Below are 72,089 nucleotides of genomic sequence, written 5' to 3' on the forward strand. Positions count from 1 at the left end.
GCTAAGAAATAAATGATTATACACATAAAAATATTGTCTAACAACGAGACACTATCTTTCCTGTATGCAAACACTATATATATTTGCCGACGAGCCCGAGGACAGTATGGGTTGCAGTTTTAACAGCCGGCTAGAGAGAATGAAACGTGTGCGGGAAGCTATCCGGAGCATTTCATGCCGTGTGAATGATAAAGCGAAACGGAGCGTACGTGTAAAATGAGGATAAATTCGAATGGACTCACAGTTTGGGTGAACCGCCGAACGGCCTCCACGTGGATGAAAGAGACTCACGAAAACCGGCGGGCTGCGTACGAGCGTCGCGGCAGATTGACGTCAGAGGTCTGTGAAAACGGAAATGAAAGCGAATTTCCGAAATCGTCGCAGACAGGTGAGTAAGGGGATTGCTGCGTTTAAATAGCCATAAAATCCCTCCCACAATTTCAGGCAAACGCCTTCTATATATATATATATACACATATATACACATATATATACCATACATACTCGAGTATAAGTCGAGTTTTTCAGCACATTTTTTTGTGCTGAAAAACCCCAACTCGACTTATACTCGAGTCAATGTCTGTATTATGGCAACTTACATTGCCATAATACAGACAATGGGCTGTGTAGGAGGGGGGCTGGCAGGGAGCGTTTACTTACCTCTCCTGCAGCTTCTGTCAGCTCCCTTCTCCTCCGCGCCGGTCCGGTCAGCTCCCTCTGCAAGTCCCAGTGTAAGTCTCGCAAGAGCCGTGGGGTCATAGCGCGGCCGCGAGACTTACAGTGGGACTTGCAGAGGGAGCTGACCTGACCGGCGCGGAGGAGAAGGGAGCTGACAGGAGCTGCAGGAGAGGTAAGTAACCGCTCTCTGCCAGCCCCCCTCCACTGAACTGCCAATGCCACTGGACCACCAGGGAGTGAGAGCCCCCTCCCTACCATGTATCAAGCAGGGAGGGGGGACGAAATTGTTTTTAATAATAATAAAATAATAATACTTAAAAAATAATAATAAAAAAAATATTAAAATAATAATAAATAAAAAAATAATAAAAAATGCCTACCCCCCCACCAAGGCTCTGCAACACATACATAAACACTGCATCACACACACTGCACTCATACACACACACTGCACTCATACACACACTTCATTCATTATATACACACACTGTAAATAAATATTCAATTAATATAATTTTTTTAGGATCTAATTTTATTTAGAAATTTACCAGTAGCTGCTGCATTTCCCACCCTAGTCTTATACTCGAATCAATAAGTTTTCCCAGTTTTTTTGGGTAAAATTAGGGGCCTCGGCTTATATTCGGGTCGACTTATACTCGAGTATATACGGTATATATACATCTTCCCAGGTCCCAGCACTCAATGTTCCCGGTCTTTTCTGTGATCCGGTGCAAGTAATCTCTGACCAATGTATAGCGTCCAAGTAGAGAGCACTCTGGAGTCTTAATATTGTATCAAAATAAATACTGCTTTATTGTGCAGAATACAAAAAATGTCGACGTTTCAGTCACAGTAGACTTTTCTCAAGGGTCTTGAGAAAAGTCTACTGTGACTGAAACGTCGACATTTTTTTGTATTCTGCACAATAAAGCAGTATTTATTTTGATACAATATTAAGACTCCAGAGTGCTTTCTACTTGGACGCTATATATATATATATATATATATATATATATATATACACACACATACACTTTTAACTAAAACTGAAATATACAAGTTTAAATATGTATGTCAAAGTAATTAAACTTACACGATTTTATTGATTCGCGAAGGTTACAAATTAGCAAAAATGAGTATGAAACAGACATCGTTAGAAAGTTTCCTTGGGAAGAAAAAAAGGCCCAGTGAACAGACAGAAGAAGAGCCTTCAACATCAAAGAAACATGCAACTTTTAACAGACAATACCATGAGTCCTATTTGAAATATGGATTTATCGGGACAGGTGATTCCCACGCACCAAAACCGCTCTGCATAGTTTGCGGCGAGAAGCTCTCTAATGAGGCAATGAAACCTTCAAAACTGCTTCGCCACTTGACCGCCAAGCACCCTGGCATAAAAGACAAGCCCCTGGAGTATTTTGAAAGAAAAAAACGGGAGCACGAAGCACAGAAGAAATTTATGAGGGCCACCACATCAATAAAGGAGAATGCACTGAGAGCATCATATTTGGTGGCTAACCGCATTGCTAAGGCTAAAAAGCCATTTACTATCGGTGAAGAATTGATCTTGCCCTCCACTAAAGACATTTGCCGTGAACTTCTAGGAGAGGCTGCTGTGGAAAAGGTAGCACATGTGCCTTTGTCAGCTAGCACTGTGACTAGGCGCATTGAGGAAATAGCCGAAGACATTGAGGCACAATTGTTGGAGAGGATTAATACATCACCGTGGTATGCACTCCAGGTTGACGAATCTACAGATATCGACAACAAGGCACTACTACTTGTTTATGTGCGATATCTATATCAGGAGGATGTGCATGAGGATTTGTTATGTGCACTATCTTTGCCAACCAACACCACAGGAGCAGAACTGTTCAAGTCACTGGATGGTTATATATCAGGAAAACTGAAATGGTCCTTTTGTGTCAGCATATGCACAGACGGAGCTGCTGCCATGACCGGACGACTGTCTGGTTTAACTGCTCGGATTAAGGAGGTTGCACCTGAGAGTCAATCTACGCATTGTCTCATTCACAGGGAAATGCTGGCAAGCCGAAAAATGTCACCGGAATTTAACAGCGTATTGATGGATGTCGTTAAAGTTATTAACCACATCAAAGCACATGCACTTAACTCGCGCCTGTTTGAGCAGCTTTGTGAGGAGATGGACGCAGAGTACAGATGCCTTCTCTTATACACAGAAATAAGATGGTTATCCAGAGGAAAATCGCTAACCAGAGTATTTGAATTACGAGAGCCATTGCAAAGATTTCTCTCAGAAAAGAAGTCACCGCTGGCAGCACATTTCAGTGACAAGGTATGGGTTGCAAAACTGGCTTACCTGTGTGACATATTCAGCCTGCTCAATGAACTCAATCTGGGCCTTCAGGGGAAAATGACAACTGTTTTCAAGTTGTCAGACAAAGTAGCTGCATTTAAAGCCAAACTGGAGTTGTGGGGACGGCGCGTGAACAGAGGCATTTTGGACATGTTTCAGACATTAGCGGGGATTGTAGGTGAGACTGAGCTTGAACATTCATTCTGCCAGTTGGTGCACGATCACCTGTCTTTGCTTTTAAAAGAGTTTGAGCGCTACTTCCCAACCACAAAAGACCCACGAACTGGTAAGGAATGGATCCGCGACCCATTTGCCAACAAATCAGGCGAATCTAGCATGTCTATGCAAGAAGAAGAACAACTGCTGGAGATTGCAAATGACGGTGGCCTTAAAACTACGTTCGAGACAACAACTCTGCCGGTGTTCTGGATTAAAGTCATGGCGGAATACCCTGAGATTGCCACCACAGCACTTAAATCCCTATTGCCATTTCCGACAACCTATCTGTGTGAAGCGGGGTTTTCTGCAGTGACGGCAACCAAAACAAAACAGCGGAATAAACTGGACATAAGCAACACACTTCGGGTGTCATTGTCTCCTATTACCCCCAGATGGAACCGTCTCGTTGCAAAGAAACAAGCTCAGGGTTCTCATTGATTTGGCATTCTAGTGAGTTAAATAAAATAAATCACTTTATATTCATTTTTTTGGTGTAGCTGTATTTTATTTTGAAGGCATTTTTAAATACAATTAAATTAAAATTATTAAATCAAAACAAGCGGGCCACGGAAAAATTATCAAACGTTTACCGGTCCGCGGCGATAAAAAGGTTGGGGAGCACTGCTTTAGAGGACTAGATGGTCATTTTAAGATTGCCTCAGTTAATATTGCCATTAATGGATCTGTAATGACCCCCATGGTTTTATGAATACAGTAACTGCATCATTGTAATGGTGTCTACTATTAAAACATGCTGTTGCTGTAAACTTATACAAGCACAGAGTACTCCTTGTCTTATCATTTCTGGCTGTGATTTCCTAATATTATTGTCAGGGCTCCGCGGGCGGCTGTGAGGGGAGGCTGCAATCCCCTCGCAGCACTCACCCTCGGTCCGTCGCCGCCCACAGTCCCCTCTCCCCTTACCTGTCAGCGAGCGGCGTCCTCTCCTCCTCCCAGCGGCAGCACGTATAACACTGCACGCTGGGAGCCGGCACTAATATCTGAACGCCGGGGTCACTCACGTGACCTGGCATTAAAGCTACAGCACACTAATCACGGTGGGAGGTATAGATACCCCCCACGTGTGATTGTTAATTCTGATTGGAAGTTATCTAATCAGAATTAAGCACAGGATTTAAATACTTACCTTTCCTGTCTCTCTGTGCCCTGTTGTGGTCTTTGATACCTGCAGGGCTGCCATCAGAAATTTTAGGGCCCCTGACACAGATCAAGATCTGGGCCCCCGGGGCCAGCCCCGAGTCCGCCCACAAGGATGAAGTGTGTGTGTGTGTGTGTATAGTGGATGCGGTATGTGTGTCATGGATGCAGTGTGTATAGTGGATGTAGAATGTGTATAGTGGATGCGGTATGTGTGTCATGGATACAGTGTGTATAGTGGATGCAGTATGTGTGTCATGGATGCAGTGTATATAGTGGATGCAGATTGTATGTTTTGTGTAATGTATGTATGCATGCATTAGATGCAGAGTGTGTGTGTAGTGAATGTAGGTGTGTGTATAGTGAATGCAGAGTGTGTGTTTTTGTAGTGGATGTAGTGTGTATAGTGAATGTAGTGTGTTTGTAGTGAATGTAGTGTGTTTGTAGTGAGTGAAACGTGTGTATAGTGAATGTAGTGTGTGTGTAGTGAATGTAGTGTGTGTAGTGCAAAGTGTGTTTAGTGAATGTAGTGTGTGTGTAGTGCAAAGTGTGTTTAGTGAATGTAGTGTGTGTGTGTAGTGCAGAGTGTGTTGAGTGAATGTAGTGTGTGTGTGTGTGTGTGTGTGTGTAGTGCAGAGTGTGCTTGTAAGGATTCAGTGTGTGTGTGTAAAATAGGGGGGAAGGGGAGTATTATTTTATTTATTTATTTGTGTATATTTCAATTTTATTCCCCCCTCCCTGGTTCTTACCGTGCCAGGGAGGGGGGAGATCGCATTTCCTGTTGATCCAGTGGCATGGTGGAGGGAGCCAGCCGCGGTACATTAAAGAGGGGGCCCAGCAGCACACACTGTCTTCCTTTACAGCTCCTCTCTGACTAAATCTCACGAGACAGGCCTGCGTGCTGTGCGGAGCGTTGCCATAGTAACCCGTGGCAACGCTCTGGCAGCCGCAGGAAAGTTAGACAGAGAGCAGCTGGAAAGGAGGACAGAGTGTGCTGCTGGGCCCCCTCTTCATCGTACAGGTAGCAGGGGGCCCTCTGTGCACATATATATATATAGATATATATATATATATATATGTGTGCTTCTCTATGACAAGCGTTCAGCGTCGACATGCAGAGCATGGAGATGTTGAATGTCAGTGCTGCACATTTTGCAACACTGACACAGGAAGCGCCTAGGTGTTCCTAGGCAGCAATGTAAACACTGCATTTTCTCTGAAAAGGCAGTCTTTGCAGCAAAAACCCTGCAGTGGTAGACTATACTCACCAGAACAACTACATTAAAGGACCACTCTAGTGCCAGGAAAGCATACTCGTTTTCCTGGCACTAGAGTGCCCTGAGGGTGCCCCCACCCTCAGGGACCCCCTCCCGCCCGGCTCTGGAAAGGGGAAAGGGGTTAAATCTTACCTTTTTCCAGCGCTGGGCGGAGAGATCTCCTCCTGCTCTCCTCCTCCGATCCTCCCCGTCGGCTGAATGCGCACGCGCGGCAAGAGCTGCGCGCGCATTCAGCCGGTCACATAGGAAAGCATTCATAATGCTTTCCTATGGACGCTTGCGTGCTCTCACTGTGATTTTCACAGTGAGAATCACGCAAGCGCCTCTAGCGGCTGTCAGTGAGACAGCCACTAGAGGACATAGGGGGAAGGCTTAACCCATTCATAAACATAGCAGTTTCTCTGAAACTGCTATGTTTATGAAAAAATGGGTTAACCCTAGAAGGACCTGGCACCCAGACCACCTCATTAAGCTGAAGTGGTCGAAGTGGTCTGGGTGCCTAGAGTGGTCCTTTAAGCTGTATAATATAAATTAAACTGTAGTTGTTCTGGTAACTATAGTGTCCCTTTATGTTTGTGCGTGCAAAGGGTGTGAGTGGAAGGGGCTGCAGAGGGTACAGGGGGGAATAGAGGCTGTAGTGGGTGCAGAGGAGGGACAGGATGTAGTGGGTGCAAAGGGTAATAGGAGCTGCAGTGGGAGCAGTTGGGTAGCCCACTAGCCACTACCAAAAGCGAAACCCTACCATTGCGCACTGTGCAGGGGGCAGGAGCTGCAGTGGGAGCAGGGGGGTAGGGGATGCAGTGGGAGCAGGGGGGTAGGGGATGCAGTGGGAGCAGGGGGGTAGGGGATGCAGTGGGAGCAGGGGGTAGGGGATGCAGTGGGAGCAGGGGGTAGGGAATGCAGTGGGAGCAGGGGGGTAGGGGATGCAGTGGGAGCAGGGTGGTAGGGGTGATAGGGGATGCAGTGGGAGCAGGGGGGTAGGGGATGCAGTGGGAGCAGGGGGTAGGGGATGCAGTGGGAGCAAGGGGTAGGGGATGCAGTGGGAGCAGGGGGGTAGGGGATGCAGTGGGAACAAGGGGGGTAGGGGATACAGTGGGAGCAGGGGGGTAGGAGATGCAGTGGGAGCAGGGGGTAGGGGATGCAGTGGGAGCAGGGGGGGTAGGAGATGCAGTGGGAGCAGGGGGGATAGGGGATGCAGTGGGAGCAGGGGGGGTAGAGATGCAGTGGGAGCAAGGGGGGTAGGGAATGCAGTGGGAGCAGGGGGGGTAGGGGATACAGTGGGAGCAAGGGGGGTAGGGAATGCAGTGGGAGCAGGGGGGTAGGGGATGCAGTGGGAGCAGGGGGTAGGGGATGCAGTGGGAGCAAGGGGGGGTAGGGGATGCAGTGGGAGCAAGGGGGGGTAGGGGATGCAGTGGGAGCAAGGGGGGGTAGGGGCTGCAGTGGGAGCAGGGGGGGTAGGGGCTGCAGTGGGAGCAAGGGGGGGTAGGGGATGCAGTGGGAGCAAGGGGGATAGGGGATGCAGTGGGAGCAAGGGGGTAGGGGGTAGGGGATGCAGTGGGAGCAAGGGGGGGTAGGGGATGCAGTGGGAGCAAGGGGGATGGGGATGCAGTGGGAGCAGGGGGTAGGGAGGATAGGGGATGCAGTGGTAGCAGGGGGGGTAGAGATACAGTGGGAGCAAGGGGGGGTAGGGGATGCAGTGGGAGCAGGGGGGTAGGGGATGCAGTGGGAGCAAGGGGGGCAGGGGATGCAGTGGGAGCAAGGGGGGTAGGGGATGCAGTGGGAGCAGGGGGGTAGGGGATGCAGTGGGAGCAGGGGGGGTAGGGGATGCAGTGGGAGCAGGGGGGGGGTAGGGGATGCAGTGGGAGTAGGGGGGGTAGGGAATGCAGTGGGAGTAGGGGATGCAGTGGGGGTAGGGGATGCAGTGGGGGTAGGGGATGCAGTGGGAGCAAGGGGGTAGGGGCTCCCAAAACCCTCCCAAACCTTACCTCTCTGGTGGTCCTCTTCTGTAGGAACCGCACAGCTCACTCTGCACTGAGACTGGTGATGTCACTTCCTGCAGAACCAGCCGCAGGGAACTGCCCTGAGCAGTTACAGGCAGCTCAGTGAGGCTGTGTTTGGAGACAGGCACACTGAGGGGCAGCCTAGTGGGGTCTTTGGAAGGCCCCTATAGCTGTCCCTCAGTGTGCCCTGCACGGAGGAGATGATTAGTAGCAGCAGGGGCCCGCGGACGGCTGTGCGGGCCCCTTGCTGAGTGCAGGCTGGCTGGGGAGATTGTTTAACTCCCCAGCTCAGCAGTTACTTACTGCAGCAGTATGTGGGGCTCGGGCCCCCCAGGACCGCCGGGCCCATGACAACTCTTATGGTTGTCATGCCCTGATGGCGGCCCTGGATACCTGTATTGCTTTTTGCTCGTGTGTCTCTCTGGTTACCGTATTTTTGGCTTGTTATTCCGATTCTCCTGCTTTCTCCATTCCTTTGACCTCGGCTTGTTTCTCGTTCTCCTGTTTTCTGGCTCCCTTTACTTGGCTTGTCTCCTGACTATTCTTAGCGTGCTTAACCCGGCCATTCTAAGGCCCGGTATTGCACCCTTTACTATCTGTGACCTGTTAGCGTGTTAGGTTCCAGAATCGTGACAATTATCCACTAAACACAGAATTTTATCCAATTAGATCCAAATGAAAAGATGAAGGCTAAAATAGCCAAGCTGTGATTACAGCAAAGTGTGATAATTGTCTAAAATCAACTATTTTAGCCACAGTGTTTCCATTTTGATGTGAACTGTTAAATGTGGCACCAGAGGCGGATCCAGAACCTAATCTCAGGAGGGGCACTGGCAGATTATTTAAAGAAACAATCCAGGCACAATAACCACTACAGCTCTCTGTGGTAGTTATGGTGCCAGGAGTGCCCTGGCCCCCTCCCAGAGTAAGTAGTCAAACCATTTAAAAAACAGTTTTATAACTGACCTGGGGTCTGCTAGGATAGGGGCAGTAGTGTGTATGGGGGCAGTGTGTGTGTGAAGGTCACAGTATGTGTATAGAGGGGAAGTGTGTGTGTATGGGGGCAGTGCATGTGTGAGTAGGGTGCAGTGTATGTATGGGGGAGCAATGTGTATATTGGGAGCAGCTTGTTCGTGTGTGACAGGTGCAGTTTGTGTATGGGGGCAGTGTATTTGTGTGTGGGGTGCAGTGTGTGTGTGTGTAAGGGGGCAGTGTGTGTACGGAAGGGCAGTGTGTGTATTGAGGGCAGTGTGTGCATTAGGAGCAGTGTGTTTGTGTGTGAGTGGCGCAGTGTATGTATAAGGGGGGCAGTGTGTTTTTGTGTGAGGGGTGCAGTGTCTGCATGGGGGATCAGTGTGTATGAGGGGTGAATGTGTGTGTGTATTGGGGGCAGTGTGTGTATTGGGGCAGTGTGTGTAAGGGGCATGGGCGTCCGCATGGGGGGGCGTAAGGGGAGGCACTTGCCCCCCCCCCCCCCCCCGGATTTTTTCAGTTTGTTCTATATTTTTTGTGAGATTGAAAATACAGTGCAATAATGGCGATGGCCAGTAGGCGCTGTGTGTGGAGAAAGGCAGGGATAGGAAGCTACATCATCTAGCCTGCAAAGACAGACTACAGATCAGGTAAGTGGGGGGGGGGGGAGAGATAGCCTATAGATCAGGGAAGTGAGACATGGGAGGTAGCCTATAGATCAGGGAAGTGAGATATGGGAGGTAGCCTATAGATCAGGGAAGTGAGACATGGGAGGTAGCCTATAGATCAGGGAAGTGAGACATGGGAGGTAGCCTATAGATCAGGGAAGTGAGACATGGGAGGTAGCCTATAGATCAGGGAAGTGAGACATGGGAGGTAGCCTATAGATCAGGGAAGTGAGACATGGGAGGTAGCCTATAGATCAGGGAAGTGAGACATGGGAGGTAGCCTATAGATCAGGGAAGTGAGACATGGGAGGTAGCCCATAGATCAGGGAAGTGAGACATGGGAGGTAGCCCATAGATCAGGAAAGTGAGACATGGGGGGACAGCCTATAGATCAGGGAAGTGAGACATGGGGGGACAGCCTATAGATCAGGGAAGTGAGACATGGGGGGCAGCCTATAGATCAGGGAAGTGAGGGATGGTGGGAAGGCAACCTACAGGAAGGGTCAGCAAGGAGCAGGAAGGTAAAGTAAGAGAAAGAGCAGAAAGGAGAAGGAACAGAAATATGCAGGAGAGGACATCAAGGAGCAGAAAGGGGCAGCAAGGAGCTGGAAGGGACAGCAAGGAGCACAAAAGGTAAAGTAGTAAAAGGAGCACAAAGGAACAGAAATGAACAGGAAGGGGCAGCAAGGGACAGCAAGGAGCAGGAAGGGTCTAAAAGGATCAGGAAGGGTCTGCAAGGAGCAGAAAGGGAGCAGAAAGAGAAAGGAGCAGAAGGGCGCAAAATAAGCAGAAAGTAGCAGAAAGGTAAAGGAGCAGAAGGAGCCAAGGAGGAGAGAAGACAGTGTCAGAAGAAAAAGAAGACTGTGTCAAATGAAGGAGAAGAAATTTAGATTGGAGCAGGAAGGACAAGTGAAGTGAACCATCCACTTTATTCTGGACACCACATCATAAGGCTTTGGTACCTGGGCCTGGCAGGGAAACTTTGGACCTTCTCATCTCCCCAGGTAAAAAAAAATATCAGTGTTAATGTGTTCACTTTTATTTACTGAGTGTCGCTGATTGGCTAGAGCGGTCAGCTGCCACTCTAAACCAACCAGTCAGTAAAAAATTCATTCATAAAAAAGCAAAAAAAAATTATAAACCGGGAACTAGCAATTGGCTTAGAGCGTCAACTGACCACTTTAGCCCATCTGCAGCACCCATGCCTGACGTCAATCTGCACTTCCTGACACTCCGTTTCAGAAGACGAATACCACTGAGCGACCTGGAGATCTGGAGCTGGAGGAAGCCTTTGGGGTTAAACCATTTGAGAGCGGTTTAACCCCTTAAAGGAAAGAGAGCACCCAGGGGCTTCCTGACATCATAGCATTTTCATTTAGATGAAGTTGTTATGGTGACCAGAATGTTCCTTTAATTTGCTTAAAGGAACACTATAGTGTCAGGAATACAAACATGTATTCCTGACACCATAGTTATGAAAACGCTACTCACCCTGGCTTTATGTGATAATGACTATGCTCCTTCCCTTTCTTGACACTGTTAAAAAAGGGACCAAGCATGGATGTCATTACAATTATGCCCCCCCCCCCTTGAAAACTTCCTGCGAACGCCCATGGTAAGGGGGCAGTGTGTGTATTGTGGTCAGAGTGTGTATTGGGCGGCAGTGTGTGCATTGGGGGAGCAGTGTGTGTATTAGGAGCTGTGTGTGAATGGGGGGCAGTGTGTGTATTGGGAGCTGTGTGTGTAAGGGGGGGCAGTGTGCAGGGCCGGGGGGCAGTGTGCCGTCGGCACCTGGGGCCGGGGAGAAATGTGGGTGTCCTGCGGCTGGATGGCGGCCGCAGGGGAAGCTCTTCTGGCGGCCGCTGGGGGAGCAGGCTGTTCTGTCTCTGCTCCCCCTCCCTCGCGCGCTAGAAAGAGACCGGCGCCGGAATATGACGTCATATGCCGGCCCCGGTCTCATTAAGCTGCGCGCAAGGGAGGGGGAGCAGAGACAGAACAGCCTGCTCCCCCAGCGGCCGCCAGAAGAGCTTCCCCTGCGGCCGCAAGGAGAGCTTCAGGAAGGCTGGCTGGGCTGGAAGGTGAGCAGGGGAGGGGAGGGGGTGGGGGAGTAACAAAGGTCACAGGAAGGGGAGGGTGGGGGGTAACAAAGGGCACAGGAGGGGAGGGGGGTAACAAAGGGCACAGGAGGAGAGGGAGGGTAACAAAGGGCACAGGAGGGGAGGGGGGTAACAAAGGGCACAGGAGGGGAGGGTGGGGGGTAACAAAGGGCACAGGAGGGGAGGGGGGTAACAAAGGGCACAGGAGGGGAGGGGGGTAACAAAGAGCACAGGAGGGGAGGGGGGGTAACAAAGGGCACAGGAGGGGAGGGGGGGTAACAAAGGGCACAGGAGGGGAGGGGATGGGGTGGGGGGGTAACAAAGGTCACAGGAAGGGGAGGGTGGGGGTAACAAAGGGCACAGGAGGGGAGGGGGGTAACAAAGGGCAAAGGAGGGGAGGGGGGGTTACAAAGGGCACAGGAGGGGAGGGGGTAACAAAGGGCACAGGAGGGGAGGGGAGGGGGTGGGGGGGTAACAAAGGTCACAGGAAGGGGAGGGTGGGGGGTAACAAAGGGCACAGGAGGGAGGGGGGGGTAACAAAGGGCACAGGAGGGGAGGGGGGGTTACAAAGGGCACAGGAGGGGAGGGGGTAACAAAGGGCACAGGATGGGAGGGGAGGGGGTGGGGGGATAACAAAGGTCACAGGAAGGGGAGGGTGGGGGGTAACAAAGGGCACAGGAGGGGAGGGGATGGGGTGGGGGGGTAACAAAGGTCACAGGAAGGGGAGGGTGGGGGGTAACAAAGGGCACAGGAGGGGAGGGGGGTAACAAAGGGCACAGGAGGGGAGGGGGGGTAACAAAGGGCACAGGAGGGGAGGGGATGGGGTGGGGGGGTAACAAAGGTCACAGGAAGGGGAGGGTGGGGGGTAACAAAGGGCACAGGAGGGGAGGGGGGTAACAAAGGGCACAGGAGGGGAGGGGGGGTAACAAAGGGCACAGGAGGGGAGGGGGCTAAGAGGTCACAGGAAGGGGAGGGGGGGTAACAAAGGGCACAGGAGGGGAGGGGGCTAAGAGGTCACAGGAAGGGGAGGTGGCTAAAGAGGGCACGGGAGGGGGCTAAAGAGGGCACAGGAAGGGAGGGTGCTACATAAGGGCACAGGAGGGGAAGGGGCTAAAAAGCACACAGGAGGACAGGGGGCAAAATAGGGCACAGAAGGGGAGGGGCACCTATCAGTCTGCCCACCCACCCACACAGGTAACAACAAGTATGTATGTCAGTGGGAGTGTGTCTGTCTGTGTCATGCTGTGTGTGTGTCTGTCTGTGTCACGCTGTGTGTGTTTCTGTGTCATGCTGTGTGTGTGTGTCATGCTGTGTGTGTGTCTGTGTCATGCTGTGTGTGTGTGTGTCTGTCTGTGTCATGGTGTGTGTGTCTGTGTCGTGTGTGTGTGTCTCTGTGTCACTGTGTGTCTGTATCATGGTGTGTGTCTGTCTGTGTCATGGTGTGTGTATGTCTGTCATGGTGTGTGTGTGTCAGTCGTAGTGTCTGTGTGTGTTTGTAAAAATAGTGTTTTACTCACTTTTTTTTTCCAACGTCATGCTGGTCTCTGCCTCTATGACTGAGATCATCAAGCTTGATGATCTCAGCCAATCCGCACTGACACAGGAAGCGCCTCTAGTGACCGTCTGAGTGTCTGTCACTAGAGGTGTCACTAGGAAGCAATGTAAACACTGCCTTTTCTCTGAAAAATCAGTGTTTACATTCAAAAGCCTGCAGGGACAGGCTATAGACACCAGAACCACTACATTAAGCTGTGTGTGTGTGCGCCTGTTAGTGAGTTTGCTTGCTTGCATGTGTGTGTGTGTCTGCTAGTGAGTGAGCTTGTGTTTTTATGTCAATGAGCTTGTGTATATTAGTGAAATTGTTTGTCTATGAGGCTGTGTATCAATGAGCTTGTGTGTGTCAGTGAGATTGTCTGTGTCTGCATGTGAGTATGCTTACTGTATAATTAAATGTTTTACTCTGAAAGGACCAATATATTCTATTAGAAAAAGCAATATATATATATATATATATATATATATATATATATATATATATATATATGTGTGTATATATATAATTACTCAATCATCTGGGGTGGCAAGACATAGCCTTACATATTACATGCGACAATATATGGCGCAATGACTTATGGGGCTGGCATAGATTTTTTTCCCAGGGCTGCTTTGTATCCCCAGTCCGGCCCTGGCAGTGTGTGTATTGGGGCTTGAAACACTGCACATCCAGAGTAAACAGCCGTTTTATGCGGGGGGCAAGATCCGCCGCACACACGTGACATTGGCAACCGAGATCTATATCACTGAACTACTGGGGTCCAGGAGGAGGTAAAAAAAAACATTATTTGTGCTAGCATTACACACAACCCTAACACTCAGCTAACTCCATACTCACACATGTCACACTTGGACATCTCCAGCACAGTCACACTCAGCCAGCTTACACACACACAAAATGCCACTCAGGCAATCCCACACACAATCACACTGAACTAGCTCACATACACAATCACACTCAGCCAGCCCTCACACAATCACATTCAGCTAGCTCACATACACAATCACACTTAGCCAATTCCACACACAATCACACTCAGCCAGCCCTCACACAATCACATTCAGCTAGCTCACATACACAATCACACTTAGCCAATTCCACACACAATCACACACACAATCACACTCAGCCAGCCCTCACACAATCACGCTCAGCTAGCTCACATACACAATCACACTTAGCCAATTCCACACACAATCACATTCAGCTAGCTCACATACACAATCACACTTAGCCAATTCCACACACAATCACACTCAGCCAGCCCTCACACAATCACATTCAGCTAGCTCACATACACAATCACACTTAGCCAATTCCACACACAATCACATTCAGCTAGCCCCACACAAACAATCACAGTCAGCCACCACTCATAACCCATTCAGGTGTATTGCTTAGAGTGAAGCGACAGAGGGACCCTTCTTTTATTCTTGCACTGGAGACCAATGGTTCCCTGGTACTATAAGAAGAGGGACATAAGATAGTTAGAGCAAATGCGTGTCGGATAGTCCACATATTGTACAGCGCTACAGAATATGTTGGCACTTTATAAATAATAATAATAAGGATAGAAAAGAGGAACAGAGAGATCTGTGCTCTAAGTATGTACTTGGGATGTCTGCAGTTATCACACAGTTACTAATACTCCATCAGATACACACTATACACTAATAAGTACAGTACATGGTGTGACTTCTACAAACCACGTGACCCTGCATGCAGTCACAGAGCAATACAAGGAACCATGAACAAAAAAAAGCATGCGGGCGGGGAGGAACAAAGACATGTATACAGGAAGTGGGCGGGCAAAAGTGCCGACGCTACTACGGGCAGTTACGCCAACAGGCAGGTGGGGGCGTGGCCATGGGCACCCAGTGTTGTCACGGTCTCAGTCCTCTGCCTCAGAGAGTCTGCCGTGACGTAGAGAACAGCGTGTACTTTCCAAGGGAATTATACAAATCGGACTGTACCATTGATCTGGAGGGAGGGCAGGCAGCCTCAGCGCAGGTAAAACACACACACACTTCAGCTCCATTCCTTATTTAAACACATTCGTGATTTGCTGTTTTAGCACTTAAGCCTGCAGTTTGTGATGATTATTATTTAAAAACTTTACACCCACCTCCTAACCGAAATGAGATAGTCTGAGATCTGGGTGATTTAGCTACAAATGATGTAAGTTCATAGCTTGGGAAATACCATGTAGATGGTAGGAGGGGGATTGGATATTCTGGGTAATGCCATTTTAGAGCATCTGATGATCCCTATGAGAAGTGATGGTGAGAAACTGCCAGGACATACCCTCCTTGGAACTGTGCTGCTGTTACTGCCTGTTTTAGAGGGTTCTGAAAGGAGCTCTGTCTGATGCACCCCCACCCCCAAGCTGTTGGTATGGTCCTGCTATGAGTGGGTGATCCAGGAGGGGATGTCCACACTGGTTCAGTAAGGGTCAGACAGTAGACAATAGTGGAGCTAAGGGGTAAAACCTACACTCAGACTGGAGTCACCTTGTGCCCTGCTTTCAGGAGGTAAGTTATTGCCCCAGTAGGTGCTGCCAAGGCTCACCTACCTGGGGGTCTAGTATTGATATTTAAGTAAAAACGGTATGTCCTGCCTTTTATGGAGAACTTTAGAGTAACTCTGTGTATTGTACTTAGTAATAAGATAGCTCCTTACATGTGCTACAGTTACAACTCCTATGATGGCTCGAGGCTGGGAAGGAATTATGGGAGTTGTAGTCTACCACATCTGGAGATCAACTGTTTGAACCCCTCCTGTAAGACTATGTAATGTATTCAGGGTTAAAAAGGAACAGCAATGAATAGTGTATGTGTGTTGTGTACAGTGATTCTAATGTATGTAGTTATATTAACTACAGCTATTATGTTGTTACAGAGTCCTCTGTGTGCTTTATAAATATGTATCAGTTTAGACCCCCCTTACATGGTGTAGCTAGAGTACTTCTAAGAGTTGGAAATCCACTTTTATTCATTAATAGGTGCTTTATGAGCCTTGGGATACTGTAATTCCAATAGCTGCATGAGTTAGGAAAGTTAGTGCATAATAATAATAGCAATACATAAAAATGTATTTACTATATATGAACTACAAGGTATCAATGAGTAAAGTGTTTTATTTTTTTTTTACATAATATAAAACCTAGTAAATATAAAGTATGTGGACCATAGAATGTTGAGAATTAGTTGTGTTCAAATATCTGAGTCTAAGTAACCAGTCACTGATTTTAAACTGGTTTTTGTGGTTTTACAGGCAATAGTTAGTTAATATTTCCTCAAATGCCCCTTTAGTATTGTGCTAGAGGTGATTCAAAAAAGCGTGCCTGCAGGGCAGACAACAGTTTGTTAATCCTCCCAGAGTTGTGAAGAGGTGGACATTATACCAACGTGTGTGTTTAACTACTGTTTTTATTCATGGTATTACTATTTTATTGCGGCCGGTATATGAAGTTGTACTGAAACGAAGATATGACATAATAGATTAAAACAAAATTTTAAAAAAGCCCACTTATAAAATGAGGAAACCCAAAACTAACTATAATACAAATGGATACAAAAGTTTCCAAAGTCCAGTTCATAATTACTTTGTCTCTGTAGCAGGGCCCTGTTCACTTTTAGATTTTGTTTACATTCATTTCTTCAGTTTCACTGTGGGGATAAAATGCTGAAGCAGTGCCAAATATGTTGGCTCAATGTAATAAAATTTGTCCAAACTAAGTTTAGTTTCTGCTATGTGAATACTCTCCTATTCACAAAACCCCCTATTTTTAACTTGCATTTTAACAAAAGATTTAAGAGTGGCAACAGGTCTCAACAAGCCTTGCACTAAAGCATATATATTTTCTTTTCTTTTTGAGCACTGTGAGGCTATAGGACATTGAGGTCTGAAACTCTACAACCAATGTGTGCATGTTTTATTGAAATATTATTTATTCATGTAGCTCATAGCATTTCATTTTAGTCTTGTGATCTTCTTATTTTGACATATGCACTAGTTTTGTTGATAAACTAATGCAGTGAATGAAGTGGATTGTATGTGTTGATGAATTGCTGAATCTATGTAAGAACAATGTGACAATATTGTTCTGTGTAGCATTTGTTTTTAATTGGATTCATAAAGTCATCATTTAATTAGATCTTCTACATCACTCCACAAAAGACTTTAGTGATGTTATGAAGGAGACATTGTCTACCGATGTTTAATATGTTAATAAAACATCACACTTTTTTGAGGGTGATTGAGTGGAATGTGGAACTGAGATATTTTTATATATATTTGTTTCATGTTCCATGAACTTGATTTTATTATTGTGTTATAAACAAAAAGGGGATGCCCTGCAGAAGAAGAATAAACCGAAAATGAGAACATATCAGGAAATTATCTTTTTAAGAGAATAATAAGATACAGTTCAAGAATGCTTGCTGTGAGGAAGTCCAGGACATCCAGAATAAAGCTTATGTTTTTTGTTTATGGAATAAGCAGACTTGATGTGATTAACTCTATTGTAAGAATAGTTGTTTTTTTTTTTTTTTTCATGTTACTATGGTAGTTTTTAGCTTGTTTTAATTTGTCTGCATACATTTTAAAGCTGTACTGTAAGTTCTCTGAAGACCGTTCCTCAGTCCCTTGCCCCAAAAAACACTATTGAAGTGGAAAATTCCCTCGTGTCTTTTCCACAATAATCAAGTAGTTTTGACTTGTGTAATGTAATTGTTTCAATAACATAACACGGGTGCATTTGAATAGTCTTATCACCACTAATTTACACAACACCAAAATAAATCAGCAGTCGGACCTCACTGATGTGAGTCAGTGCTCTCCTTTGTGAAAGGCCTAATGCGCATGCGGTGTTCGCCATGCATGGGCATTTGGTTCCCCTTCGGCACCGAAATCGGACTAGACAGAGCTCTCAGCGCTGGAATAAGGCGAGTGTAAAAAATAAAAAAGGTTTTTAACCCTTTTTATTTTCTGCTTTGTAATCCTAACACTAAAGTGTTCATTTAAAGACTAGGCAATTTCAACTTCTTAAACAAAACAAAATTTAGAATTTGTTATGTTTGTTCCACTTTCATGTAAGGTTTTCCCTTTAAGTGCACTTATACGTATTTCTTAAATGACAAAAATTAATTTATTTTAATATACTATATGTATACCTAACACAAAATTACGTACACATAAAATGTTAAACATGGGAGGAAAAAAGTGAATTTTTCACATATTTGTTTAAAATAAGATGTACACTTCAAGTGTAACCAAAGAAAAATAATTCAAAATAGGTTTACTTATCAGTCCTGATGTGTAAATGCCTCATATATCTATAATTTAATTTCATCTTTTGTATGCTAACTGTACACAAACTATAAATGTGCACCAACCCTAACTTTACCTTTGTACTATACCTAACCCCACACTAAGCATAACTCAGAGGGATTCCCTCTGCTGACATCAGCAGTGGAATTTCCCTGTTCACACAGTACAGATCGCTCTCTACTGGAAAATTGCAGCACAAGTGGGAGATTTTCCTTTCATCCTGCAGCTCCAGTATGCTGTCACTACCAAACGCACAGTCATTGGGGGCAGCCTGAAAATCGCCTTACCTGAGCGTAATTGCTGTGAATAAAGTGGATATAAAGGGCAATATGAACTGCATGACAGACTTGAGCCACTAAATATGATCCCAGCTGACAGGGGGAGCTCCAGCTAACAACTGATGCTTGAGCCTCCCTAGTGCAAGCAGGGATTTAACCCTGGTAACACCACAACTAAAGGACGTTTCATGCTGTCCTAACAGCGTTAAAGCCAACTAATATTAAGATGGCATGAAACATCCTAATAGCTTAAATGGATTAACTCTAAGTATGCTCAATGCCAGCTAATCTTGGCACTCTATTTGTTTCAACTATATTTCCTCTAAAGGTCGCAAAATCTTAAAGTTGTTGGAATATTATGGGGAAAGTAGTTAACAAACACCTGGAGTGCTAAGGAGAGCCATAACTGTTGTATACCAACATTTTGAGGGTTGCCAAACATCTAAGGTATCTGACAAAACTGTTGTGCTATTAGTTTTCTTCTTGTAAATATTTCATATATATTTCAATTTAACTAGTGCTTTGTTTATTTGATATTTTATATGCATACATTGATCAGCCACAACACTAAAAAGATTGATAGGTGAAGTGAAGAACATTGATTATATAATTACAACAGCAACCGTAAAGGATTGCAAGTGAACAGTCGGTTCTTGAATTTCATGGCCAAGTGAAAAGATCTGCGTAATATAGACAAGGGCCAATTTGTGAGGGCTAGACAACGGAGTTAGAGCAACTCATGGTTATGGACACCCAAAGCTCACTGGTGCACATGGGAAGTAAAGTCTAGCTCGTCTGGTCCGATCACACAGAAGTGCTACTGTATCTCAAATTGCTGAAAAACTTAATGATAGTCGCGGTTTGCTGGGTATGGAGCTGTGTAACCGCAGACTGGTCAGATTTCCTATGATGACCACTGTCCATAACCGAAAGTGCCTTCAATGGGGACGTGGCCTTCAGAACTGGACCATGCAGCAATGGAAGAAGCTTGCCTGGTCTGATGAATAAGGTTTTTTTTTAGATCAGGTGAGGGTGCGTTGTTTACATGGGGAGGAGAAGGCAGCAGGATGCCCTTTGGCAGGAAGGCAGGCCGGTGGAGGCAGTGTTATGCTCAAGATATCCTTTTGGGAATCCTTGGGTGGATGTTACTTTGATACATACCACCTACCTAGAGATTGTTGCAGACCACATACATCCCTTCATGGCAATTGAGTTGCCTGATGGCTGTGACCTCTTTTTTTAGCAGGATAATGCATCCTGCCAAGCTGCAATCATTCCACATATTTCAATCAGATTGCGCATCTGTGATATGTGCAGGAACAACAAATCCCATCCATGGAGGCCCCACCTCACAACTGGCAGGACATAAAAGATCTGCTGCTAATGTCTTGGTGCCAGATACCACAGGACACGTTGATGTCCGTGCATTGACCCATCACAGCTGTTTTGGCAGTACGAGGGAGATCTTCACAATATTAGGCAGGTGGTTTTAATATTGTTGCTGATCAGCGTATATTTATTGTGCTGAACCATTTTGCAGCTAAATCTGTTGAAATGTTTTGCCTGGATAAATAGAAAGTCTTGTAGCAGACTGCCTTTACAAATCACATGTAGAGGGTCTGTATGATCACTGATCAGGCAAGTCATTGTAAGTCATTGACCCCACCTAACCTCCCATTATGGGGCGCATGGCTCATTGCTGACGATATGTTAGAATCTGTGTCAGCTCCGCTAGCATTTTCCACCAGATTATTTCTCGTACAAGCCTTTTGAACATAACCTTTTTGCAAGTTCCACATCACTGGTTTTGATCATGGGTTTTAAACAATGGTTAATTTGTATTTTCCAGATCTTCCACCACGTATCAGCGTATGACTTGGTTGTACTTCAGTAGTTTTTGCATAGCCCCAGGGTGATTGAGACAGAAATTTCTACTTTCCTTCTCGCTTTCCTTTTGCACTTTCTTAAAAGACATTTTTCTGTTATTTCACATAGGGAATTCTGATTTGAGACCATCTACTCCACCTCTTTCAGATATTTTAGTAGCATAAATTCTATCCATGTAGTTTCATCCTCCCTTAATTTATTAGAATTAATTCCTGTAATTTGTCTGTAAAACATGGATGAACAAAAGGCTGACTGACCCTCAGCTTTTTTTTTTAATTCTTTATTTTTGCAGTGCGTATAGTGGTCACAGGCATACATATGGTACCCCAACGGCATTCCATATGCAGATTTCAAGACATTAGTTACAGTGGGGGGTGGATAGACAGTGCACTTATTTTTTTTAGATATTACGTAAAGATAACAAGCTAAAGTTGTCGCTTTATGGTATAACATTGCGTTTAACTGAACTAGTTGCACATCGGATTGTAGGTATATTGCATTAACAGGTTAGACAAGAAATATTAAAGACATAGTAGTGTTCCATGCTTGAGGAGGGACCGATTATGGTGTCATATACTGCCTGCTATCTATTAGTACAGGAGTCAAACTGACTATTGCCACAATGAATGAATTAATCTAAGACATGGGGGTTGCTTGTACGTGACACAGACTGGTAATCAGACTATCAGTTTAAGAAAAGACCTGCATAAGTGAGGAGCCACTGATCTGGTTTGCTTTTTATATTTCTACATTACGAAGGAGGTTAACTGAATGCAAAACACTTAAATGAAAGTTAAATAAAATCATTGCTTATATTGTGGAGAAGATGCTTAACGTGAACAGAGTCACCTCTCCGCTCAGTCCCAGCTTCCCGTTCAGCCTATTCCCTCCAAGGGTAGTGCACAGTCCTGTAGCCCAGAGGCAAGCTGTATGCCATGTAGCCAGGGTGTTTGGTGCCTGGCCCATGCTCCTGTCCAGCTTGGGGTTCCCCTCTGGATCATCGACTTGCGCGGTCTGCCTCTGTTCCGCTTGGGTGTGTGAGTCTGTGCTGTCTTGTGCTTGAGGGGCGCGTGTTGTTTGATTCTCCGCCAGGGTGAGGTTATAGCCGCTAGTACAGCCGAGGACCGTGGTGTGTATTTGCTCTTTGTCGTTGGAGCAGCCGTGCGTCCCAGCGAGGTACGTTTCCCGCCCCGTCGCCATATTAGGGCTCGATGCTTTGTCGCGGCTGTGGACTTCAGCTGGATGTTTGGGGACGGCTTGTGCGGTGAGTGGTCGCCTGGGTAGTGCAGAGCTGGTTGGCACATTCTGATTTCCAGTTTGCACCAGAAGTCATTGAAAATGCGGTCAAGTCTGGACAGGATGTCATATTTTGGGCTTGTCGCCGTAGTTTGCATCTTCCACCATCTCAGGGCTTCCTCCAAGGGGTGGACTGGGATCACCCCCACCAGTCCAAGGGGGGGGGTAACGGGGCTTCGGTTCAGAGCTAGTCGCCATCGAGCGGTCCCGGCTCAGGAGATCGGCCGCCTCCCCCGGCCGGTGCACGACAGGCCGCATTGATAGAGCTGTGCCGCTGGTTCGCCTCCTACACCCTTTATCGCCCTGCAGTGGGTCTCCGGTGAGTCAGGGATTGTGTAAGTCACTTATTCTGCTCCCACTGAGGTTGGATGAGGGTTAAAAACCGCAGTTTTGGCTCGTGGAGGAGAGGAGCTCGAGCAAAGCACGTCTCTCCTCCATGACAGTCAGGCCCCGCCCCCCGACCCTCAGCTTTTGTAGACTTATAACGTCTATGATGCTTTGCCAGTTCTAAAACCTTCTCTAGTTCATTCTCAACATTAAGGGCTTCTGAAATGTTAACTAGGCCATATTGGTGCATCTCCTAATGACACTTGGTAGCCATTTATATAAATCATAAGAACAGATAGGAAGACCTAAAAATTGATCTCAAAATGTTTTAAGTGGTATGAAACTATTTTTCTCTCCTCCTTTCAAATTCACACTGTATGAAAACTCTCAGTGTGTGTATATGATATATCATATTTTTATATTTATTTAAATAGCAGTATATGTTCACTTGGTCTGGGCAGCTTTACACCCTGCAGTCTGTTTTGCAGTTTAACTGTGGTCACTCTTGGTCAACAGTGAATGCATTTCTGACTGTCATGTTTGCTAGATGTAGATTCATGTACAATGTGTAAATCTCGGTCAGTTCCTTTACCCCTTAAGGACCAAACTTCTGGAATAAAAGGGAATCATGACATGTCACACATGTCATGTGTCCTTAAGGGGTTAAAGTGGTACTGTCACTTGTGGCTTCTTGGTATTATTTTGTAAAAGTCCTCACAAGGTGTGCAGCCATAGGATCTTCCATAATATTTCAAATACACAATCCGGTATCTATTGCGCATCATGAGAGATGATAACTGTTTGCTACTGACGGATGATGGGAAAAAAGTGGAAAATCCACTTTTTTTTTTTTTTTTTAATTTATTTCTTTACCAAAGATTGGCAGTTGCATTAGCCAATATAGTCCTTTCTTTGTATCATGTATATCTTTTGATTGTATTGGAATATCAAAACAATTCCACCCTAGTCAAAAAAAGTTTTTCATAAACCTTCTATATCTTTTTTAGTAGTTCCATTCACTTCATTTCTTGAATCAAGCCACCCACAAGTAATGAACAGATTATCTCAAATACCTGGGCCATTACTCATTTTGTGGTCCTACAGATAAATACACATGGAAAACTTAAACGTAAATTGGAGAGCGTGGTGGTGGGGGGGAAGGGAGGTGGAATACATGTAACTTGTCCATAACTGCCAACTGTGTGTTGCTATCTACAAAATTGTGCTTTATGTCCATAATTATGATTGAGTTGATCAACCATTGCTTATATAAAACGTATTTAGGTTGTTTTTTTTTCTCTCTCTGCCAGGGGCACCATGGTTGAAGAAGAGCAGTTTGTGAACATTGATCTCAATGATGACACTGTCTGCAGCATCTGTAAGCTGGGCACAGATAGTGAAACCTTGTCATTCTGCCATGTCTGCTTCGAGCTAAGCATTGAGGGTAAGATGTCTCCTTTCCTTATGGTTTTCATTCTGTGACATGACTGAGCCGCTTTCCTGTGTGAGATGCAGTTTCTTTCTCCTTACCCGAAGCTGACAGGACACTCTTGCCTTTCGGATAAAACCTTGTTTTCCTTACTTTAAAACCCCCTCCTGCTTGTCCCTCCTGCTTGTTTGGGAATTGTATGTCTATTTTGAGAAAACACATGTTAAAATTGTTTCTACCATAACCGCTTCATTGCTTGCAAACCTTTTTCTTTTTTAACGTGGCTTGTATTGTATTTACTGTGTGCCAAAACATAAGGAGGCAAATTCTAAAGGAACACTATAGCATTGGGAATGTTTTCCTAAGGAGGCAAGTTCTAAAGGAACACGATAGCATTGGGAATACAAATCTGTATTCCTAACGCTATAGTTTCCAGTTTACAGAATTCATGTCCACCCAGCTGTCTGGGGGGTTGGAAGGGTGTTTTACGTCCCTTTCAACCCTTGCCTTGAAGGTCTCTGTGGAAAAGCTCTGCCTCCTTGGATGAGATCAATGATCTCTGCCAATACAATGCTTTTCCATAGAAATGTGGTGGGGAAATGCCTTGCAATGCCAATCATATGGTCTCTGTGATTTTGCTCGACTATGTCTGCAGAATTGCAGTGACAGCCACTAGAGGCATTAAAGCTTGCAGTCAAAACATTGGCATTACGCATGTCAATGTTTTCACCTTCAGGGATAAAACTACTAGGACATGTCACCCAGGACACTTCATTGAGGTAAAGAAGTGGTCTGGGTGCCTATCGACCATTAAGGTAACATACACGTTGGCTTAAAGGACTTGACATGCAGATAATGGCACCAATGATTATTTCCTTTTTATAACGTTGGTGAATTCACGATAATCAAAGACCACCAATCTCCACTTCTAAACCCATATTTTACATTATCTAACACCATGGAAACTAGTGAAGACGGCAAACACATTACATTGGTGATTCTGCTCTTTAGCAGCACTTTTCAGAACATGACACTTTTTATATATAGCCCCTATAGGCCTTAAACATCTGGGGAGCTGTGGTCACTAGTAATGATGATTAATTACAACACTGAAGATGTTGGTGACACTTCTTATTCCCAACACCCTAAACGAGCCTAAAGATGCAGAACTTACAGATGTCTTTTTATGTGACATTATATATGAATCTGGGTATAATGTGTGAATGCAAACTGTATGGAGGATATAATGGGTGGGTAGGTGAATTTGACTAAATATATGTCATCAGGTGCAGAGGGCTAATAAACAGGATGAGCTGGTAAGTGACACAGAGATTGGATGGCTGATTGTGACCGTGCCTCTGGCATGTTTAAAGGACCACTATAGGCACCCAGACCACTTCATCTCAATGAAGTGGTCTGGGTGCCAGGTCCATCTAGGGTTAACCCTGCAGCTGTAAACATAGCAGTTTCAGAGAAACTGCTATGTTTACATATGGGTTAATCCAGTCTCTAGTGGCTTTCTCATTGACAGCCGCTAGAGGTGCTTCCGCGCTTCTCACTGTGATTTTCACAGTGAGAAGACGCCAGCGTCCCTAGGAAAGCATTGAGAATGCTTTCCTATGGACTGACTGAATGCGCGCGCATGCGCATTCAGCCAAAGAGGGAGGAGAGTCCCCAGCGCTGGAGAAAGGTAAGTGTTTAACCCCTTCCTCCAACTTCAGCCCGGCGGGAGGGGGGGCATGAGGGTGGGGGCACCCACAGGACACTATAGTGCCAGGAAAACGAGTTTGTTTTCCTGGCACTATAGTGGTCCTTTAAAAGAGGTTTTTGGCTCTCGCTGTGCGTACTGTTACATAACAGGTAAATGTAACTAAATTGGTGCTGGTGAGAGAGATGTACCATTATAACAAGGTAGGTGGGTGGCTGACTAGAAATATTATTCAGAATGGGTTGCAGAGAGTAAATCTAGCTATAAAGGTGAGGTACCTTGTTACACTGTGTCATGTGCGTATCACTTGGATCACTCCTGTGTTTAATGAGCATACATGTTTAGTTCTGTAGCCCACTGCTCTGTTTTGTAAGGTACTTGATCCTTGTGTGGAGGACGTGTGTGTGCTAGTTCTTGAAGTAGATAATGTGTATCTGTGTTTTGAATCTCAAATATGCCATCAGCGGTATGCAAACATATTAGAAGTCCCTTATCATTCGGTTTGCTTCATCCCTCAGGGCAGCTAACCATATGGGGGGAAAAAAAAACTATTTTCTTTTACAGTATTAAACCCATCCCCTCCCCCAAAAGTCAATTAACCGTAATTACACTAAGCTGTTGGATCCCAGAGATCTTACACTACAAAAGCTATATGCATCTTACTTCAAGGTTAAGTGGACTTATTAATTTTAATCACTTTTCTACATAGTTCACTTATAAATAGTAAATTGCTAGAGAGAGCACTTGTGTGGTTTTTTTTTGTTTTTTTTAAGAATGTTATAGTTCCCTAAACTGGAAACTGTGGAGAACTGACTAGGGGAAATTGAAAATATTTGGTCACAAATATCTGATCTGAAATCGTTTGAGTTTTTTGTTTTTATTTTTCAATTTTATGACTTTTCTCTCGTTTGGCAATTTTCTTGGTTTAGTGAATAAGCCAAAAACTATAACTTGAAGTTGTTTTGGGTAACACTTTTTTTTTTTAATATAATCTTACTGTATTTAAAGGGACACGGCTTAATGTAGTGGTTCTGGTGTTTATAGCATGTCCTTGCAAACACTGCCTAGAACACCTAGTAACACCTCAGACGGCCACTAGAGGTGTTTCCTATCTCCGTGTTACACAGTGTCTCCACACTCTATATGGAGTCGCTGAATGTTCCTCATAGAAATGCATTGATTCAATAAATCTCTATGAAGAGTTGCTGATTGGCGCAGCATGGCACTTTGCCCCGAATGCGCAATAGCCTTCCAATGCTTTCCTATGGGAATGCATTAGATTGACTGACTGAGATTATCAAGATTGATGATCTCGGCCGTGGAGGCAGTGTCAGCCATAGTGCGACTGGCGCGGCGTGGGAAAAAAGTTTAGTAAAATCATCTTTTCAAAGGGATCTAAAGGGACTTTTGACCTAAATAGTTAAACACTATAGTGTCAGGAATGATTCCTAAAACTACATAATATTTCTTTAATATAGTTTCAAACTGTAACTCACACTAGTTAAATTACCGGAAAGTACTGCTTTTTTCAATTCCTTTGCTGGAGTTACATATCTAATTAGTAGTCGCTTGTAGTTTGCTTTTCCTCTTCTTAAACCCCCGGCTTTGGTGCTTCATAAAGTAAACTCATTGTTAATCAAAAATGTTTTCTTTCTGGAATGTATAATTGTTTTTATTTTTTTTTTTTTCATCCTTCCATGGGCTTGTTCGCACATCCTGTTTTCCCAAGTTATTTCCTTTTTAAAGGAACAATCTGGGCACCAACACAACTTAAAGAGACACTATAGTCACCAGAACAACTACAGCTTATTGAATTTGTTGTGGTGAGTAGAATCATTACCTTCAGGCTTTTTTCTGTAAACACCGTCTTTTCAGAGAAAATGCAGTGTTTACACTACAGCCTAGTGATAACTTCACTGGCCACTCCTCAGATGGCTGTTAGAGATCCTTCCTAGGTCATGGCTGCCTAAAATGCATCCAAACATTCAGTGTCTCCTCCCTCTGCATGCAGACACTGAACTTTCCTCATAGAGATTCATTGATTCAATTCATCTCTATGAGGAGATGCTGATTGGCCAGGGCTGTGTTTGAATCATGCTGGCTCTGTCCCTGATCTGCCTCTCTGTCAGTCTCAGCCAATCCTATGTGAAGCATTGTGATTGGATCAGGCCACCACTTCTGATGATGTCAGCAGACAGCTTGTTTTTCTGAGACAAACAGCATGCAGAGCTACAGCTTCAGGCTTGAAAACAAGTGAGATATATATTTAGGGAGGCGGGGGCTAGATGGTAGTTTTAACACTATACATGTTTGTGTTCCTTTAAGTGTGTGTTGATAGGTTTTAGCCTCCTATTTATGGTGGAAACGTCTCTTTGTGCAAATCTCTTTAGTTTTCCTTAAAAAGAAGAAAAATAAAAAAGTTTTGCAGCATTACTATAGCCCCTTAATTACACCTCCTTTTTTTTTCCACAAATTTTTTTCCTGCATACTTTTCCATAAGCGAGCTCTGTGTGCTGAGTTGCTGACTTAACTCAATCTTTGTACTCTATTATTTGTAAAGTGTTTAAAAATGAGCCAGATAAGGACAGTGGTTGGTGGTGGGGCTGAGTCAGGTAAGCAACTTAACTTCCCTATCTGCATATATTTGTGATGATTACCATGACCGTATTACTTAGTTAAATGGGATACTTTTCAGAGTCTGTCTTCTGACCACAGGTCACAATTAATCCTTGAGAGCTTGGGCTTTGACATTTATTTTGTTCAAATAAGAATTGTCTGGAATTTCCCAGCTAGTCTGCACTGCCTTCAGTGGGATAAGTAACAGCCCTTTTATTAAAGCTTAGTCTCCCATTGTGACCTTTCCTCTATTTAGGTGATTCTCTTACCCAAGGACGTCCCTACGAGTCATAGAGCTGTGATGTGCTGATGCTGTGAATGTCCTGTAATATATGGTTGTAATGGTCTTTCTATCAGTTTGTTGGCATACATATAGAACATGAGATCGCTGGTCCCTGAAGACAGTGCTACTAATGTTATTGGGTTTATTATCAGTTTATTAACTAATATGAAGGACATTATATGCTTGACTTCTTGACAGCAGTTGACTGGAGGTGCAATATGGGTAGTGCAGTTAAACAAAACAAAAAACAAAAAACCCTGTGTGGCCAAGATTTTTTTACACAGACCATGATAAAGCAAGTTTAAACAGTTTTTTTTTTTTATATAAAGGGAAGATGCCGTGTCATTTTTAAATGTAGCTGAAGAAGTTTGAAGTTTGTTTTCATCACATTATATTTTACATAACTTTCCAATTGAACAATGGTTTTATATGGTTTAAGGGTTGTTTAGAGCAATGATGTACTGTAAGATTTTATTTTATATTTTTCATTGACTGTTTTTTTTTTTTTCATAGTTATGTCATAAGATTCTCGGGGGGAGGGTGGGGGGGGGTTAAGTTGTGAGGATAGTTGGCATAGACAGAGGCGGGGTGCTGAAGTACACAGTGGGTTTTACAAAGTTAATGAGTGGTTTGCCTACTTTGCATTGTTGTTGTAGTACTTATTTATTGCCTGCTTGTATTGTAATATTCTAAATAGAAAATTAAGCTCTGTGCCATTGAATCAAGGGATCAAGAACCATTAACACAAGATCTTTCCATTCAACAATAGCCATTGTTATGCAGCAGAAAATCCCAAAATGTGGCCTGTGGCTTCCTTCATTTAATTTACATAACACAAATTCTGCTCTGCTTTTCATTACTAAAGGGCAGTGTCTGTCTTTATTGGTAGATTTTCATGCCCTTCAGCCATGCCATATACATTGAAAGGATGTATTCTTAGTCATTAAAGAACATTAATGTGACTGTTCCGGATGCATTCACATAAAAAGGTATGGCTGGCACAAAACAATTTGGTTGTTTTAGTAAATGTGTCGTATATGTCAGGGTCATTTGAACAGTTTAAATGAACACAATTCCCTGATCCTGCCAAACTCTGATACCATGGGAGCATGTGTGTATGAAGGGATCAATAACCGTACTGGCAGTGCTGCTAATCTTAAAGGGACACTCCCTCCATTGCTCACATAAAATGTAAAATAATCTGGTTAGTAGATACACCCCTAATGAAAACATGCCTGCATTTAATTATTTATTTTTTTCTTCATTAGGGATATTTCTAAAACGGCTTGCAAATGCTGCAGTTCACTTATTTTCAAATATTTCGAAAAACATTTTTTATATTGATATATTGTTTTATATATGATAAGTTTTTGGCATTTTTATATTTTTTTTTTGGGGGGGGGACAAATCATGTTAGAGGCTTGTCCATAAATATTAACTCAAGGCCCAAATTGGATTATTTTTGGCGTGTATTAGCACGCATCAATATGTATGTCAACACTACTGGATTGACTTTGGAAGATTTTCCTATATTTACATACTCTGAAATCATTTAGGGTGGGAAGCTGGTTTGTTGCAATCCATTGTGTGACTCTCTCTCTCTTTTTTTTTTTTTGTGAATGTGTCAATTTTTATTCTGTTTAGGTGGTAGCCTTGTTAGCAAACAATGTGTATGGTTTTTGGATTTGTATTGTGAATTAAAGGGTTGGTGTAAGGACCACAACCACTACAGCCTGCTTCAGTAGTTATTGTGACATAGACAAACTGCTTTTGAATGGTTTGACACTTACCTGGTTCCCCTTGGCACCTCTGGTCTGGCTTCCTGTTTTGATATTACTAATTCAGAATTTATTTCGCACTTCTACATTTGTGATTTTTTTTTTTTTTTTTTTTTTTATTTTTGTATTTTTTTTTTTTATAAATTTGCCTGTGTTTTAGACAGAATCTCTTGTTGAAAGTCTCAGCTGACGGCCAATTGATTCATCCAATTAGGGAAAATAAAAAATAGAGTGAATACAGTGTGGACAAATAATAAATGGAAATAAAAATAGAAAAAACAAAGCTACTTTTCTCTAAAATAGGAGCCAACAACATGCCAAAAGGCTAACTTAATATAAATAGAGGGGTCTAAAAACATATCTATATATCTGTAAAATGTTTTACTAGAGTATGTGTGTCATAATCGTTCCCTTTAACAAATGCAAATCCATTAATTTAAAATAAACATGGAAATCAAATAGATCTCTCTATAAGTGACCACCAAAACAGCGAAACTAAATAAGCTGGAATACATTGCCGAGAATAATATACAGAATAATATAACATAAAGGTCCATTTCCTATGTGATAGAATGAAACAGACAAGTAAGAAACAATGTGACCAGTGTGGACTGATCGGCAGCATGTAGGTGAAACAAATGTAGCAATACTAAATAGCGATTGGTAAGTCACAGTGCCGTTTTGGTCATCCAAATAGGGAGCTCATTAATTGAAAATGTAATCTATTGTTGAATGAGGACATCTGCTATTAAATATGTCAGAAGAGAAGTCTGGACCAGAGGCTTCCATGTAGTCAAAAACAGTTTGCGAACTTACTGCGTGAGAAAACTCTAAAGTGATTATGGTGCTTAAAATGCCCTTGTGATCGTTTCTAAGATACCAGGTCTTTTACTTGGGACCATTTTCTAGTACTGCTTAGTGGAGAACATTGCTATTTGTGTAAACAAAATTCCAAGTTTGTTTTTGAATATATATTTATTTTGAAGAGTGTTTCACAGTCAGCAGAAGTTTATATTCTTTCAATGTAATATTAACCACATTAAGATACTGATTATGCTAAGTATTTATACTGCACCTTTTACCATATCTGTGACGATATATGATTTGTAGTCTTCTAGAAGCCTTATATTTTTTTTTATTGTAGACCCTTCGCTTCAGGTACTCTAATATCTAATTGTGACAAAACTACATATTTGGGGTGGTAATTTTTGGATTGCATTGGATTACCTTAGTACCGAATCCCTGTTCCCTCCGAGCTTATTTATCTCGACGGGGAACAGAGTTTCACAAGGGCCCTGCTATATGGCTGCCATTCGGATACTGGCTCACCATGTGCTAGAGACAGCTGCGGCCATCTTGTCCCCAGAACAAGGACCCTGGGACTTGGTCGTCAAGTGTCTGGTACTCTAGGCGGGACACTCGACCGCGAGATTCCCCTTGGCCTCTTTTGCGAGCACCTTCTCCCTTTTCCCAATTCGCCTGGAGACCGCTATTTGGTGTGGCTGCTCCTAGTACCCCTGTGAGCCAACGCTACTACAGAGACTCAAATACAGTTTACCCTTTTGGGGTCAATTTGGTGACTTTCGGACTGACCGACCTCGACCACCGAACTTAATGATCTATTGTGGGCATCCACCTCGTGCGTGAGGTCGAATCTTTACCACGGTGGCGTTTCCGCTGAGAACCTGGGATCAGAGTGCTATTTTGCCAGTTTGGGTGCTCTGGCATCAGCTTTCTGGACATATAATATGTGGGGGTGGTTTGGATATGTTTACACTGTAATATTTCATATGACTCGGCATCTCATGTGGGCGCGTTGTGGGAATTTCTGTGGGTGTGTATAATGTACCCTTGACTTGCATAAAAGCCAGCCACTTGACCTGAATAAAAACATTTCTGTTGTACCCTTCATCTAGTTCTGACTGATGTTTGGGTATGCGACTGCTGTGTTGCAAGTTGCGAGCTATTCTCCTCTCTGCTCACTAGGATTACGGTAACAGTCTACTCAGCGCTCCAGGTGAACAGGGCTATAATCACAAAGTCCCTAGCTGATTCGGGAGTGTCTGGAAGGACGGTTATTCGGGATACCAGCATTCTTAACGCTAATGTTGTGTGTCTCGTTGATACATTTGGAGACCATTGGATTGGATTTATGCTACACTTTTTGTCATCAAGCAAAGAATAGAAATGCAGTGGGTGGTAGGTGTACTACTCCTGAATGGGGGGTAACCCCTAGAAAATACAAAATGCAACAAGAAAAAAATAGAAATGAAAGATCAGGAGAAGGAAGGGGTAATTCTTAGTATATTAACCCCTAAGGGTTTTTTCATGCCCTTAGGGGTTAACATACTAATAATTAGCCCTTTCTTACTCCTGATCGAAATTTTTATTTTATTTTTTTTTGCTTTTACACTTTTTGTCCTTGTTCAAAAGTCCAATTTTTTTTTATTCACCAATATTTTTGTATGAAATATTTATGTATTTCCCTTATCTGCAGAGTCTGGCCATAACTGCTATCTCCTAAAGTCTGCCTCTATAGTGTGAGCGATACGCCTTCCCAAATGTGCGCCTGTGCTTGCTCATAAAACTCGCATTGCTACATTTATTTGAAATATTTAAAATCGTGTTTCAACCCAATTGTACTCCTGCTCCATGTAAAAAAAAAAAAAAATGTTGGCACTGATACAATGCGTCCTGTAGCTTTTTAACGTGCTAATAGGGAATGGATAATGGAGACATACTCTGCCCGCTGCGGTGCACTTGCTGAAATCTGCATAATCAAAGTTGTATAATGAGGAATTAACAGAACTGGGAATATTACACCGAGCAGATCTAATGGGCTGAGAAAAGTTCACCCTGTGGAAATAAAAGCAGCTTTATCTGTTAAATATACTGCAGCCTTGTTTTTGTGCAGTGATAACATTTAACATAGCACGTTAGCGGTGCTGATGTTTTCACAGACTCTGCTTATTGTTCTTAGGCAGCAAATGTTGGACGTTACTCTAGGCCTTTTGCTTGCCCTACTCCCCCTTCCCCCTGCAAATAGGGTCCGTCTTAGGTTTTATGACCTTTGTGCAAGTGTAGTTTACTCATTTTGAAGCATTGGTAATCCTAGCTTCCTCTTATTCCCTGGTGTAATAAACAGTGTGTTAACAGATTACCCACGTTGAAAAAGTTAGAGGGTAACAATCATGTCTCCGTATATTTCATATTCTGTTTACTTGCCTTTTAATCGTTCACAAAAGTATTGGTGAGGTGTGAAAAATAAATGTAGACCCCAATCAAACCAGTCTCTTTATACTGCAACGGGGTGCCATGTTATCTCCCGGTCAGTCATTAACTCCAATAACGGTCTTTTGCACCTGGCAGTCCGCATGGGAAAAAGGGAGAGAAAAAGACATTAAACAATGTTTTTCTTTCTCCCCCTCATTTGCAACGTGTGCCCTGGATGTGACTGTACTGAACTGGTTTGTGGTGTAATTTGCTAAATGTTTAAAGCAAAATGGAGCATCACCTGGATGCTGGGCAGAAAAGTTTGTTTGTAGTTTTTTTGTTTCTCTCTCGATGTTGTAATTTGTGAGTCTTGAGCAGAGCAGATGGTATTCCTAGCCTGCATTCTGACACGTTGAGCAAATGGGCTGCAAATGAGTGATTTCTGGGGTCTATACATGTTGAAGGTGCAGACCACACACTCCCCCTCTGGACCACTAGGTAGTTTTTAGAACCATCATGTATATTTTTGAATTAGAAAATCTTCTGCTTTGTTCATGTTTATTATTATTAGAATTAAAGTAGCGGAAACTTATTCAGCAGCACTTTCCAATCTTATAGAGAGAGGGCATTTAACAACACATGAGATGAACTATTACAAATTTTGACAGGAACAATACGTTTGAACAAGCTTCTAATCTAGAGGATGTTTAGGTTAATGTGCTCTCTGTTTTGTAGAATGAGCACTGTGATTTTGGTAATTTTATTATACATATGTGCACTTAGGATGCCGTGTGTACACTTCATGCAAGCTTGGCGTGTTTTATATAAGTGGGAATGTCAAACTGGGTGTCATTGCATTCCCCATGTTTGAGCTTATTCTTGTCTTTTTCCATGGCAACGGAGCACAGACATCCCTGGTCTAGGTTTCAGTGATCGATGCTTGACTTAACCTTGACATTGTTTATCCTTTATTTCTGCAAACGCAGTGGTCATTTGATAATGTGCATGTCATTCAGAATACAGGTCCCATGGTTTTGTATAGCACATCAATAAGGTATGTGTTTTTTTTTTTTTTCTAAAGCAAGATTTGTCAGGAATACAAAGAGAGTTTAAAAATTTAGGCCAAAGTAGCCAAATTATAACATTTTTGAAAAGTCAAATCTGTTTTCAGTTTGAATATTTTGGCCTTAAATTTGAAATTCATTGAAAATTCCTGTCAATTGTCACTTTGGTAAATAACTCTGTAAGTATGTGACTGGTTAACACTTTGCATTCTGAATGATGAGAAAGTCTACCAAATGTTTCTTCCTTTTCCCTCCCCTCCATTTCTTTTTTTTTTTTTTTTTTTTGTTAATTGATGATTTGGGATTTGTAATTTGTATTTTGAAGTTTCTTTCTTTTTTTTTTTTTTTTTTTTTTTAATAATAGAAACTGCTCTCAAGGCATAACAGTAATCAGTTACTTTATTCTATTACATTGAACTACTTTCAGCAGATGGCATCTCCACACCTGAGCACTCATGCGTTGCAGAACATTCCACCAAGTAACAGAGGCCCCATGTTAGGCCAGGCGTGTGAGATGTAATGATGGCTCTCTTCTGTTTATTTCTTAACTATTTATTTCCATTAAAACATTGCATGCTTTTGTTGTGTTTTGTTCTGTTTGCTACCAATACTAAAGAGGCACATTAAAACGGAGGGCAGCTCGACAGAGTGAAGGGAGGAAGGCTATTAGTCGAAACACGGTGTGCTGTTATTGGACTCTGCGAATATATTTATGGTTTATGCCATGATTTACTGTTTTTTGTTTTTTTTAATTATTATTATTCTTCGTGAAATGTCTACCTTTTATAAAAGACGTTCCAGCGTTGTTTTGATATGGTGGAGAGCTGTGTAGCCACTATGAACTTTTTTTTTTCTTTGTTTCATTTTATTCTCACATGTAATATAACCTTTGATGCCTATTCTCTCCAACTGAAGGAGGATATAAACATAATCACCGTGTTTTGGGTGGTATTGAATGCGGTCCCCATTTTTAGGTGGTTGTATTGTAAAGTGTATTGTGTCCATTGAGTGATTTGAGACACTGAGATTAGCAGCACATATCCCCAATAGTGCCAAAACCCACTATTTGTGTTGTTTTAAGATAACCTTGCATGTAATTTGGCAAGCTCACCCAAAATGACTTATTCCAAAAAAGAACCACTTATACGAGTATATTTATGCTTGGTGATAATAGGATAGTAAAATATTAAAATGGTAGTTGGTGTGCCTTAAAAAATTAAATTACAGATGCTTGGTGTTTGTTCCACATGTCAATTCCTTTCAACACTATCTAAAAGCATATTGCTAGTCTATGATAATTCTGCTACAAAAAAATATCTGCTACTCTGCGGAGTACATTGTGCTAGCAAAAATGATGAGTAAATATTTAAACAACATAATATTACTTAAAAAAACTCCCTTCCTGCCAGTAACTCCATGGAGTGTGGCTGAGCAGGTGGACTCTGTTAGAGGAACTTCTGTTTCCCCTACCCGGTCTGACTGGAAGTGCTCTCTGAGAGCACAGAACTGCGGTCCACCTACTTGGTCATGCTGAATATAGATAGGTGAGGCTGAGTAGGCACAGGGTAGGGGACGAAGAAGGGAAGAGGAGGAGGGGGGAGGACAGAGGAAGGGCACAGGTACACAGAGGGGTTGCAGGGGATAAAGAGACACACAGGGGTTAAATGGGGAAAAATAGACGCACAAAGGGGCATTGGGAAGAAAGAGGCAAGCTTGTCTGGCAGCCAGAATGAATGAATGCCTAACCCTAACTTTAACCTTAATCCTCATCTCAATAATAACCCTGCTGATTTCAGGAGAGGAATTCCTGCAGGGTTAGCTGAGAGCTTCCACCTCTCCATTATCGGTAGTGGGGGTGGAAAACGACCCGCCGGTGGACTTACCTTCTATTCCTAGCATTCATCCTAACTGAATGCCAGTTTTGCATTTTTCTAGCTTGTCATATGTCTTGTGTAGTAGGTACACTGCTTTGAAAATCAAAAACTGTTAATGCATTTTTAAGTCTCTTCTGCTGCCTCTATTTGAATTAGGTAAGGTTTAAAAATCCCTATTCGTTACTTTCTCACATATGTTACAAAAATTCAACTTGTTTTTTTGTTTTTGTTTTTATTAGTAGTTATGTTTACTTGTGTTAAATTGGCACACTGGTTATATTGTGTTAGAACCTGTTTTAAGACTTTGCTGAAACACAGGGATTAATTGGTGGAGACAGAGTGGAATTTTGTTTGTTTAAAAACACAAGCAGTTCAGTGTTCTGATAAACCTCTCTCCCCTGCTGCTGCTAAAGCAAATTACAAGTTCTCCAAATCTATGAGCAGAACTGTGAAGCGATTGGAAACATTGTGTGAAAACGAGGCAATGGCAGAAGCTTGTTCTCTGTTGGATTAATTTCGATTGATGGGGCGGAAAGACTGAAATCGTGCTTAACCGCTTAAGACATAAAACTTGCAAACCTAATAGATATTAAGCAAACAGACTACTGTACACCAATTTGTTCTTGTCAATAGAAATCACATCACCACTAGAGTACAAAAATACTCCCTGTTGGGTGTTTTTACTTCTGTTTGTTGTTGTCGGTGTACTTGGCATGCGATAGTGAATGTCACACTGGTTGCTGACAACGAAGGTCTCTCAAATCTAAAGCCGACTTGCTGAGTGTTGTTTCTTATGAATCCATACCCTGCTGCAGTGGCTGGCTTACCTCAGGCCTAGAAGTGGAATTACCACTGGAGGTTGTTGGTCAGGTTTCATAACCGTGGACATCTGCGGTGAGTCAAAAATTGTATTCATGTAGTTTTGTTGCAACAAGTGATCAACGATTAATAGCGGAAAGTAATGGGTTGCTAGAGGTCACTATGAACTATTATTACTTTACTAAGTCTGGTGTCATTCTCTACCCTAATATAAATGTTCTCCATCCTTGGATTACTTCACCAGGATCCTATCCAACGTCCGTCCTGTTTGGTAATAGGAAGGGAAATGGCAGGTCTAGATCATAATGCTGTGCAGTTGCAGGAAGGGATCTGTTTCTGCACAACATTTTGGAACAGAGTAGGCCGATTGAACAAGTCAGAATCCTGAATGCAATTTGTGCTGGGAAGTAACACTGTCACATTTAATACTCCTACTTCTACTCGATACTTGCCAGCCATTGTTGCATTGGAAAACACACAGGTAGCACAGCTAGTACTTAAAGGGATTATCCACTGCCCAAATAAAAAAGCACTGTTTAGTATATATATAACCCCAATTAAAACATGCATGCATTTTTATTAGGGATATATCTAAAAACAGATTTCAAAAGTTGCAGATCTCTTGTCTATAGTCTTTGAAGCCCTCCCCTTCTTAAGTAGCCCAGACTTTCTGTGGTTGCCCAATCACAGACTTCCCAATGCAGTTCAATGGGAAATCTTTGCACAGAGCTGAACAATCAGGAAGTAACAGGACCTGTTGTCCATCTGACAGCCAGGGGGTGTAACATGGTTGATTTATAAAGGTGCCAATCTCTATTGAAACCTGCACTTTTTATAAAATGAAAAAAGAGGATACTCTTCATTCATAAAGCTCTATCGCAAGCTAAAGTGCTTTAGGAGTCCGTAGTGTCTAACGTACACCTATCACTACTAATGTTGGGGTTTTTTTCTCTTTAAAGGGACACTATAGTCAACAAAACCACTTGGCTTAATGAAGCAGTCTTAATGTATAGATCATGCCTCTGAACTCACTGCTAAATTCATTGCCATTTAGGTGGTAAATCACACCTCTCCTGGCTATGACTCACACAGCCTGCATAAAAATGAAATGGTTTTACTTTCAGTTAAATAGTAACTTGCTTTAAAAGTTTTTTTTTCCTGCTTTGTAAATTGAAGTTTAATCACACACAGGAGGCACCTGCAGGGTCTAACAAACTATTAACAGAGTAGAAGATATGAAATTATAAATTAAACTGAATTTCCAATAAAGGAAGTGTAAATATTAGATGACTCTTTACAGGTAGTGTTTAGGAGGTCTGTGTAAGTCACATACAGGGAGGTGTGCCTAGGGCTTCATAAACATAGAGATTTGACTCCTAAATGGTAGAGAATTGAACAGTAAAATTGCAGGGACATGATCTATACACAAAATCTGCTTTATTACGCTAAAGTTGTTTTGGTGACTATAGTGTCCCTTTAAAGAGGATGAAATTATATCTACATGCTGCTGTTAGTGATTGTGAAAGCACCCCCTTCCTCCCCCACCTCTGTACATCCAGATGTCGCAGTAAGATAAAATCTTATAATAAAGTGTTGTTTTGTTCTTTTACTTTTATTTTTATTTTTTTATTAAAATGATCCACTCTCTTCATTTTTTGGAAGTCCAGTGGTGAAATACTGACCTAATTTTCATAGTAGACGTCCATTCCCTTTGCTCCTCTGATGGGCTTCAGCTACTTTACTAAGTAAGTTAATAAGCATGAAATTAGAATATTTCCCGTCCTATCTTCATGCTGCAGTCCTACCTGCTCTTACTGAGTCAGTGTATCAGACAAGAAGCTTTCAATACCCGAAAACGTTCTCGTTTTAACTTTAACGTCATTCTTTTCATTTACGTGCGGATAGCTCACAGCAGGGACTTTCAATACCATTTTGTGTTAAGCACATTTCCCTCTTATCTTCTAAAGCATGACAATCTTTTACTTGCTTCCTGTCCTCCACATTTATTTGTGTTAATGAAACTTAAATGTAAGTTTCCTAAAGGATTTGGAAAAAATTCACTTGCACAATTATTTGTGTTGCAGCAATAAAAATGGGCATTCTCCCCCCTCCCCCCCCCCCCCTTATTCATTTTGTATTTTACCTAGTTTTAACACAATACTATTTTCCCGCAATGAAACCTGCACATATGTATAACATCCTTATCAGTGTGATTTATTTATACATTTTATTTTGCTACTTTTGTTTTTTTATATATATATATAGCAAATAAATATATATATATATATTTATTTGCTACTCCACATCAAAGTGATGTGTTTTATCTGAAGTCGTAGTTACTTTCATCATTGCAGTTCCAGTTGAGTAGATGCAAATAAATATAGTTACGATCTGGCTTTCATTATGGTTCTGAAATGTTTAGTAATTTATTCTTTTTTTTTTTTTTTTTTCATCCAGGCATTCCACGATCAGACCTTTTACACACCAGATCCTTACGAGGACACAAGGACTGTTTTGAGAAATATCATCAAATTGCCAATCAGGATTGCTCCAGGTCCAAACTTTCTAAAAGTCCTTACGAGGAAGTGAAAACTAAATTGAGTAAAAAAATTAGCTGGATTGTACAGTATGCACAGAATAAAGATTTGTATGCAGATTCTGAATGTTCAAAAACTTCTCAACACACCTTTTATAAATCCAGACATCAGGGTGACCGGATGCTCCTTCCACAGTACGACTCGCAGGTCCCCCGGTATTCAGCCAAGTGGCTTGAATCAGGAGCTTGCGGCATGTCAAATTGTTCACAAGGAATTTTGAGTAGGAACAATTCCAGGGATTTCAGTATGAGTGTATTACAAAATGCCAGCTCACTGTGGCCGAGTGCAAACAAGACACAGAATAGCGAAAAATCCATCCTCGATTCTACTTCTGGTGTTCAAAGAAGATATCCTCATTACAGCAAAGAAGAATGTAAGTTCATTTCTATACAGTATTTATTTATTATTTTGCTTTTTTTGGATGGCAGAACCTTAAATAAAACATTGAAACTCATCTATAACTTGTGTTACCTTTTTTTTTTTTTTTTTTAAAGGTGTTTTTAGAAAGAAAGAAAAAAAACACTTGGGACACAACAGGGTGATCACTAAATCCTGGACTGTTAGGGGGTTATTCAGGACTGGGTTGGGAACCCCTGGTATAGGATGAAGCGAAATGCAATGGTGGGGATTTTGACATTTAATCTATCAAAAATATAGGGAATAAGTAAATATAATACTAAACTTTGTGAGTGACGGTTCCCCTTTAACCCCTTAAGGACACATAACATGTGTGACCTGTAATGATTCCCTTTTATTCCAGAAGTTTGGTCCTTAAGGGGTTAAAGGAGATTGCCAATGTTATCTGCTTGATAATGTCAGGTATGCTTTCTACTATTTCAGCAACCTTCTATATTAACGGTTCCATGTACATTTAAAGTTGTTGATTATCACAGTTAAAATGAACACATTCACTAAAACGGGGGATATATCCCGAATCACCGCACGCACACCGCTGGGAAGGTGAGTACAGAGTGGGGGAGACCCAGGAAAACGTTTTGATACCACACAAGTACCCGCAACTCACCGGGTCCCCACGATTCCAGCTTGAGGCCTAACTGCGATCGAGCCAGGGAGAGGCGGCCACTCTCCTGGTTGGTAACCTTGCAGATGACAACCTCACCGTACTCAACTCTAAACCCCTCCCCCCCCCCCCCCCTTCTGGACCGGCGGGGGTCATCCTGGTCCTCGCTGGGGACGATCACCCCCACACCACGACCAGCACAGGAGACAAGACCTCAAGCGAGCCGAAGCAGCCCAGGCCCAAACAAGATGGCGACACAGTCTATAAAGAACCGCACACTCAACATGCCTCCCAAGTGCACAGGGGAGTTCTATGACAGGCTATGTGCCAGTCTGTGGACTAAGCTTCACACCCGGAGACAGGTCTTCGAGAGGGCGATAAAAGTGGTAACAGCATGGATCCGCCTGGCAACACAGCGCCAAATAGGTGGGAATCCCCCCCCCCCCCCCCCCGTACCTCCACAGCAGTCCCTCAACAGAGCAGAAACCAAAGACCTGCACGGAGGGCAACAGCGCCAGGTCCCAGAGGCGCAGGCACCCACACCCTCATGCCTCAGAAGGTGACTCACCAACAAGCAAGACCTGCTCGCTCCTCAGCGGCTCCAACAACTCTGATCAAGCAGAGCGCTGCCCCACACGCGAGAACCCACAGAGCCGGCCACGACACTGACCGGGAGACAGCACGGCACCACGCCAGATGGAAACACAGGCGGAGGTCCCCCCCACAGCCCAAAGGAGAGAAAGCATGGACTATTGGGAGAGAGGTGCTACCAATGAGACCTTCACAGCGGGACTTTGTGCTGACCTTTTGCAAACCCCCCCATGATGACCGCTTACCACGAACCGGCATGGGGTGAGAGAGACTGGTTCCCAGACACATGACCCTCCTTAAGCATACCCTCTCCTTCAGCGTAAAAACTCTCTTAACTGTTGGAATGTCTTGCCCCTTATTATAGCCTCAGCATGGTTATCATTTGCCACAACTCGTTCTATAATACCAGATCAACCTGCTTGTTTATAGGTGTTTCTCCCTATCATTGCCATAACTACACAGTTCAAATGAAGTTACTCATGTACACAGCAAGCCCAGGTGGTCTTTCACTCTAAGTTTACATAGCTCTTGTCACAGCATTTTAATTTTATGTATAGAGGTGAAGCGAGGTCACGCTATGTTATGTGCATGCCCAAACATCGAAAATCGTTAATGTTCATTATATACTCCAATCTTAAAAAAAAAATTGTGGTAGCCTAAAAATGTACCTCTATGTTTTAACGTTGATAATGCGCCGGTGGATTGCCTTCGGAGTACCCCAAGCGCGACTGTACTAAACGTATGCACTATAAAAATAAAGAATTAAAAAAAAAATTAACACATTGACTATTCTGCTGTCACTGGATTTCCCTAAATGTAAAATGACTGTCAGGACTCAACAAATCACAGAAACCAGGGAACTATAGCTATCATTTCTGTGCGCAAGCTGTGGGCTTATCAAAGTCCAGCTTGAGATACGCAGTTAATTTTTCTATTTGCTCTATGTGGAGTCCTGGGTGATTATTATTATGATATTTATTTATATATTATTATATTTATTTATATTATTATGATTAGTTTCATCTTAATTTTTATATGAGCTATATGCTGTAGGAGAGTTCAACTTCCAAACCTTAACTGGCGCAATGCTAACAAGACCCAAAAATTTGGCTGGATGCTGGTCACTGCCCATTTTGTTTAAAAAAAAAAAAAAGGTACCTGCAAATAAGCGGGATGAACATTGGTAAACATGCCAGTCCTGATTGTCAGTAAGACAAATATATGCTGATTGCCAAGATCTTCTTTTAAGGATGACCCTTTAAAAATAATAGTACGTTCAAATGGATTACTAAAAATGTTTCTTTGGTTATGGTTTTTTTTCTTCCATTTTTTTATTCTTTTTAAAGGATCACTATAGGGTCAGGAACACAAATATGTATTCCTGACCCTATTGTAACTTACAGTAGTGATGGTGCGCAACAACAAGAATCATATTCACTATGGAACTCTTATAGAAAGTGAAAGACCCCTGTGTACTTGAAATGAGGTATATACAGAGTGAAGATATTATAAGTAATTAAAACACAAACAGTGGTTGTGGTAAAACAAAGCACAATCTGTAGGTATACTTGCAAACATGGAACCTGACACCTATTAAGGAGATTAAAACAGAGAGAGAGAGCTCCTAGTGCAGCATAGTAATTCACACATATATATAATGAAGCAAACCGAGGTGCCCTTAAGGTATTACACTCACAAGATTGGAGTGGTAAAAGCACCACTCGTTGCTATAGCACTCAGGGAGGATCAGCCCCTAGAGTGCGTGGGATCCGTGGAAAAGAAGCTTGCAGTCCGGATCTCATTTCATGTACACAGGGGTACTTTCACTCTCTATAAAAGGTCCATAGTGAATATGATTCTTGTTGTTGCGCACCATCACTACTGTAAGTTATTTTATGTTCAAATTGTTTTACCAGGATTTGTTTTTGTTGGTTGCTGCATGTACTAAGATCCTCCTCCCATTTGCGCTATCCTATTTAAAATTGTTTTTTCCTGACCCTATATTGTTAACAACACCATCTAGCCCCCCTGGGCTCCTCATGCCTCCATAGATATAGCAAAATCGTACTGTATTCAAGCCTGAAGCTGTATCTCTGCATGCTGTTAGACTCCGAAAAACAAGCAGTCTGCTGACATCATCACTAGTGGTTGCCTGATCCAATCACAGAGCTTCCCCATAGGATTGGCTGAGACTGACAAGGAGGTAGACCAGGGGCAGAGCCAGCATGATTCTAACACAGCCCTGGCCAATCAGCATCTCCTCATAGAGATGAATTGAATCAATTAATCTCTATGAGGAAAGTTCAGTGTCTGCATGCAGAGGGAGGAGACACTGAATGTTTGGATGCATTTTTTGGTAGCCATGACCCATCTGAGGAGTGGCCAGTGAAGTTATCACTAGGCTGTAATGTAAACACTACATTTTCTCTGAAAAGACAGTGTTTACAGCAAAAAGTCTGAAGGTAATGATTCTACTCACCAGAACAAATTCAATAAGCTGTAGTTGTTCTGGTAACTATAGTGTCCCTTTAATGCACACTTAAGTGTGGCATCTCCTACGTTAACATTCGCCCCATTATATCCTGTGCTTGACAAGATATGTCAGCATGTTTTTTTTACTGAACTGTCCCAAGAGAATGTAAGCAGGGTTTGCTCTGTTTATTAAATCCATAGATAGAATGATGTGTAAGGATCTCCAGTACACAACTCGCCCCACAGCATTAGTTAGGGTCAGGGAAGGATTCTTTAATTGCACAAAGCTTTAACTTAAAGCAACACTAACAGTTTTTATAAAGATCAATTTATTGGGAATTTTATCATTTAAAAATACAGGGTTGTTTTTTTTCCCCTCATAAAAGTACAGTTTTTTTGCAAAATTATAGCAAAGGATAGAACCAGTTTCTGCCACTGCAACATCAGTTATTCGCTGTGGTAGAGGTACAGGAATGCTATAAATATAATACACCTCACAGTGTCCTTTTAATTATTTGCAATAACTTTCATATTTACTAGCACTCTGTGTGGGACATGATCATGGTTGTTAAAGGGGAAGTGTCACTTCTCTGTAAATGTTATTGCATCATCTGATAAAAAAAAATTGAAATTCACATTTCTTAAGCTTTTCTTTATTTTTATTTTTTTCTCTCCCTCCTCATTCCAGTGAGTTCGATGAATCATGAAGAATTGGAACGCTTAAATGAAAATCTCCTCCAGCAAGTCAATGGTAAATTTTTCTAGAGATTATATTTTTTTTTCTGGAAAATAATTGTATTTCAATTGAGACTTCGGTATGAAATGACAGTTTGAAAGAGCTTTGGGGGTTGACTCATAGTAGGATATATCTAAATTCATTCCTAGCATTATGGCAATCAGACCAAAATTATGTGACCAGCTATATTAAAAAGTGCATGCAGGAAAAGAATGGTGGAATGCTAGTTTTCATTTAGCAAAGAGGAATCCGGCAGATTCTATGGATTATCCTGCAGCTTGATTTACTTTTTGGGGTGTGAGTCACCGCCTTTTTGTTAACCTATTGGCTGAATAAAGGGCGAAAAAAAGCCTGACACTAAAGCAATACGTTCTCAGCTCTGTCTACAATGTGGTTTGTGGCAGCTGCATATGTGCTGTCATTTAAGCCGCTTGCTAAGTATATGTTACAGTAAAGCTTATCAGTGCTTGATGGCATTAGTGATCTATTTTTAGTCTGTTAGAAAAAAAAGAAATACGGGTAGAATCCATTGGGATGCATTTTACAAAAGTAATTTTAATATTGTTGCTGTGTTGGTTACTACATTTTCAAAGCTGCTTGATCATCTAGACCTTATTTTACTGTGAAATTTGTTGATTTTATTTTGCGCGTCTGCTTATGTGTTTTGTTTTGTTTTTTGGCGGGAGCTAAATAAATAAATGTGCTAGCATAAATATTTAGAGCAGAAGTGTAAATGTTTGTTCACATTATATAATTTGTGAAATGGTATAAATGTCTAAAAGTGAGAGTGAAAATAATTTGGTGCCAGTCGTGTTTTTGTCAACAAATATCACCCTGTGTGAAAACTGATATTGCGGAACAGTCATCATTCTTGGTGTTTCATATAAATGTGTTATGTGTTCTCACCCACATGTTATTTATTTTTCTCAACAGAAGTGTTCGAAGTCCTGACTAGCGTCGTACAAGAGAAAGACTCTTTGTCTTCAGAGCTTCACGTTCGTCATGTTGCCATCGAACAGCTGTTGAAAAACTGCTCGAAATTGCCTTGCTTGCAAGTGGGACGGGCATGACTGAAGGCAAATATTGCTATTAACAACTGAAGCCTCTGTGTCCCTTTAACACCAGTCACAGTGAGACTCTGCATAAGCCTGTGATCAAAGATGTCACACCTTCATTCGCTCAATCATTTTTGTAAAAAAAATATTTTTTTTATATGAACATGTTCTTACACTGATAAATGCAATACTCTTTGTTTGGATTCTTCTACATTTCTACCTGCAGTGAATGGGATTTTTTCACACACTGCATGAACTGAGCAAAAACAGTTAAAGAGATTGCTTGATTTTCAGAGTGGTTCAAAAACACAATTTTTTGGTTTGTTTGTACCACAAAATTAGACATTGCACATGACGACAGAATTGTTTTTCCATTTTTCTGTTATGGAGTATATTTTTGCCAAATGTGTTGGTGTCCGGCATTATCAAGTAAAATCAGAATCTAGGTTTACCAAATATATAAGGCAATCAAGCCATCTGCGCTTTTTTTCTTTTCTTATAATGTTAAATTGAAAATATTGGTTAGTATTTAAACAAACCTTTACCCATGTTCCCTGTGCCTAATTAACAGATATTGATATTAATTTGTCATGCAAACATTTGAAATGTTGCATATTTCAATTTGGTTTATTGGTTTTAATCTCTGCTCTTTGAGAAAACGGCAATGGTTTGTATAAAAAAAAAAAAATACATAGACAAACTACTTTGATTTAACTACAATGTAGTTTGTTGTTTTCCCCTCTAGATACAAAAAAAATATATGGGGCGTGATTATTTAAAAAGAGAAAAAATTGAGTGAATTTTTCATTGTATTGTTGGTAACTTTTTCTATGTTTACAGTGTTACTTTTTTACTACTTTTTTTTTTACAAAGAAAACTATTTTGGGTACTGATTTAATAATGCTCTATAAAAATCTTCAGTCTTATTTGCATATATAAAATAATGTCTTTTTGACGTGGGGTGTTCACATATTTAGGTTTTTCTTCCTTTTTGTTAAGATAAGTAAGCTGTACCTTGGGACTGATTTTTGCTTGTTTTGAATGAAATGTAGCATTTAAAGGTCAAATGTTTTTTAGTTTTTATAACTATATATTTGTTACATTATTTTAAGTTTAAATGCATGGCACTGTCAGAAGGGTGTTCGAATATTTACCTATCATGGGTGCTCATCTTAACAGAATCCAATTACCTTAGTATACGAGTGAGGTTTCTTTTTTGGGGGGGGGGGGAAGAGAGGCTTGTTAATTTGATTACATTGTTTCCAATGTCCATAACTTTGACATACAGGCTGCTAGAAAGGCGCACAATAATATTATATTGTCTACTGGTGCTTGTTTGAAGTCATTAAGTTATGATATGATCATCATGATACTTTACACCAAAGGGGAAATAAGCTATGAGCAGAGGACTAAAATCCCTTTAATCTTTAAACCAGCAATTGGCTCATGGAGATGACTAATAGTGTAATGACAGCTGGGGAGCTGTGCAGCTTAGTCAGTCTGCTCTTAAACTACGTGTTGCTATGCAAAATCTACAACATTGTGAAAAACTGTCAGATGTAGTATTATGATTTGTTTTGTATTATTTTGATTTACAGCTGGGTCATTTGTATTCATATTTCAGGTATTCATTACGACATGAGTTTTTTTTTTCTTTTTTTTTTCTTTCTTCTTTGCTTCAGAATCTTTATTTATTGGGCTAAAAAATGGGCCCACTCAGAACAGTGCACTGTTTGATGGATTCTGATACACTGAGCCACAGTAAGCGTTTTATTGGAGTGGGGAAAAAAACATATGACATTCATCACTTGCTACGTCGAACAATCTATTTGCGGTGGGATTTATTATGGAGGAAAATTAATTATTGTTGGGCAAAGAGAAAAGTGTAACGGCAAGTCTGCTCCTAATGTAAATTTGCCATTATCTCTTCCCCTAATGGATTAATTTCATACGAGTATTAAACATTTTAAATACAGACTTCTAAAACAGTTTAAAGCAATCACATCCATTTTTCAGTTACTTAATCAATGAGATTTCCCTGTATACCATTTCAAGGTAGGGCAATTTTTAAAGAGCTTTCTCTGTACTTTAGAGTATTTAGAGGAACTGCAATTGCATTTGGTACAATCTGGATGTGAATGCTACAGAGATTTATTCCGCTACAATGTTTGGTACATTGCAGCAATTTCATTCATGAACTGCTTTTAGCGTTTGTTTGTTTTTCACCAATGAAGCTAGTTGGTGTATTTAAGTGGAGATTTGGCCTGTTGGTGCGAAAATATTTGCAAATTGCAGTTCTAATTCACAGACAGAAGAACTTGTATACGATAGCTACTTGAACCTGTAACATGTCCAAGTAGTAAAGGATACTGTGTTGCTGTGAATTGCCCTTTTTAATGATACTACTGTATGAGAATATTTTGTGTGTATTGCTGTAATATTCACCCAGAGCCGTAAGTGTAATAATAATGCTTTACTCACAGCCCATAATTGGAATTCTTGATCACGCAATAATTACCACCATAGAAAGTTCTCCATTAACTAAATCATTGATAAAATAATTAGTATAAGAAATGCAAAAATTCTCTTTCCCACAGGAAGGGTTAATAGTTAAACCTAAGAAAAAATATATAATAATGTTGGCAGGAAAAAATGACACTCCAGGCTGCAAACACTATGCAAAAAATATATGTTCTTGCAGCTTTTGCACTAGCACAGTATTGTTATAGAACCATTCCCAGTTGAGGAACCGCCTCCACAAACCCATTCATTCCGGGTAACCGTGTTTGGTCTTGTCTTGTAAACACTGCCACTGGAAATGGAATGGAATTTCATGTAAAACAGATTTACTCTGATCAAAATTCTTGTTTCGATCAGTCGCTGGAGTTCCTCCATATTTGTTCAGTTCTTTTGAGCTCCCAGCAGCTATTCTCAAACCATTTCTTTACGGGCACTAATATCTGGAGATTATCATTGCATTAGTAGTTGAGTTTCAGGCTTAGGAAACATCTGATCATCCAGTTGTTGAGAACTAAGGGTGCATATTAATTTAACAGTGACATGGATGGCGTTAACAAGATTTCAATGCAGTGTTAAAGAAAGAGAAAAAGAAAATTTGTTGACAAACCAAAACTAATCAACGTTTGCTCTATTCACTATGCTCAGCCACTATGCTCAGGCCTTGCTTCCAGACGTTACTGCAAAGATAGTAAAAATATGGATACCCCAGGTTTTAGATATGTTTCAGTTTCACACTTTAATTTTCTGTTTGTACTAGGTTTAAAAAACAAAAAAACATTTAGACTGTGCAGACCTACTTAAAGGGAAGATAATTCCTCTATAGACATTGCAACCATTGTGTTACCTTACCACTTTTCAGAAGGGAACACAGTAGATGAACAAAGTAAAGTTTTGGACCATATAGCAAAGTTTGCCACCAAATTGAGTCTTCGCCAAGTCCTATTTTCTAGGTCTCGCTAAATATGCAGGGGGATAAAATCATGCAGCCTCCCTATGTGATAGTAATTTCTGTAGCCCATTATTTGATGCCTTTGGGTCTTGTGACCGTATTGTCCTATCTATTGGGCACTTGCTCTCCCTCCATGTTACCATTTTACCCAGCAAGACTGTTTCACCGTAGCCGTCCAAGAGAAGTCTTCCAGAACTTAACTTTAGAAAACCATGCCTGAAAAAGCATGTATTCCACCAGCAATATCAGTCTTGTTATGATTACATATTAATGTAACTTGTTGAGAGAAGAACAGCTTGACTTCGAAGCTCATATCGGCAATTTAAAACCGACTCAAGCGTCAATTTAAAAACAAATATGCTTTAAGGGTATAGACGTTTATTTTAGGCTCTCTAGCTCCTATTGGTTGACTTGCTGGCCGAGTGATGAAACAGCTGCAATTTAAAGCTGCTGCAAGATAAATGTTTTCTATATAAATTCATAAGAGGGGTCTTTTATGTGTACTATGTGTCGGATCTTTACACTGGTAAAAGCTGTGCTTTTTCAGGTGCAACTCTGAAAGATACTATTGTAAAAGCAAAAATGTATTAACTTTTGAAAAATGACACTGTTCATTTAATATTTACTTTAAAACTGCAATGTATTTGGTTTTCTTTCATTTTGACTTTGCAGATATATGAAAATGGATTTTAGTGGTTTTGATAGTTCTTTTTGGAATAAACCTTTTTTTTATTGACCTTTTTGTGTTGTGTTTTTTTTTTTCACTAAGCGTAACAAATATAATGAATCTTTTATGTGACAATTGCATGATTTTGCTATTACATGAAGAAAAGTCATGATTTTATTAAAGACACGGAGGCTCATATTGCATATCCCTTTCTTTACTGCCCACCAATAGCAGCAAAGGATATAAACAGAATGAAAAAACTATGAACATACAGTGACATAGGCCCCTCCCTGCACAGGTCCCAGTGTTATGGTACTTTTTGAAAGTAAACCAAAATGTTCAAAGTCTATCTGTTCCTGTCCAAATCAATAAAATTAAATTGCGTATATACGCTGAAGTAATTAAGTCTGACACACGAGGTTCAGGTTAAAATAACTTCGAGAAAGTTTATTGGCAAGTGAAGAAAAAGCGGGCGCGCAGGCCCTTTTAAGAGGCATTTTGCGTCATCATTGATTATTAGAATATCAGCAAATAAACATCATCAATTGGATTAATTGTTAAGTGACGGGGTTAGTGTCTTACCTATTGGTTCGTAAAATTAAGAGGTTAGTCCCGTGCCCACCCATCAGAGGTGGGATTATTCTGGACACGGGTGGGGGACAAGGGGGTCCTAAGCGTCATTTTACACGGTCAATGATATCAGGCTTTATGTCCAGGTGCAAGGTCTCTTATGAATAGAACATTTCATTACTACTGTGTTCTGTGGCCTTCAAACTGTACTATCTTACAAGCTCTAAGGAGTAGCCAGCAAGTCTTAAGGAGTAGCCAGCACCTCCTGGTACTTGTCCTTGAAGGAAACACAGTCTTTGTCTACTGTACTAATTGGGTTGAGAAGTTCAGTCACGTAATGTAGTTTTAAAATGAACAAGTTAAGTCATGAGGACAAAATGGAGGATTGAAGAAGTCAGGTTAGGGGGACAAAATGGAGGATGAAGTCACAGTATAAAGTTAAAAATGGAGTTAGTACAATAATTCAATACAAGTACAATAAAGATTTTTAATAATTCCACATCAGTCCCCCCTATGAAATGTTAGATTCTAAGAGATAAAACTTTATTATGTTAGTATCAGAAGACGTGTTAACCCAAAGGCACAGAAACCCCGTGGCCGCTAACTAGATGTTAATGCAAAGTGCAAGGCTGTCCCTAGATCTGACCCTAATAGGCTAACCATCCGTCAGTATGGCTCTCGAACGCTTCACACCCAAGGGTATCCCATGGCAGCTAACCCACCACTTCTCCACATGGGGCCTTTACCATTCACTGACAGATGCTGTCCCTAATCTAGTCCCTTCCTAGAATTCCTGCACTTTATCAACAAAGGGGATAATTTGCAGCGGTAGACAGGGTGAGTTGATGTCTTGAAATTCTTGGTCATCAACTTCGAGATGGGTAAAAGTGGGTGCCGCTTGGTCAACAGTCTTCATGAGGGATTTTCTCAGACATGGGAGGATACAACAAAAGAGAAGAGCAAAGATAAAAAGAAAAATTAGTATAGCCATACCAATCTGCATTAAAGCCTTTTGCCATCCTGTCATCCAACCAAACCATCTTTCCCAGGGATCTTTTATCCCAGAATTCCTTTTTAACTCTTCAGACAGGTCATTTAATTTTTCTATGGCTAATGTAACTTTACCATTAGGGCCTGTGTTTTCTGGGATATATGTACAACATGTCATGGTGTCGGGCAAAATTTTACAAACCCCTCCTTTCTCTGCTAAGATCATATCTAGGGCCATTCTATTCTGAAAAGTCATTTGTGATGTGGCCTGCAGCTGTTCGGCCAACCCCTGGAGGGCGTCTCTGGTGTAATTAACGAAACGCTGTTGATTATAATAAATATAATTTATCCAATTTAAATTCTTGTTTGCGGTAACTATGGTAAAAATTGATTCAAATCCTGCGGCAACTTCATCCCTTGCTTTAAACTCATTGGGCACCCCCCTAGGCACTCCAATGGCATCAATGTAAATGTGAGGGTCAAAACTTCCTTTTACTGGGGCTTCACGTTTAATCTTGGTGTGGCTGGGCCCATGGGTGTTGAGGTGTGTGTCAGAGATAATGTGTATAGGCATAATGGCCTTAGTCAACGTACACTCCCCCCACCACGCTGTGTCCATTCTGGATCTTAACTGTAAATCCCCACACAACCAGTAAATATCTCCTAATGACCTAGTGTGATGCTGCAGTAAACGTATAGGGACAGTTCTGTATGTAGCACAATAACCTTTGGAAAAGTTACCTACAAATTTACCAATACCATCGTACATGGCATAGCAAGTGTAATTACCTTTATATACGGTAATACCATCAGGGGGTTTGACATCCTGGGTTAGGAGAGGATACTCCTTTGTCCATGCAATACATATGGACCTGTTAAAATTATAGTGATAAGCAAAAAGGCTTAAAACACATTCTTCTATATCTACTGGTAGGATTAAAGGCACGGTGCCTAGGTGAGGCCGGGCACCGCCACACACATAACATGCGGTTCTATTATGCTTATTAGCATTATATTTCATCCATTCTAACCATAAATTTACATCATTAAAACCTGTTTCAGCGGCCATGGTATCTTCAAAAGTGGGGTTAGCAATGGCCATCATGTCTTGAAAGGTCTGGATATGAGGTTTTAATGGGTTAGGGACCATATGGGTGGCCCCTTGCCACTCAGAAGAGTTGCACATATCTTTAAGGTAGAAATGCCCTAACTTTTTATAGGAACCCTTTTTCCAATACATCCCCATCACATACTGGTCTGCATCCATTGGGCTTGGATGCTCAATATTAAGAATTAATTTCATTGGTGTACTCCCCCCAGGCTTTCTCAAAGTCATCCTCTGGAGGAGGGATCTACCATGATCATCTACTTTAGATACGGCACTTTTTGGTTTGTAACCCCAGGCAGGCCCGGCATTCCATCCCGCCGCCCCCCAGTGATCACAATTGTGCCCCCATTGTTTGTCAACTACACAAACATATGGGTCTTTCGAATGAGGGATATCTCTATAGATGCTCTGGATTTGTGGTGTGGGAAATGGGCATTCTACAATATCACAGTAGTCAAAGGTATAAGTAGCCACCTGGGTACATGATGAATTATACCAGAAGGTGTACCCACTAATGTCCTTGGTAATGGCTACTTGTTGGGCCTTCATAAGGCTAATTAAGGAGAAGATGTACCAGAGATACATGTTTGTGCGATATTCGCTTCCTCTGGGGCAGGAGATTTCTTGCAGTGGGAAGCGTGGATCCAATTTGGCCTACCGGCCAATTTGACGGAGGTTGCGGTAATCAGGAGAACTTGGAATGGACCGTCAAATCTTGGTTCCAGGGTATTTTTCCGCACAAACTTCTTGACCAGGACCCAATCTCCGGGAAGTAGGTTATGGGAACCTGTATCCAATTCGGGATCTGGAATTGAAGAGAAAACTTGGGCATGTATTTTGTTTAGGACATTTGCAAGTTCAGTTACATAGTCTACTAAAACATCTGATTGGAGTTGCAACTGCTGCGGATAATAACAACCTAGTCTGGGTGCTGTCCCAAATAGAACCTCATATGGGGACAGCGAATGCTTCCCTCTAGGTGTGTGCCTAACGCTAAATAGAGCTATTGGTAGGCTTTCTGGCCAGGGCATCTTTGTTTCTTGTGACATTTTTAACATTCTAGTTTTTAGGGTGCCATTCATGCGCTCCACTTTACCACTACTTTGTGGGTGGTAAGGGGTATGGAAGGCTAGAGTCACCCCTAGAGCAGTCCAAATTTCTTTAGTCACAGTTGCTGTAAAGGCTGGGCCTTGATCACTCTCAATAACTTCTGGGAGTCCGAATCTACATACAATATCTGTAAGTAGGCGCTTTGCGGTTGTTTTTGCAGTGATATTGGCCACTGGGTAGGCTTCTGGCCAGCCTGAGAACATGTCCACTATTACTAGTGCATATTCATGGGGCCCACTCTTGGGCATTTGGATGTGGTCAATTTGAATCCGCTGGAAGGGGTACATGGGCTTTGCCAGGTGTTTCGCAGGTACTTTAACTGGTCTTCCTGGATTGCATTTTGCACAAATGACACAGGCCTTGCAGAAGCTATTAATCAATGTTGTGATTCCAGGTGCTTCATAATACTTCTGTATGAGGGCGGCCATCAATTCTTTTGACAGGTGTGCAGGCCCATGTGCCCATTGGACAACTGCTGGATACAAATTTCTGGGAAGACAAAATTTGAAGTTGTTGTAATATATTCCGTCCTTTTGGACAGCTCCTTTCTTTTTCCATTTCTGGATTTCTTCAGGAGTGACTGCAGCTTGCTGTTCTTGTAAAATTCGCAAATCAGTAGGAAGAGTTTGCAGAGCAAAAATAGGGACTTCTTCTTCTTCTTGTCCGGACACTTCTTCGTCCACTTCCTGCAGATCCCTGGCCGCTAACTTAGCAGCCTGATCAGCCAAATGGTTGCCCTTTGCTTCATCTGTATCCAATTTCCCATGGGCCTTGACTTTCAGAACGGCCACCTCTTCGGGAAGTAGGAGGGCATCCATTAGCTCCTTGATTGCAGTGCTGTGTTTGACTGGTGTACCGGCGGTGGTAAGAAATCCTCTTGTCTTCCAAATTAGGCCGAAGTCATGTGCCACACCCAGAGCATATCTTGAATCTGTATAGATGTTGGCACGTTTTCCTTCGGAAATTTTGCATGCTGAAGTCAGGGCCTGTAATTCAGCTTCTTGTGCAGACATTGCTGGCGGTAAGGATGATGATTTGATGACTTCGTCTGTTGTGGTTACGGCATATCCTGTGTGATATGTTCCTCCTTCATCGGCATATCTTGATCCATCCACAAACAGAGTAAAATCCGGATCTGGTAATGGATTCTCATGCACAGTTGGTAAGTGCACTGTTTCCATTTTCATCTGTTCAAAACAGTCATGAGGTGTTTCTGGGTCATAATCATTCTTTATGACCAGGTCTTGAAATTCCTTTTCCAGGAAATGGCGTGGCCATGCTTCCAGAAGGTCAGTTGTTGGGTATTTGGCAATACCATTTTCCTGTAGCTGTTCTTCATTCATGGTGGCCCATAGTTTTGCCATGGGCCCAAGATCATTCCATGACCTTGTCTTCAACTTGGTAACAGGAATATGTGGGATAGCGGTATCCCAATGGCGGTAGAGGTAGTTAAGTTGTTGAGGTAGCTGGACCAAGACCATGCTATTACCTTCAGAGTCACAATAAAAGTCTTGTGCAGTGAGCTTTACGTCGGTCCAGTGGTAAAGCTCATCTTCATAGCAAGGTTCGGGAGTAATATTTGGCTTGTACCACATGGTACAGAAGGCGTGATCTGGGCCTTCACAGAGAGGTTTTTCGCCTTCATAAAATGTCAAATGTGGATGCATGACTTTTTTGATACATCCACAGAGCAGGTGAATGTAGGTTTCATCCGTGATAAATCCATAATAGATACCCCCCTCAGGGAGTGGAAGAAGAGTGGACGGATTAAGCACTTGACATCTTTGGATGGAAATGTTGTCAGGCAGAAGAAGATGACACTGTAAGCGCAGATGTCTGGCTGGAGACATGTGCTTGAGCTGGACTTGGTTGATGATGGCAGAAATGTCATGAGGGGCCAAAACAACCAGAGGGTGGCCAAGGACCAGGTCCGAGGTTCTTTCAATGAGCTCTCTTGCGGCAAAAACAGCCCTGAGACAGGAAGGAGTCCCTCTGGCCACAATGTCTAGTTGACATGAGAAATATCCAATAGGCCTCTGGCGGCCTCTTAAGTCATTTGTTTGGGTGAGAACTCCTGTTGCGTGGCCTTGTCTTTCAGAGACAAATAATTTGAAGGGTTTGGAGTAGTCAGGTAGGCCCAAGGCAGGAGCAGAAGCAATGGCCCGTTTTAAAGCATCAAAATTGGCCAGGGCTTCATTGGTCGGACAGAACGGGTCAGACTTAAGAGCATCATAGAGAGGTTGCATAAGCAGAGAGGCTTCTGGGATCCATGCTCTGCAGTAGGAAATGAGGCCTAGGAAGGCATGAAGAGACTTTGAAGTCCTTGGAGGTGGAATGTCCAAAACAGCTCTTACCCGGTCCCGAGTAAGATGTCTGGTACCTTGAGATAGGCAATGTCCAAGGAAGATCACTGAAGATTGACAGAATTGTAGCTTGATGAGTGAAGCTTTGCATCCTTGCTCTGCCAAATAGCAAAGGAGACTAATCGAGCAATTTTCAGTAGTGGGTATATCATCTCCACAGAGCAGTAAATCATCCACATACTGGAGCAAGACAACTTCTGGGTGCTCAGCTTGCCATGGGTCAAGGATGGTGCCCATGGCCTTTGCAAATTGACTTGGAGAATTTTGTGCCCCTTGGGGCATGACAGTCCAAGTATACTGTTGCATCTCATGAGTGAAAGCAAACAGGTATTGACAGGATGGGTCCAGTGGGACACTGAAAAAGGCATTGGCCAGGTCAATAACTGTGAAGAATTTTGCAGATGGTGGGACTCCAGAGAGCAGAGTATGGGGATTTGGTACAAGAGGGGTGTCCAGGACGGTAGCTTCATTAACAGCACGGAGGTCCTGGACCATCCTGTACTTCTCTGGTTCACCCTTTGGAGTTTTCTTTTTCACAGGAAATAACGGGGTATTGCATTCAGATTTACATTTTACCAGGGCACCCTTCTCCAAGAGTGCCTTGATGTGGACAGAAATTGCAGCGGACTGTGCTGGTTTTAATGGATATTGTGGTTTTCTTGGTAACTTAGCCCCTGAAATAAGCTTTACCACCACAGGAGGAACATTTAGGTGACCTATGTCCTCTGGGCCTGAGGACCATAACTTAGCGGGCACCTGTGTTTTTAATTCCTCTGGGAAATTGGACCTTAATTCTGCTGCCTCCTCACGGGGCTTATCTAAATGCAGCATCAGAGGCAAAGAGCATAGGGCTGAAGTGTCTGATACAGACAGAGGTGTAAACATTTCTACCTGCCCATCCGGGGTAAAAGTGATGGATGCTTGCAGGCGTGAGAGGACATCAGCACCTAACAGGTTAATGGGGCATGTGGAGGATACTACAAAGCGAGCGAGCAGGCTAGAACCAACTCGCAGCGGAGTTGTTAGGGGGCTATGTCTCGGCTGGCCATCCACTCCAACACAAGAGACATCGATATTTGACAGAAAAGATGGGTCTGGCAGGTCTTGTTCTCGCAGAACACTACGGGCTGCACCTGTGTCAACAAGGAATGTGGTAGGGTGGCCTTCAATAGGCAAAGTCACTGTGGCGAGTGGCCCCCCTTTATCCCCTGTGGACACTGCCATTACAGGGGTTACAGACACAGGCTTGCCAGTCTCCTAATCGTCCGGTTCTTCAACAATTGGGACCTTTGTCTCGGTCCTGGGGCCTGGGGCAGGCTTAGAGAACTTCTTGGGTGCCCCTGGTTCCTTTTTAGGTTCCGGACAGTCGCCTCTGTAGTGTCCCTGAGCCCCACAATTGAAACAAGTTACATCTTCTAACCTGACTCTCTTGGTGCCAGAGGTGACGGGGGTAGCGCGAGCTACCATGAGGGGAGCTGGATTGGATCTTCTTGGGGTCTGAACAGATTCCAGCCCTCTAGCAACTAAAAGCAGGGTATCCAGGGGAACAACCTTGTATTCAGGACGTGCAGCAATAATTCCCTTGCGTATAGAGTCTTTAACACCTTGGACAAACGCACCTGACAGCATTTGTGAATGAATCTTGTCAGTAAGATCAAACCCCAAATCTGTGAACATTTGATACAGTCTTGCATGAAACCTTTCCACTGATTCTCCTTTATCTTGAATAACATCAGTAAGGCCAGCAGCCTGATCCGCAAGTTTGTCCTTAGCCCATTCTCTTAATTGGGTGCAAAAAGTTACTCCGGAGGGGTAATCAACGTCACTGCCGAGCAGATCCGTACTGAGGTGTCGGGCCATGCTTGGCCAATATGCATCCCCTGCTTTTATAGCACAAATGCTCAGTAGATCACGCCATGCTGCGGAATAAGTCTTTTGAATTTGAACTATCCCTCGGTAGAAGGGCATAGGCTGTTTTTCTGGGTCAGGGAGTGATTTCATTAGAGCACTAGCTTGAGTGGGATTGAAAGCGACATATTTAGGAGGGGCCTGTTCTCCCCGACCCTTGTGGCCAAAGGGGTCATCGATAGAACGATGAGTTGGGGCTCCCGCGGCAAGCTCCGATGAGACATGGGACACCCTGTCCATCTCGTCATCATCGAATTCTATGATGTTGGCTCTTTTGCGTGGTGCAGGGCCCGAATGAGGTGAAAGGATCGGTGGTTGGGAACGGGCCCCAGATGCAGGGGTGGCCAGCGAGTCATAACCTGGGGATAGGTAGTCACCGGGAATTACCGGCATCAGGGCCGAACTGGGGGCCGCCATATCGGTGGCCGGAAAAGGTGTTACATTAGGGTTAGGGGAAGGAGTGGCGGCCATGTTAGATGTGGGCACACCCGGAGCAACCTGTGCCGGACTGGGCATAACTGGAACCTGGGGAGTGGCTTGGGGAAGGGGTAGTGGATATCCGGGATAGGGCAGGGCCATGGGATATGGGAAGGGGTAGGGCCAGGCTGGGGAGGGAAAGGAGGTGGGGTATTGGACTGGGGCGGAGATGGGAGGGGACGGAGAGGGATTGGTAGGGGTGGGTGTAGAGGGAGGAGCCGGGGTGAGTGTGGAAGAGGTGGTTAGCTGGGCGGATGAAGAGGGGAGGGGATCATTAATGGAGAGGGAGTGTAGGGAAGGAATGGCAGATGAAATGTTAGGGGGAGGTATAGCAGGTAGCGTAGGGATGGATGAGGATGATGGGAATGTTAAAGATGGGGCAGGGGAAAAGAAAGATCCATCAGAATTCAGGACCGGGCAGACAGGGGAGGTAGTGGGATGGGTATTGGGAGTGGGGAACATAGTCAGCTGGCTATCACTTATTGCTGACTGAACCTTGGGGATAGACATTCCCTGGGCGCCGGTTTTGGGCGCTGGCTGAGGGTAGACCCCAGTAACACAATTATTATGATACACAAACAATTTCACACCTTTGTGATTTATCTCTTCCTCAACCCAACCTTCTAGCTGAATAGCCTTCGCTACTCTATACCATGCTTCAGCAGTCTTTAATAAACCATTATCTGTAAGCTTGCCTTTCTTTTCTGTCAGTAACCTACGCCAACTTTCTGGTTGCAATCTTCCACATGTCGGTACAGCAATTCTACATACTTTCGCAATCTTTTCAACACCTTTAACCATTTCCTCACCCTCTCTGTCTTCGACTAAATCACATGCTAACCAGCCCTTACTGGGCTTGCTTAAATCCTGTCCCATAATCCCTTTACCCCTATACCAGCGTCCTAGATATAGGGAGAGAGAGGGAAAACTGAACAAGAACGTCTACAATGCTCGACTGCCACCCGAGAATCGTGGGACTTTCTCAGGTGCGTCTTCCCAAAACGTAGACTAGTCACTGAATCCGCCTACCCGGGGTGGTAGACACGGATTGGAGCGAGGTGAGAAGTGTGTGACCAATCACTTCTCTTTCAAGAGAAAATGGGAGTGGATAGTATAACAATATAGGAAGTGTAGAAAAGATGAGACAGACACAGGAGTTCATGAGACTCCTAATAAAACGGACAAGACAACAATACAATTGAAATACAGTGCATGCATTACAGTTCAAATAAAATCAACAATAATCCCTTTCCTTCTACATGTGCTTACTCCAAAGTCACCTTTCTCAACCTCGTAGTGTCCCCGCTCGGAGAACGACTTTCATAAGTCTCACTACCAGCGGCCAAGGATAACAGCTAACACCGGTCCGAAATCCTTTCCAGCCTCCCTCTACTCTGCAGTCCACAAGAATGTGGCCACGTCTATCCTCACTCCCGTAGTGCCCCTATAAAACCCACTTATAAGTCTCACTACCACGTGATGCGAAAAACAAGCAATACCTGCCTGAATCCCCCCCGGAAACTGAGTCCCCTGCCACAAGGCTCAGACTCCTACCACAATTAAATAACCAGTGGATCTCCGGCTCAACTAGAGCCGAAAGGTCCGGGCCAGGACGTCCCCAACTCAACTAGAGCTGGATGGTCCGAACGTGCACAGTGAAGCTAGCTAGGCTATCAAAGTGACACACCATTGGATCACAGAAACCTATGATTCTACACAGATCCCACAGTTCCACCAACTTCTTTTTCCTTACAGCCACAGCCACGAGGCTCCTAAAAGAAGTAAACAGGCAACAGAAGACCCCCAGGAGCACATCCACAGGTCAACCCCCCTTTTTCCTTACAACCACAGCACAGTGGTTCCTAAAAGAGGTAAAACAGGCAACAGAAGACCCCCAGGAACGAATCCACAGGTCCACCCCCCTTTATCCCAAAAGGGGTAAAATACAAACAGACAAACACGCTGAAGACCCAGGCAAATCCCCTCAGGTCCACCCCCCTTTATCCCAAAAAGGGGAAAACAAGCAAGACAGAACCCCAGGCAAATCCCCTGCAGGTCCACCCCCCCTTTATCTCAAAATGGGGAAACAGGCAAACAATTCAAACACAATTCAAACACACCCAGGCAACAGATAGACTAAAATGCAGGTAAACAAATGAGTAACGAGACACCGGGCAAGATATTACCTGTCTTTGATGTCCTCCCGGGAAGCAGTCACAGACACGTGGACGGGTCAATCAAAGGGGCCGGAACATACCGGTGGCTCTGCAGAAGTCTCTACCGTGTATCTGGAGGTGATCAGTCTCCCTTCCTTCCCCCCGGATTCCTCCGTCCACCTTTGTCTTCCTTAGGACGGCTCACCGGCCGGACATAGCCCGATGCCCCACGTTGGGCGCCAAGTTGTTATGGTACTTTTTGAAAGTAAACCAAAATGTTCAAAGTCTATCTGTTCCTGTCCAAATCAATAAAATTAAATTGCGTATATACGCTGAAGTAATTAAGTCTGACACACGAGGTTCAGGTTAAAATAACTTCGAGAAAGTTTATTGGCAAGTGAAGAAAAAGCGGGCGCGCAGGCCCTTTTAAGAGGCATTTTGCGTCATCATTGATTATTAGAATATCAGCAAATAAACATCATCAATTGGATTAATTGTTAAGTGACGGGGTTAGTGTCTTACCTATTGGTTCGTAAAATTAAGAGGTTAGTCCCGTGCCCACCCATCAGAGGTGGGATTATTCTGGACACGGGTGGGGGACAAGGGGGTCCTAAGCGTCATTTTACACGGTCAATGATATCAGGCTTTATGTCCAGGTGCAAGGTCTCTTATGAATAGAACATTTCATTACTACTGTGTTCTGTGGCCTTCAAACTGTACTATCTTACAAGCTCTAAGGAGTAGCCAGCAAGTCTTAAGGAGTAGCCAGCACCTCCTGGTACTTGTCCTTGAAGGAAACACAGTCTTTGTCTACTGTACTAATTGGGTTGAGAAGTTCAGTCACGTAATGTAGTTTTAAAATGAACAAGTTAAGTCATGAGGACAAAATGGAGGATTGAAGAAGTCAGGTTAGGGGGACAAAATGGAGGATGAAGTCACAGTATAAAGTTAAAAATGGAGTTAGTACAATAATTCAATACAAGTACAATAAAGATTTTTAATAATTCCACATCACCAGTATAATAGGCAGCATTTCCCTTCCATTTCCCTCTTTCTGAAGATGTGACACTATACACAGAGTCCAAAACATGAACAGCAATACAGTCCAGAGATAAACGAAAACGTAAAACTTCAATCCAAGAGGATGATATAACATCAATTTAACATGGAAACACAACTTGATGACTGCCGACCAAACAGTATTTGCAGGGAGAGATCGTCACATGCCGAAGCTAGAAATTCCACCGGAGTAGATTAGGCTGTGAAAACATAAAGAATAGGAACCCAAGGGTTAAATCGGTACTTGAGACTGGCATCCAGGCCAGACGAAGCAAGGCCCCAACAATATCTGCAGAGAAGCAACCAGAGATACCAAAATTGACATAGTTACAAAGTCAAATCCCCTCCAACACAGATCCCACTTACCGTACCAATCAAGCGATACGTGTCACCTATATATAGAAGTAAACTGGGGGGGAAAAACAAACAAGTCATAACCTGATTAGTATAAATGGGTGGGACAATACTCGCCTCCGTGTCTTTAATAAAATCATGACTTTTCGTCATGTAATAGCAAAATCATGCAATTTTATGACAAGACACGGAGGCTCATATTGCAAGTTTAAAGCTGATCGACTACCGCCGCGAACGTATGAGGAACCGGTCTGAAGTAGAATTCCCGAAAAAACGATTCCCTCGACCAGTCGGCCATCTTCGTGATGTCCTCCAGGCGCACGCCCGAAGCCATCATTGAAGATGCCAAGGCCCCCCTGATTGAATGGGTGCCGAAAATCGCAGTATCAATACCGGCTTGAGAGAGTAGCTATTTAACCCAGCGAGACAAAGTGGTGCTAGTTACGGGTTGAAACGGCGGACGGGTAGATAGAAATAGATGGGGGAAGGATGCGGAACGGTGTAGTTTGATGCGCTCCTCATAAGCGCGTAGGCAAGCCACTGGGCACAGCGCCGGTGTAGTGGGGAAACTCGGATAAGATACTGACCTAATAGACGTTTTGGTGCGTCTGCAGATATTGAAGGTTACTCCTTCTGAGGTGTATGATCTGGCGTTAAAGTCCAGTGCTCGGACATCCGAGACCCTCTTACAGGAGACGAGACAAAACAAACAAACCAGTTTGGCTGATAGTTGTCTGAGGGAGAGCGCGGAATTAGTGGGCCAAGAAGCGAGTAAGGATAACACCACCGATACATCCCAGGTCGCGCTGTAGCGTGGTCTGGGCGGCCGAGATAGGGGAGAACCTTTAAGGAGTCGGCACACCAAGGGGTTCTGGCCCGCCGGGCAGCCATCAAAGCCTTGGTGTGTAGAGGAGATGGCTGAGCGATAGAGGTTGATAGTCCTGTATGCCTTACCTGATTCAAAGAGGGAAGTCAGGAACTGAAGGACCGCAGTTACAGGAGCTGAAATGGGATCCATGTACCGAGCCAGGCACCAACCAGCCCAAGCTCGCAAAGCTGACCCATATGCCCGTGTAGTGCCGGGAGACCATGCCGCTGCCAGTAGGCATCTAGTAGTGTCCGAAACTCCCTGGACCTCCCAGGGTCCCCGGAAATCCGCCACGCCAGCAGCGGGAGGGAGCCCTCCAACTGGAGAGGGTGGCAACACCCTATCGGGTCCTGTAGAAGTTCTTGGGAGGGTGGAAACAGCCTGGGGCAATCTACCGTCATCCCGAGAAGTTGAGGGAAGCATGACTGTGTTTCCCAGAAAGGGGTTACCAGGACCAGTTCGGCCCGATATCTGCAAGAGTGTAGGAGGGTGCGAGGGATCATGGAGAACGGGGGAAAGGCATAGAGGAGGTCCCCGCTCCAAGCCTGCAGGAAGGAGTCCACTGCCTCCGCCGCCGGATCCGGCCTCCAGCTGAAGAATCGTGGAAGCTGGGTGTTGCGCCGGGAGGCGAATAGGTCTATCGTAAAAGGTCCGGGTCCAATCTCCAGTCGCTGGCATCCGATAGATATCATGAGCCCCAATCCGCCTGGACATTGTGTAGTCCTGGCAGGTATTCCACCTGAACCACCAGGTCCCTGGCTAAGCAAAAATCCCAAAAGTCTTTCGCCAATCTGGCCAGGACCGCAGATTGAGTACCGCCCAAGTGGTTGACATACCTGACCGCTGATACATTGTCCATGCGGAGGCGGATGCATGTATGGGCTTGGTCCCTCGCGAAGCTGCGGATTGCGAAGGAGCCTGCCAAGAGCTCCAATGCGTTGATGTGGAGTCGGGATTTGGATTCCAACCAGCGACCCCCTGTCACCACACCCTCGCAATGAGCCCCCAAGCCATGGAGGCTCGCATCTGAGTCGATGGTGAACTCCGGCATGGAGCCGAAGATTGCCCTGCCGTTCCAAGCAGATAGGTTGAGGATCCACCATCGCAATTCGTCTTTTGTCTCCTTGTCCAGCGATACCATAGGATGCGCCGGACCTCAGGTGAGCTATTTTCAAGCGTTGCATCGCCCGGTAATGTAGCGGGCCCGGGAACACTGCCTGAATAGAGGCAGCTAGGAGACCAATGAGGCGCGCCAGTTGCCTCAGGGTTAGTTTAGGTCGCGTGAGAGCCCTGCGGAGCTCCTTGCGTATTGAACGAGTCTTGGACCCCGGACCGCTCAAAGTGGCCGCCTCCGTATCCACTAGGAATCCCAAAAATTCCATACGAGTGGCGGGGGTCAGGCCCGACTTTTCCTGGTTGATAATGAAACCCAGGCGGGAGAGCAGGTTCATTGCCAGCCGCAAGTGTGTCAGGAGTATGTCGCGATCCTGGGCCATGAGCAGGATGTCATCTAGGTATATGATTAGACAAATGCCTCGACTGCGTAGCCAGGCCATAGCTGGGCGAAGCAGTTTTGTGAAGCACCAAGGTGCTGATGATAGGCCAAAGGGCAGGCATGTGAAACGCCAAGTCCCTGTCCGCCATGGAAATGCAAGAGATCTCTGGATGCTTCGGCTATAGGCACGGTGAGGTATGCATCCTTGAGATCCAGCTTTACCAACCAGTTTCCCTGAAGGAGTAGATCTCTCAACAGATGGATACCCTCCATCTTGAAATGGCGGTATTTGGCCATAGCATTGAGTGGGCGTAGGTTTATGACCGGGCGCATTTGCCCGCCCTTCTTTTCCACCAGGAAGATATTGCTTACGACTCCCGTGGAGTCCGAGGGTGCCCTTTCTATCGCCCTCTTGGTGAGGAGCGAGGATAGCTCTTTGTCGATCGACCTGCGATCCTGGAGGGAGAGGAGACGGGATAGTTACAGGGTTCCCTACGAGGTCTATGTAGAACCCTCGAATAGTGTTTAGAACCCAGGGGTCGGAGGTGATCTGTGCCCAGGCTGGGAAAAATGTTGGAGTCTGCCGCCTACATAAACATGCGAAGAAACATGAGGTATGAGTAAACTCACGATAGGGTCTTCTGGAGCCGGTGTTACCATGGAAACCTCTGGATTGCCACGGGCGTCCGCATGATGGGAAGAATGAGGAGCGGGTATTTGTCTCCTGGAAGTTGGAGCGGTGTTGATAAGAGCCTCGTCCCGAGCAACGGGACTGAAAGTAGGACCGGCCGGACAGATGGCTCCTGGATCTGCCGGCCCTGGTGGAGACCCGTCTCATGGAGGTTTGGGCCTTGTCAAGGGCCGTAAATGCCCCCACAAAGCGCCCTAGGTCTTTAATGAAGGAATCGCCAAATAACAATCCTTGGGCGTCCTTCCCAGCCTCTGTTAGGGCAAGGTTGGCCAGTTTAGGCTCAATTTTAAACAAAATGGCTTTACGCCTTTCAATAGAGGGGGAGGTGTTTACGCTCCCAGCTATACAAATAGCCCTTTGAACCCAACCACGGAGGTCTTCTGGGTCAACCATATGGTTTCCAGCTCTGGCATCTTCCGCCAGTTCTAAAAGTTTTGCCAGTGGGCCAAATATGTCTAAATGTTTATCCTGGCATGCCTTCAGGGCAGAGTCTAGGCCCTTACGTGGGTTCCAGCCCAATTTGGTTAGGAACTGGGTCACCTTTGGATCGACTTCAGGGGTAGCACAGACCTTATTAGGCACCGTAGGCCTTGGGCACTCCACCCTCAATTTTTTCCGTGCCGCTTTACTGAGCGGGTGCCGTACCCAATTTTCTAGGTACTTGGCTACATGGTCTGCTGGGAGCCACTCTGCCGACCTCGGATGGTGAAGCTCATCCGGGTCGAAGAGAGGTTCGCCCAACGGATCCAAGAGGGAGGACCCCGCGGTAGCGGGGTGAAGCACCCCTGTGTCACCTCCGGACATCTCTGCCTGAGCAGAGGGAAGTCCCATCTCAGCAGAGTCAACATCCGAGTCGTTATCCGACTCAACCATAGCCTCCTCACCTGATCTGATTTCTGAGTCGGAGTCACTCTCAGGTTGTGCTCTAGCACATTTCCAGAGCCGCGCCCGTTCTGCCTGGCGCGGAAAGGCTCTCTTGCGTGGGTGGGACACGCTTTCTGGGGCGACCGTAGGTACGCCAGTCGTAATAGTTCTGGAGGCAGAGGGGTGTTTGGATTTATGGGTCGCCTTCTTAGGTGCGCCCTCAGACAGGTCCATAGAAGGACGCGGAAGAGGCGTCGTGGAACCTGACATATGCGCGTCCAAAGGACGTGGTAGGAGGGCTTGGGAAATGGTATGGGAAAGAGTAGAGGACATGGACCCCATGGCTGCCATAATGGCATCCGTCATCGAGCGCTGTAGCGCCAAGAATTGGTCCCCTTCAGGTTGGGTGGGCCTATCTGCCATAGTGGATGGCGTGTCATATATGACAGGGGTCTCTCCCAAAGGCAAAGGGGCATCAATTACCTCAGAGGGTGGTGAGCTGGAAGGCATCCTGGGTTTGGGCATATTGGATGCAGTTCAATATTCCTATCAGTGATATACAGAGTAGTAAGGGTTAGTCACCCAAACTATAGGGAAAAGAATGACCGGGATCTCAGCAGGGTCCAGACCAGAGGCACACAGACACACACGAGGCAGTATGAGAGACAGGAAGTCGGAAAATGGCCGCCGCGAGATTCGCGCAAAACCAGTGAATTCGTCAGTAGAGAAAAACAACCGAACGTGCGGTCAAAGAAGCGAATTCGTGTGAAGGAAAATAGGCAAATAGTAAACTGCACAAATAAATTAGTCGAACGCGGCAAATAGGCGAATTGTCTGGATTTGTGAATTTAGCCGGACAGCATGATACGTGCATAAACAGCCGAACGGAACAGAGAAAAGTAGTGCAAAATGGCGCCAGAGGACAGGGAGAGGAGAGATGGCGAGAAAAACAAATAAGAGGTCGGAGCAAACACAGAAAAAGTTAAACTGAGTGCAAGATAGACATTTCACACAGAAGGTCTGGAACCCTGGGAGACAACAACAGGTATATACAGACATGTAATAAACAGAGATAGATAAACTGAGGAAAAAAGATTCCTAATATAATCAAAATAATAATAATACAGAATCAATCAATAAGGAAAATAACAGAATAACAAATGACCATAAATAGCAGAAAAAACAACCATAACTGACATAATAAACAAGTAATTAATGTGAGGAAAGAAAAAATGTGAGCTGTTACTTATCTTTGGAGCAGCAAAGAAAGAGGGAAATGGAAGGGAAGTGCTGCCTATTATACTGGGACCTGTGCAGGGAGGAGCCTATGTCACTGTATGTTCATTGTTTTTTCATTCTGTTTATATCATTTGCTGCTATTGGTGGACAGTAAAGAAAGGGATATGCAATATGAGCCTCCGTATCTTGTCATAAAATTGGTATTGCTACCAGAAACATTAAAACATGAAATTCACATTGTGCTATAAAAACTGTTTAATTGACCTAACTGGTGAGTAAAGCATTAAGTAGAATTTAACATGTCATTTTAGGAAAACCGATGGTTACGTTTCTTTGCATATTAAGATTGAGGTTGTTAAGGAGGTATAGGCAGTTCAAGATGGAATTGGAAATATTTGACCTTTTTATAGTACAATTAATTTTGACAATGTAGCACTTGGCAAACTCTGAAAAATGTATTTTCACAGACTGGTGATATGTAGTTAGTTGAAAACTGAATTAGTAAATTCTGGTCAGCATAGAGCACAGTGGAGAAATGTTCTAACAGGTTGGCTATTATTTGTTTTTCTTCCCTTTTCCTTAAAGGGTTACTTCAAAACCAAATCAGTGATTTGAAGTGGTCATGGTGTCTAAAGTCTGTATGTGCACCGTTTCGCTATAAAACCCTGCACATATGATGTTCAAAACTTCTTTTATATAGTAATCCCTGTATGCGTACCCTTCTCACACCTCCATATAGCACTTTATAGTTTGTGGCCGCCGCGATTTCGCGACGTACCGCTCTTTTATTATTCCACAACATATTTTTTACGTAATACACAATGTATAACCTTTTAAGCCATAGTCCAAAGTTCTTAAACATATTTTACTCAAAAAAACAAACATTATTTCTCTTATTGTAATTACTTTAATGTGTCTTGTATTAATCGTTGTCTTGTGACTGTGGTCACATGACCTGGCTGTGACGTCATTTTGGCGCCAAAATTCAAATTTGTGTTATTCAGTTACCTATATAAATCTAAGCTGTCAGGCATCTGTTTTACTCCACTTGAAAAAGCCAAATAAGGCGAAACGCGTATTTTACATTTTGTTTGATAAAAGTAATATTTTTAGACTACCTATTTGCTTGGGTCAGACTTGTATTATTTAATTTTATTCATACCTGGCACATCTCATCACCTGACACATCAGACTCATCATCCAAAGAATCCTAGGTGGGGATTGTTCCACCCACGCCTAAAACATAGAGCGGTCCGTCTGCTCTTTAAATTGTAAGTACATTTCCTCCTATTATTCATACTCACATATATGGAGAGCACTATGGGCCTTCTTCTCTTCTTTTATTGCTTATGACCTACACTGCAATTACCGTCAGAGGGATATCCTACAAGTAGGGAGTTTAAATACCACTGTGCGCTGTTTTACCGAGAGCTAGTTATAGGTCTATAAGATGTGAGTTGGCAATTTTTTATCTCCGTGTTGTCTACAGTCCATAGACTTATAATATTGCACTATTGGTTTCCTATGTTTTCTTTTGCATATGCTGCTAAAGTTTGAAGTCATACCATAGACTTCTTTTGAACACTTGAAGACTTTTATGCTACAGAAATACTTTTTAACTCTTATATTTGTTACCTTTGTATTTTTATTGTATATTTTATGTTTTTTATTGCTATTTTAGTTATTTATCGGTTTTATTTGGCGCAACCTGTATTCTTTGTTCCGTTACATATGATGTTCAACCCCTTTGCTGCTGGAGGTAAAAGTGCCGCGGCTTCATTAGTTCTTGTTACTGGCTGGCTAATGTCAAATCTGTGCATATATCTATGCTAACTGAAAGCATTCAGCGGATATTGTCAGCCAATTAATGGCCAGCCGATTGTCACCAGGCTTCTGCAGAAGCCCAATTCATGTCACCAGTGCTCGGTAGGGTTCCTTTGTAAAAATTATGGTTGTAGTGAATGATGATTATGCTAACTCGGTTGTGTGTGCCCTATTCTGTGTTAAAGCAGCGCTGTCCGTTTTAATCTTGTTAAAACATTCATGTGGACTGTTGGGCATTCACTGAAGATTTAAAGGACCACTATAGGCACCCAGACCTCTTCAGCTTAATAAAGTGGTCTGGGTGCCAGGTCCCTCTAGTTTTCACTGAGGGTTAATCCAGCCTCTAGTGGCTGTCTCACTGACAGCCACTAGAGGCTCTTCTCACTGTGAAAATCACAGTGAGAAGACACTGGATGTCCATAGGAAAGCATTGAGAAATGATTTCCTGTGGGCGGTTTGAATGCGCGCGCGGCTCTTGCCGCGCATGCAGCGCTGACGTCGGCAGGAAGAGGAGAGTTCTCCAGCGCCGAGGGAGCCCGGCTCTGGAGAAAGGTAAGTGGCTGAAGGGGTTTAAACCCCCTCAGCCCAGCGGGAGGGGGACCTATTAACACTATAGAGCCAGGAAAACGAGTTTGTTTCCCTGGCACTATAGTGGTCCTTTAAATGGATAATCCACTGTTGCCCCCCCAAAAAATCACTGTTTAGTAGTTATACCCCCTAATGAAACCATGCATGCACTTAATTATGCATTATCTCCTGTCTGAAGCCTTTGCAAGCCCTCTCCTTCTAACCCAGCCCAGACTTTCTTTGGCTGTCCAAGCACAAATTTCCCAATGCAGCTCAATGAGAAGTCTCAAAACGTTAAAGGGACACTATAGTCACCCAGACCACTTGAGCTTATTGATGTGATCTGGGTGCAGTGTCCCAGTCCCCCTTAGTCTTGCAATTTAAATTACTGCAGTGATTTACATTGCAGGACTAAGACTGCCACTAGAGTCACTTTGTGGTGGCTTACCGACTTTTAGTCGCCTGATGCTAGACGTCCTTACGCTCTGCATGAGGACATTCAGCATAAGTAAAATCCCCATAGGAGAGCATTGAAGCAACTTTATATTCCTTACACTATAGAATTCCTTTAAATATATTCTTGTGGTTACTCACTCTATAGTGTGAATTATTGGGAATTTACAGTAAACGTAAAATTTTAAGATGGAGTATATGGGTAATTTTTTCCCAATTCTGGTGTTTTTGAAAAATAAAGATTAACTGCTAATTTCTAGAAATGTAATCTTGGTTATTTTTGCAACTTTGACCATTTTTATTTTAATTGAATAAATGTAATTGTTTAGCGAATAGCCTTGTCTCTGTTCCCCTGAAATTAGTAATTTTTTTTTTTTTTTTTTACAATATTTGATAGGGTCATTTTCTCTTTGAGAAAATAGGGAAGTTTAAATATCTTCTAAAGACGAGGTGTTAATCTTTAATAAATCTTTAACAATTTAGACAAATACTGCATGACAGATTTGCTGTACATGGATATTGTTTACTCAACTCTAACTTGTATGCCTTACTAAAAAATTTTTTTAAGGGTTTATATATATATATATATATATATATATATATATATATATATATATATATAGACTAATTTCTACATAGCCGGGATATCTATAGAATCCTGTATTTTGTGGGAGCCTCTCTCTAGAGGAGTGGCTTTGCGATACTCTATTTATTACATGTTGTACTTAGTACTTTAAACTTTATTTCGGATATTTTGCCACTCCCACTACCTTCTGAGAGTATCTATATTGCATCTACCCAGTTTTTAGTTCACTTGTTGTTCACAAGTGTTTCATTGTTATCACACTTTATTTTGTTTTGTCCGTATTCGGCTTAATAAAGGTTATACCTAATAATAATTTTTATACTCTAGAGATATCTTTTGGTGTAATGGATGTCCAATTTTTCCATCTCTAGTGGAACAACCATTCCACCTTAGTCTTTTTCTTTCGCTTTAAGTATTATTTGGGGTTCATGCCCTCAGAGATCTCCGTAACCCTACAGGATTTTTGGTGTTGGTTCTGTCCAACTCTAATTTTCCTTTCTTGTTTCTCTCTTTAATAAATCTGGTCATACATTTAATGTTTAATCTGTTTGAAGTAATAAAGTCTCACATTCTACCAAGTCCGACTGCACTGTGCATCATTCTGACTGTGGTTGGGTTTATAGCAATCCTCTTTCCAGTGTCTGCCATACCCATCTTTTCCTAGTTTGATTTTTATTTTATTTCTATTTAATTTAATTATTATTTTTCTGTTATAAATATTTGCTGCTAATTTCTGCTAACATTTCCAATGCCTGTTAGCTGTATAGTAATTTGCTAATATGACTCCTACTAATCCGCAATGTAATAAACTAGTAATTAGGATTATATTTCCCAGACTCTGCCACTTTGCAAATTTTTTCAGCTCTCCATGTCTATTAAAAAAAATGCAACATAATTACATAATTTTCTGTTAATGCTCTTTTATGTTATCATTTTTATTGCAAAGTGGGAAAAAATGTACTTGCTATTGGCTAACTAAATTCTTTATTATCACGGTTAAATAATATTCATTATGCAAAGCTATAATTAAATTTGCAGGGCTAGCCTAATGTGGACTATCTGTGAACTTCAAAAATAATGTGTGAATTAAAAGGAATGGGACAAATGTATTCTATTTCCTGTGTGACACGTATTTAGCTGGTCTTATTGAGATTTAAAAACTTGCATGGAACTATAATTAGACTCTACCCATTATCAAAGGGATTTCCACTCTTCTGGTTAAAGAATTGCTGTTATAGTAAACAATGTATTGTGGACAGTTGGCAGCAATCTGATGAATATCATGTGTCTGTTCCAACTAGTGGTATTGGGGATTGACTAAAATGGCAAAGATACACGTTTTTAGGTCTTAACCCATTAACCCACTTTGTACTCTGTCTCCTGTTTCAGTTCTGCAGGGCCACTTCCCCTTAATTGGTGGCTACGTAGAGAAGCTTTCTTGATAGCAACTAGGCATACCAAAACAATAAAAGTGTCAGATTGGAAATCGGCCCTGTTTCAGCATGTTTTGCACATAGGTCATCTACTTTAAGGGTCAATTTCAGAGGACTTCCATTGTTGCCACTCATGCAGCAGAGCCAGCTGCTTATGAATGGTGGCATGCTATTGGGCCCCTCTCATCAGCGGCCATCATTGTCTCATAGCACCAGGGGTGAGATTATAGTGCCAACAGCAAAAAGAAGCAAGAAGCCATCTTGGAAATGGCATAGATATAGAGCAGGATTTCTTTTATCCTGATGAAAGTTCCGAACGATGGACTGAAATGTTGATTACGATTTTAATTTAGACTTTACAATAAAGTTTGGACTTTTAAAGACCATGAGTGCAGCTACCTAAATGTGTGTGTGTGTATATATATATACATATATACATATATATATATATATATATATATATATAAAATACATATAAATACACATACCTACAAAAAGA

General features: G+C 43.0%; 1 protein-coding gene across 1 annotated transcript; it reads left to right on the forward strand.

Annotated features, from left to right (window-relative positions):
* The first annotated feature begins 14,837 nt into the window (after window positions 1-14,837).
* C1H21orf91 (chromosome 1 C21orf91 homolog) lies at window positions 14,838-47,463 on the forward strand. The gene is made up of 5 exons (XM_063448394.1): window positions 14,838-14,974; window positions 23,394-23,527; window positions 39,325-39,837; window positions 44,237-44,299; window positions 45,218-47,463. Exons 2-5 carry the CDS (start codon window positions 23,401-23,403, stop codon window positions 45,352-45,354), a joined length of 840 nt encoding a protein of 279 aa, XP_063304464.1. The 5' UTR covers window positions 14,838-14,974; window positions 23,394-23,400; the 3' UTR covers window positions 45,355-47,463.
* Window positions 47,464-72,089: the final 24,626 nt, after the last annotated feature.

Source organism: Pelobates fuscus, chromosome 1 (genome assembly GCF_036172605.1).
Source record: "Pelobates fuscus isolate aPelFus1 chromosome 1, aPelFus1.pri, whole genome shotgun sequence".
NCBI lineage: Eukaryota > Metazoa > Chordata > Amphibia > Anura > Pelobatidae > Pelobates > Pelobates fuscus.

Coding starts and splice junctions, on each gene's coding strand:
- C1H21orf91 (XM_063448394.1), top strand. CDS start 23,401: ATGGTTGAAGAAGAGCAGTTTGTGAACATTGATCTCAATGATGACACT. Junction 39,838..44,236: donor TCATTACAGCAAAGAAGAAT/GTAAGTTCATTT, acceptor TCCTCATTCCAG/TGAGTTCGATGAATCATGAA. Junction 44,300..45,217: donor TCTCCTCCAGCAAGTCAATG/GTAAATTTTTCT, acceptor TTTTCTCAACAG/AAGTGTTCGAAGTCCTGACT.